Genomic DNA, 72,089 nt, shown 5'->3' with positions numbered 1-72,089 from the left:
TTGAGACTACTTTTTACTTCTGTTTTTATTGTTGTTGTTGTTGTTTTGGTTTTTTGTTTTGTTTGTCTGCTTTGTCTTTTATCCCGGATTTATAGATCTCCGGGATTTTGACAAAGAGATCATGTTTCATTTTGACAATGATTCTGAATTTCTTGTGCTTATGATTGTTTATAGACAGCTACCAGTAGGTACAGTTATGATACGTCATAGCTACATCTTGATATTTCAATCGTGGGTTGATATAATTACATTCAATGGCAAAAAAAACCCTTCCTATGTCAAATTAAAAGACTTTCAACTTTTTTTTTCTCATCTCTTGGTTACCCTTTCATATTTTCTTTTGTGCTCTGAAAAAAACTTCCTCATTGCTGCTTTGAATACTGAAAACCAGAGCTGTCAATAATGCATATTGCCTCATGTGTAATTGTAATTCCACTGACTTCATAGTGCTGCTGTTGATTTTCCTGGGTAGGAAAGGAGAAAGGCCAGCCACAAGACACAGCCACATTACATTTAACCCAAGTGATCCTGTCACCAGTAGGTTTGTGGACATCATCTTTCCAAGCAGTGTCATGGTTCTTTTCTCACACAGATACCTGCCCCAATCATCTGAATGTTAGTGCAGCTAAAGATGCCCCTACTCAAACACTGAGCTCTCTGTCCCAAAAGTCTCTGCAATACAAGGTGGCATAACTCGAAACTGAAGAAACTCTTCCTACAGAATTACATCTATTTGCAACCTGACATTATTCAGACAGGATTGCTATATTATGCAGAGCATAATTACAAAATGCTATCCCTGTAGTACTGTGCTTTTGTATGTATGCAGATTATTAAAAATGGCTAATCTTGAAATCATTGCACATACAGTGCAGTCAACAGAGAAGAGTCTCAGCTTTTGTGCATTGGTATAACAACATTACAGTTCGTGGAGCTGAGGTCCTGGCCTTATTTCTGCTCCATTATTGTGCTGTTGTATACAAAGGATGAAACCTGTTTCTCCATTACATCCTGCAACACTTGAGTAATTCTTCAGAAATAAAAGGTGAATCTTGGTTTCACATTGTTTTCTTCTGACTCAGCATTTAAATACTATTAGAGTGACAATACCTTTTTTTCTTTTTCTTTTTTTAATTCTGCAGAAATTGTCCAGCCACAGATACAGGATCTGAAATGTGAGTCAGAACACAAATAATTCAAAACTTTCAGCAACTCACAACTGTCCTATCACATTCATATCACATTCTGTGGAACATACAGAAGTTTCCTTTTACTCCTGACTGAATCTGAAGTAGACATCTAAAATGCAGGTCTTCTTAGCTTTAGAATTATTGAAGTTGAAAAAGACCTCTAGGATCAGAGTCCAAGTGCTAACCTGTACAAAAAATGTGTTCACTACTAAACCACATTCCCAAGTGTGACCTTCACACACATTTTGAACAATTCCAGGATAGTGATTTCACCACTTTCCTAAGCAGCTTGTTTCTATGTCTGAGTACCCTTCTAGTGAAGAACCTTTTCCAAATATTTAATCTAAACCTCCACCTGCACAACTTGAGTCTGTTTCCTCTTGTTCTGTCACTTGCTACCTTGGAGAAATACCCACCTGGCTACACCTTCCTTCCAGGGACTTGAAAAGAGAGATGAGCTTCCTTTACTCCAGGATAAACACCCTCAGCTCCCTCAGCTGCCCAGGTGTGTGCACCAGAATTCCAGTCTGGGGTGGTGCACACCTACCAATGATACAGATGTGCTCAAACATTAGAACAGGTCACACATCCTCTCAGCAAGTATGGGTTACTTGACTCTGAGAGGATTATCTGATTTAATGGTACCGGAACCAGCAAAGGAAGAAACCAACTTGCTTTAACATGGAAACTTGGAGCCAGTGGTCCACTGCCCTAACACCATCAAACGCCACCACAGGCTGAGCTGAGCAGTGACTTAACCAGCCTCCAAAACATAACTGTAACCACCAATACCGCAGGGTCTTAATGATAGAATCTACATAGACAGAATAAGTCCATGTTGTGAAGAAGAAGAAACATTTCCCCAGCTGATACAAGGGAAAAAAGGAGTGGATCTGTACTTCTTTATGGCTATATTATTGAATGACAGTTTCATCTGATGACAGCATTAGGGCAGATGAGATGGACTGAATTTTTAGAAATTATTTTTACTTAGTTAGGGAAGAATTTTATGCTCAACTCTGGAATATTGGTTTAATATTGTAGGTGATTATAACTCCCTCATATCTCTCATGAGCTGAAGTTAATATTCACTGATATTCACCTGATATTCCCTTATTATTTGCATTTGCACCAGTGCAGCCCTGTCTATCAAGAGTGAGAATGTTCTTTTTAAATTTAAAATTATTTCAGTAAATCCACAAAAATAATTTATTTATATATATATATATATTTACATATTTTCTGAGACAGTAGAGACAGTATAGAATTTATATCTCTCACACTCAGCATCATAAATTCAACCTGCCATCAGTTAATCTAAATTAATTGTGCAGTCTATAAATGCTGAAAGAAGAATCCTCTCCTTTTGTGCAAGATCTCCAACCACAAGTGGTTCATTACAGTAAAGGCAAATGATAACCATTTTCTGTACCACGCACAAATCCAGAAAATGCTGTGCAAACTCAACATATAAGATGTGAAGATTGCACAGGGTTTATGCCTTTGCCCAGCGCTGAAAGCAACCACAACCTGAAATAAAACTGCAGCTTGCAACCCATTTGAAATGTTATTCAGTTAAGCTCTTTTTATTGCCATCAAAAATAGCACACACAGGGACAGACAAAACAGTCCCGTTTCACAAAGCACAACCAGGATCAGCTGACTGGAACTCACACTTATGTTCATCAAAGGGCCGTATTCTCATTTTGTTCTCCTTGTTCCTATTTAGAGTTAATGGTAAAATGTCTTTTCCTTATCAACTGTCAAATTGTCAGAACACACTTTGTACGTTCAAGGCTGGAGGATTCAGGGGGTGTTGGAGGAAGGGGGAGGACCATCTGCTTTGTTGACAGAAGTTTACTCCCAATATTTTATACTGAGTAATTATTCAAGGTCCCTTGTATTTTGTGTCTCCCTGAGAGGAGGTATTAAAAATGCCCACTATTAAATGCTTTTCACATAGAAAGCAGGATTTTATGACCCTGTAACTGCAGGATCAGTGGTTTTACATTCTTTAGCCTCTGCAATAATGTGTGCCTGGTTCCCCCATGCAGGCCGTGCTGTGGTTAGTGTTGATTCAGTAAACAACATTTTGTTTCATCTCCACGGATATTAGGTCTATAGAGGACAGATTGCATTTGCTGATAGTGCCTCATGGTCTTAAAGCACACTTGACTAATTCTAGCTATCATTTGTTGTTTGTTGTATTTTAAACAGGGGCAGAATTTTTCAAAGAGAGATAATGTAGAAGAAAGAAGAGCAAGGAAGAGATGTGAATTGAAGGAAAAAAGAGGAGAACTTTTTAATGGCATTAAAAAATTAAATGAGGGAAAAAACCTACCCCAAACCCTACTTGATTGATTGCATAATGGCAACATTAAAGGGAAAAAAACCCAAAAAACAAAACACTCAGGTGGATACCCAAAGCATAAATGTTTCTAATTTATATTACCAGAAAGCGCAAGGTTTTTTATTTCCCATTTTTCACTCTTTATATTTAGATGCCATGTTCATTACTTATGCGGCATCTGAACATGTTGTTTTCCCTCCTCTGGACTAGCACATGGTGCATGAAATCTTATCACATTCTTTGATTGAATAACCTCGTTAAGAAGTTTACATAAAAGATACAGGTGAGAAGCAAATATGCCTGAAATTACACAGCTGTCAGTGAGAACAAAGGACTGACCTGGGTAAGAAGGTGGTGACTGCAGGGATTCTTTTCAGGACCTGTTCCTGTTTTCTTTGATGATTCTATGCAGGAGAGATCTCCATGAGAAAAAAAAGAAAAAAAAAAAAAAAAAGGCAAAAATAAAAGCAAAAAAACCCAAACAAACAAATAAACAAAAAACAAACAAAAATTATGTCACATTCTGATCCTAATTCTGTTGCCTACCTAGGTGTAAGGATGGTTCAGAGGGGGATGAGATATTGTTCCCTTCCCAGTGCTGACAGGGAAGGCAGACAGAGGCAGAAGAGAATAAGTCCTGAGCCTGCCTTGATCACCAAAGGGACTGTGCCAAAGTTCATTAGCCTATATCAGCCCTCAAAGAACACACTGAAGTTGTGTCTTTACCAGCGTTTCTAGCTCTGAAAAATTAAGCACTTCTGATAAAATTTATATTGAAAGATCAACTTCCCCTCTTTCACTTTGTGCTCATTCCCCCGTGTCCTACCCACTACAGATGAAGAGCCCCTGTCTGGCTTCCCTCTAGCTCCTTCAGACACTGGAAAGTTCCTGTGAGTTTTCCACTTAACCTTCTTTTCTCCAGGATGGAAATCCTCAACTTTCTCAGTCTGTCTTCAAAGGAGACATGTTCCAGTCCTTCTATCAACTTTGTGGCCTTTTCTGGACTTGCTACAGCAGTCCCATGTCCTTGTTTTGAGAGCAACAGAACTGCAGTCAGTTCTTCAGATGAGGTCTCACAAGAGCAGAGTAGATGGGGAGAATCCCCTTCCTAAATTGATGCCCATGTTCCTTTGCATACAGCCCAGGATACTTTTGGCTTTCTGGGCTACGAGTGCTCACTTCTGGCTCAAGATGTTTTTCTTCTCCCCCAGGTTTATCCCTGCAGGGCTGCTCTGAATCCCTTCCTCACCCAAACTGTAGGTGCGTCTGAGATTGCTGCAATCCAGGTGTAGGTCTTTGCCCTTTGCTGTGTTGAATTCTGTGATGTTTATATCACAGAGATGATATAAACATCCCCTCTTTGATATTTATCACATATCACAGATATATATCCCCACCCCTCTCTAGACTAGACCTCTTTTAAAGGTCCCTCTGGATCCATCCCTTCCCTCCAGTGTGTTGACACACCACAGAGCTCAGTGTTCTTGCTGAGGTGCTCTCCATCCCAGTGTCCCTGTCACCAGCAAAGAACAGTGTCAGTCTGCTGCACCAGCCCCTGAGGGGCACCACTCATCACTGCTCTCCTCATGGACAATGAGAAATTGATCACAACTCTTTGTGTGGTTAACTCAGATAGTCTAAGTTAATCATTATCCGGTATTCAGGTCAGAGAAAAACCTGTACTTTTTTGACAAGGCATGGCTGTCCATTCAAACTTATTCAGTGATACACACATCCATAAAACCCCACCAGAATACAAACACCCCTCTTGCACACATTATCTGCATTTTCATAAGAAAGAATGAAAATAAACAAAAAGGATGGAGTAGAAAAATTAGAAATATTGAATACCAAGAATTAGATGTCTTTCCTACCCGAGTTACCCAAGCTAATTTTTAACCCTGAATAGTCTTTGCTGGAAGTAATGTCTCTCAGTGAACCTGTCTTTCTATCTGTGTACACAAATATATACATAAAACCAGTCGCACTCACGAGCTTCCCATGACAGTAGTCTGCTGTATTTTTTTTTTCCACACATCCTCACACCCTCCCCTCCCCTCTTTACCCCTACCAAGTAACTCCTGCTGGGGAGATGCGCCAGCCAACTCCCTTGATGTGTCCTGCCCCAGAGATGGCAGCCAGATGGCCTGACATCTGCAGCAAGAAGAGCTGGCAGGTCGCCCTGAAATCTCCCACTCAAGGGAGCTGTTGTTATGTACTGAAGTCCTTATCCCTGGAAAGACTTCTTTGAATAAAATATATAATACATGATAAAATGCAATAAATCCCGAAGAAAAGGAAAGCAAATCGTATTTTGAGACTACTTGCTACGGCCTCAGAAGCAACTTTTCCCCATGGGCAATATTTGCGGTGGAAGCCCACCAAGTCTGTCATCATTCAGTACTTAAACACAATATGTGCCATAACACACATCATGAATTGCAATTTTTGTTAACACACATTAAGGGAGGCCATGGTACATACAAGTGGTAGAACAGGAATGGATCAACCCAAAGAGGAACAATTCCAGCTTATGCATGTCGTGTCATTCCTCATGGTCACGATTTAAGGACATTGCACTGCTTCCAGAGAATGCATTTTGGGAACTGTGTGGGAATTCAAGCACCTTTCAAACAGAGGCTGGTTTGCACTCCATTACTACAAGGTTATATAGACAGACAGAGAGGCTGACAGAGTTCTGAGAGGGTAAAAATAGGGGGAAATAATGTTAGCAATATAAAACACCTCTTAAAATCATATTTTTTTTCCTAAAACTAAGAGGGATATTGTAGCTTCAAACACCACCCGTGCAGGATTCAAAGTGCTGTATTCCTAAGGGACAGCTGGAATCACCCTGGCCCCTTAGAACCATCTCCTTTGCTATCTCCATTGATTGTCTGGGTCTTCATTCTTACATATAAAGCAAGCGCTGAGAGTGCATCCTTGCTGGAAAATTAAAGGAAGAGAAAGAAAAAAAAGAAAGGAGAGAAAAAAAGAAAAAGAAAAATGGTAAAGGGCATCTGTCAACTTGCCTTTTTAAAGTAATCTAACTTTGAAGAACAGCTAGATGATTTGAGGAATAAAATAACAATAATAAGAAATTGAGAAAGTATAGAAGAAACAACAATCAGCTGTTCAGTATCAATATGAATTTTCTGCATATCTCATTTCTTTTGGAAGAGCTCTACATGTTTGAATAAACATACAAACCTCAATTCTGAGCTCTGAAGGACATCTTTAATTCAGATGCAAATCAAAATTCTATCTGTGCCCTCATCCTCAACCCAGAATTCTCCAAAGGTGAAAACCAAGTTCAAGGTTAATTTTGTTGCAAGAGAGCAAGACACCTTTTCCTAAATTCAGAGATAAAAAGCAAGCAGTATCTGCTGGGGAAAAGGAAAAAACAATACCACCAACATAAATCACTCAAACCAATCCACAGGTCAAATATGTTACACGCATATTTGTCACCTTTTGTTGTCCAAAGCAATATCCACAAACTCGTTAGTGCTTTCCCATACAGACAGCCAGGCAATAGACTCCAGCTATTTTATACATCTATTGGTAACATCTCTTGCCCAGAAGGCAGTGACAGACAGAGAAAGAGCAAAGAAATAACTTTCACAGTTTTTCTGTTTTCCCAGCTATCAATCAAATTCCCTCTGACATTGCTTCATTTATGGATTATTGCAAAAACACTGAAACAATGTGCAATGATAATGTTGTAAAGCTACAGAAATGAAATTGGTAGGAGTAACCCATTTCTCACTGTGTTCCCAAGCACCTCTCCACTCTGAATCCCCAGCATTGTTTAAGCTTCAGTTCTATATAAGAAAGCTAATCAAATGACACTCAGGAAAATTGACTTGGGTTTTCAATCTAGTTTCAGATCTCTATTGTACTTATTTCAAATAGCATTTGTTATTCTCTGCATATCCTTAGGAACATGCCCTGTCAAGAAATGCCATACAACTTCAAACCATGTTTTTTCCCATCTCTATAACTTTTTATGTATTCCCTTTTTACATTTTATTACAGCATAACATCTAAAAATGAAATAAAGATTATAGGCAACGCTTCAGGACTTGTAGTTCTGTGGCTTGCCCTGAATATCAAGTATTGTTGATAGGAACTTGCTGCTCCACCACTATAAATTGACCAAATCTCCCCACTGACCATCACTGTAATTATTTCTGTTTGGAAATGAAAGATTTGATCGGCAGACTGATTTTTCCTTTTCTTTATATTTCCCACTCCCTTCCTTGTCTATCTTTCCCCCATTCACCTGGACTGTGCATTTTCTCTTGATAGTGGATTTAAAGATTAAATCTGTATTTATTTACCATAGTTATCTCTAAAAGTAAAAGAAAACAACAGATTGCAGGGGAGAAAAAGGTAAAAGAAAATGGTAAAGTATGAAGGAGAGAAGTAACAATGCATTGGGAGAGAAAATGCACAAAATAGCCATCCCAGCCACTAATTTAACAGGGATTTTTTTTTTTCTCAAAGTTCAAAAAAGGAAATAAAACAGAGGTAGTTATTCCCTTTGCATCCAACACCTAGGGGTATTGGTAGAATAGGTACTGAAATTTAAAACATTCTTCCTACAACCCTTTATTGCCCAAATGTGTCAGAATCGGAACAATAGGTCAAATTTAGTGCCTGCAAAAGCCATGTTTGAGGTATAACTTACAACTGAAATCCAAACAAATCAGAAAAGGAAAGTCAACACATCAGTAAAGAATAATCAGTGTCAAAGCACGAATTAGAGGTGTAGGCCAAAAGTACATAAAAGGGGAAGATTCAGGGGGTTTTGTGTAGGAGCCGGGTTCAACTCCAAGGTCAGCAACAGAGTTGCAATAAATGAGAGTAATTTCTTTGTGTCAAAGAAAAATGCCAGGGAGAAAAACTAGAGTTTGTTATTGTTTTATTTTCCTTTAGACTTTGGACTGAGACTCAACTGTTGTGCAGCCTCCATTTCCAAGGCTGCTATTGATTTTCCAGGAGACGGAGAAGTGCTGTTCTCCGCCGGGGCCTGGCTTTTCTCCTGAGCAGAGAGGAAGAATAATGGTCCTTTTGTCCTCACTTCTTTACACAACACCTACCCTAACCAGTGTGGCATGGTGCACTGAGTGGATCTGCATCACTGGGAGATTATAGAAGTGAAAAAAATGTCATGGTGCTACCCAGAAATGAAATTTAGAGCCTTACCCAAAATGTGGGGATGATAAGAGAACATTATGCCAATCTGCTAACTAGAATTACTAAAAAACCCTTTACTAAAGCATCATTCTGATGGGTCTCACCTGCTTCTGAGTATAGAATTTGCTCATTCTCTGGGAGGTCTTCAAAGGGGTTTCTGTTTCTCTGCATTGTTTGAAGATGCCTCAAAACTGAGAATAGTCTTGACAAGTACACCAAGAGGTTCCAAAATAAATTTTTTTTATTTCTATGCCACTAGTTTCAACTAATTTGTTTTAAAAATTCACGAAGAAGAAGTTTGTAAATTGAAAAGTGACAAACACCTGTCAAACATTGACAAACTGGGGATTCACTTATCCACAAGCTATATGAGTTCTCTACTGTTGTGAGGTGTATACATGCACGCACAAATGCACTCACAGAAGGATATTTAGTGTCACTAAAACAAAGCCCCACTTCTTTGCTGCATTAATTGCTAAATTGCAGTGAATTTAAAAATTGAATGAAATATTAGTAGAAGTCAGACAATCAGTTTCTCTAGGTTATAATATATGAAAAAATAAATCTAGTTGTCTTACATCTATACTTATAGTTATTCTTTATATACTGTTAATTTATTGAGGAAACATATATTTGTTGTACAAGCAGATGACAGATGATTCATTCATGTCATACACACACATACTTTTCAGATAAATATATATATATATATATATATATAACCTGATTTTCATGTATCTCCCTTATGCTTTTTTAAACATAGGGGCAATGTTTGCTTTCTTCCATTTTTCTGGTCCATTTCTCTGAAAATCTGGAGACACTCCTTTCCAGATTTTCAGAGAAAATTATAGAGACTAGTTCAAAGCTCTTCATGGATGCTGATGTGATATTCAACCAACATAAAAGTAGAATACATACTGGTATACATATAAGTATATGCCATTTGTTTAAATGGCATATTAGGGTACCTTATCTTTGTGAATTTTTAAGTAAATTTGTTTTAAAAAGTGACATATGAATGTAAATAGTGCCCTGTAACTTTCACCACTTTAGTCTTCTGGTCCACCATCCAGCAACATAAATTTTGTTAGTTGCCTAAAGGCAATTTAATCCAATAGTAAATTAGTTAAAAAACAATTTAAAAAATCTGAATAGGGTTTAATCGAAAAACTGTTGTGTGATAGCATGGCCATTTTTTCGGCCTTTTTTTTTTTAGTATTATCACATTTCATGAACTTCTGTTGTACAGGGTTTTTTATGCAATTTTGTTTATTTTATTTTGCCTTTGTAATCTCATGCTATTTCTCTATAGGTTTTTTAGAGTGGTCAACAAATGCCAAGGCACAACCACTGCAGCTGAACCAGATCAACCTGCTGATCTGAGGGAAGAGCAATTCTCTTGATGCCTTAAGTTTTACCTTTCATATTTCTCACATTCCATGCTGCCTAGATGTGTAGCCCTGAGTTTCATATTAAGTGTCAGTAAGGTCTCTTTACAAAGTAGGTGGACAAAGCAATCCTTTTCCAAGGACAGGAAAGGAGCCTTGAGACGAAAGACAACCATTGCAAGCTTCAGGTCCAAAAGTATAAATAACAAAGAATTGAGGGGAGCAAAGAAGAAGGATGGGACTTCGTAGCCTAAAGCTGTAATTGGACAATTAATTGCAATATGCTAAATCATGGACCAAAACTTATGAAAGTGTGAGACCTTTTGACTGGTTGTGCATTTTCACAGAATCACAGAATCACAGAATTTTCAAGACTGGAAGAGACCTATAAGATCATCTAGTGTGACCATTTTGGGTCCATCTTGGGTATTTTGGCCCTTTTTGGGTCCAGCGTGGTTGGGCTCTTGTACTGCCCAAGGTGTATTCATTGAGGCCTTTTAATAAATACCTACTTTATTCTACTAACTCTGTCTAACCTCCGTTCCAGATTCAGTCCCTCAAGGCATCATTCTCATGGGCTGGTTTGGATCTGCTCAAAAGGCTTCCTGTGGAAAGTACAAGTGAAATTTCAAAGAATGAGGTGACATTTGTCGTATTTTGATCAATAGCGCATATAGAGATCAGCCTAAGCTGGCTCTGAAATTTCTTCTCTGCTCCATTTTCTTCCTTTCTGTGTTTAAGATCAGTAAAGGCATATTGGAGTAGAAAATCTTATCTCTTACTAAAGTTTCCATTCTTCCTTCATATTAGGATAAGTTATTCTACTATTGTTTATTTAAAGAAAATTTCTCTATTACTTTTCTTTCATAACATATTGTTGTCTAATTCTCTGAATTTATTGAAATATTTCTTTCTGAAGCCTCATTTATGAATTCTTTTATTTTCTCTTCCTCCTTCTTAACCATTATGAGCTTTATCTTTTTGTGGTGCCATTTGTCTTCTAGATTGTTAATCGGTTCCTCATTTTGGATGAGATGATTCAATTAAGAGCCTCTGCATAGAAATGAATTATTCTCTGCACGTCTGTGGGATGGTGGAAGTTTCATTCCACCAGTAAAGGCTGTTTGTTACGAGTGTACATGAATGTCTGTTATGGAAGCCAGTTGAGGCTGAGGTTTATATTTCTGAAAATGTTTTTAATTCTGCTATGGGAAACCAAGGTTTCTTTCATACTGAGGAGCAAGAAACAGGCACTTTCAGATGAAAGCTCTGTTCAGGTACAGTTCTTCCTTGAAGTATCTGTTTCTCCACTGGATTCTGAAGAGGTTGAGCCTGAATAACTCAGCCTGATAACTCAGTCTAACTTTTGGAAATCTACAGTTAATGAAGTAAATCCTGTTACCAATGAATTGAAACATTTCAAAACTGTAGTGAAATCATATCTGAATTTGAAACCTCATTTTTAATCTCCTACAGGCTATGGACTTCAATAATTAAATTTAAGAAACTGTATAAATATTCTTTTTAATCCTACTGCAATAATAATTTGGAATGAATATAAAGAAGCTGAATATGAATCAAATCACCTTGTTTCCTTAGTAACTTCTTGAAAGTGTATTCCTTCAGATGAGCTATACTATGAAGCTGCATTCCCTTGAACCCTCTATATCATGATACTTAAAGTATCTGCCTAATGAATTTTGCTCTTAGTTTAATTTAAAAACTGCAGGTAATTATTTTTGTTTGGTTGGTTTCTTTGTACAGTCAGTTTGGGGCTTTTTTTGTCTTCCTCTATTTCTTGTTCTCTAAATACGGACAAGTAAAACTTAAGTTTCCTCTTTTCTCCATCCTTTGTTGCTACAGAATTATGCCCAATTATTAGAACACGTAATTCACTTTGCTGTCCAACATTATTCTTAGATGGCCAATACAGTTTTGTTTGTGTTCTTCTTTCAGAATAGCTGGAAGACACAAAGCAATTCCATGTATGTGTCTATCATGTATGGGGACTTAGGGACAGACTCATTTTACTCAGGACAGTGCCAAACCTTAGAAGGCTAAAGTCAAATTACAGCAGTTTATACCTACAGAGAACCTTCATGACAGTCTTTTAAATGAAAAATGAACTGTGACTTATGAAAATCCTGAATAACAACACAAAAAAGGGTTTCTGTAATGGTTAGCTCCAGAATTGTGCATATAAAAACAGTTGCCACTGGACTGGACTTCATGCAGAACCAAAAGATGTCATATAGAAATTAGGATTTCTGAGCGCCTCTTCCCAAATCTGAGTTACTTCCATCAAAACAGAGAATTTCCGCTTCTGAGTTTACCTATCTGCAGCCTAGGCATAATGTTTTGTCTCTTGGCTCTTTCAAGGCTTAATTAATGAATGCATGTTTTACAGCTAGTTGAGAACCTCAGATAAAAGGGTCTATAGAAGTGCAAAGCATTATTATGTTGCAGGAAGCCTGATTTTTTTTTACATCAGAAAAACAAGACTTTGTGCAGACTTAACTGGGTTTTTTTTAAATTTATAAAGAGGATTAAGAAAACTGAGCCTATCTAAGTCTCCCTACTGGAAAATAAAAAGAAAAAGAAATAAAGACTAGAAGCAAAGACAGGATTTGTAATAAAATAAATAAATATATCCAAAGGGTAATACACAAGTAGCTGTTTAGAAAATAAAGAGCCAGATTTTCTGAGCTATGAAGTGGTACAGTAATAGGAAAAAAAAACTAAAAAAAAAAAAAGATACAAGGTTATGGAAAGGAAATTTTGGAAAGAATCACATTTTAATCAGTTATCCTAACTTAGTTTCATGATTTGCACACATAAATGAGAGTTTAAGAAAATTACTGATGACATGTCCTCTCTGTCTATGGTGTTAGTTATTTAACACTTCACATAGACATTAGCAAATTATTCTGGGTTACTCAAAAGAAAAGAGTAGGTCTTTTATCTTGAGTCAGTTGGAGAACACTATAATGGTAGCAAGCACCAGAAGATTAAAACCAAATCCCTTACAGATGGAAATCAACAAAGATCCATCTAGGCTAGCTCCATTGTTGCAGCCATGCCAATTGATGGCAGCTGAAACCTGGCCCCCAAATATCACTGTAACTTTGTTCATGACACTAGGGTGGCCAATAGGATAAGCTTTCTTTTGGGTTTTCAAGAACTCGGTGCCAATTTGCTAATACTTCTCTCACTGCATTTTCTCATCATGTTTTGTGCTTTCCTGTTACCAGCCATAACCCATGACAACCAGTCATATGCTGAAAGAAAAAAGCCATAATGAACTGGTGTGTTATGAAGCCTAAAATAAAGTATTTCACATTATATTCTATGCTCAGTTTGGGACATTTGGATTTTAAATTTCTAAGTCTTGTGGGGTTTAGAATTGGTTGGGAAATTGAAACATTATTTTTGTGGCATTTTTTTTAAAAGTCAGAGCTACTTTACTCTCATTTGTTCAAAGTCAGATACATTTTTAGCCTAGCTTCCTGAGAAGAGGGAGTATATATCACCTTTTGAAGTATGCCTGTACACTTACATATATCTTTCTGTTTTGCACCCAAATCTAAGAGAAATATGAAGAATAATGTGATATTAATTTATTCCCAAAACCATGAAAATTTATGGCTGTTTAAAGATAAGAGAACACTTTTATGCATAGAAAATTTGATACAATTTTCCATCCTGACCAAATGCATCCTGCATTAGCTATCAGAGTATCCACACAGGTATTTATTGGCTTTACTTCACTCAGTCATTTTTATTGTTTTTCTAAAGCTGAAGAATTTTGCTCACACAAAAAGCAAACATGACTATGTGATAGAAAAAAATGATGCTCAGATAAAGGCAATTATCTTGATTTCTCATACAGTTATTTTAGGTTTCTTTCAGAAAAGGAAGATTTCCTCTTTATGCTCTTAAGATGTTCCATTACAATTCTGAGAATAACAATATTTAGTCACAGACTTCTGTTTTCTTCAATGTTTTATCAAGTGAGAGATAATATTTATCTTATAGACCAACATTTTATAGGTTAGTGGTGCCATTTCAATAGGCATGTGGTGCTTATCTTCGAACATTATCAACTGTAAAGTGGAAGCAGCAAGGATACTTCTCTGCACGATTGGCCATCATCATTCTTATTTGAGAATCAGACAGAAAATTAGAGCAAAATAAGTTTGACTTTAAGTGGTAGAAGGCACAGAAGAGAGTGACTATGATGGCCAAGAGTGTAGAAACATATTTTGTTGGAGAAGGATATTGAAGTAGCTTCGTTTGTTTAGCCCTGAGGAGGCTGTTCTCAGCAGTCCATGACAGACAGCTGGAAATAAGTCTTCTGTCAATAGAAGTCTTCTTCAAAAATCTGAGTAAGTGTTCAATCTTCCAGTGCAAAACTTCATATGATTGGCAATCTGAAAATGCTGGAAAACAGCTATCCAGAAGATAAAAGCTGACTGGCCCAAACATGTCAGTTAAAAATCGAGGATAACTCTTGATTCCTCAGGAGTGCTCCAGGAAGGCCCATATCAGACAAGCAGAAATCTTTGGGAATAGAAGGATTCAGGAATTGAATTCTAAAAAGAGGAGCTTCCAGGGTCATGAAAGCTACAACTGCATATGATTGAGGAACTCAATTTAGAGCCAATATAGTCAATTGCGGGCTTTTTTTCTTTTAAGGACTTTGTTTTGAGTGCTATGTAGGCACTCCACTTCTTTTGAGTTCACTGAGAGTTACTAAGAGGACATTTCTGTAGTTTTAGGCTGATGGATTAGTAGAATAACTTTCAAGATGTTTTGTGAATATAGTCACTTGATGACTAGGTAGGCCAGACATGAAATGTCCCCTGTATTCAACATACTCACTATGAAATTGTACATCAGGAAATGTTCTCCTTTCTCTTTTTGTTCTCCTAGGAAGAATGGGAACATGTAAAGAACAATGCCGTAATCACACAAAAATATGATGGCTTAATGAGTCTTTTCATCTCTCTCCCCTATTCTCCTTGTATACATTTTACTTAATACACATAAAAGAGGCAAATAGGAAGATAGGGGCATGAACAGTTGTATCTCTGATAGGATGAAAATGGTTTGTGAGCTCATGGTCACTCTTTGTTTATATTCTATTAACAATTTTCTTTATATCACAATTATAGATAGTGTAAGGCAAATTCTCACATGCACATAAATTAGAGAATTATCATCTTTAGGAAATGGTTTTCAGCTTTGTCCACCGTTTGCATGTGTTGGAAGGATCATGGTGGTGAATTTAATAACTGGCTCAGTGCATTTAGTTATTAAATGTAACTGCCTTGGAATGGAAGGTAAGGATATGCCAGACAATGGCAGAGAGAAGCCAAATAGCTGGAGTGCAGAAGAACAGCTATGATTGCTTTTATATGCATCCTACATTAAAGAATCCTGAATTGTTCCCTGTGGAGCTTAAAAGTTTGATATTCTTTTTTTCTCCATATAGGAAATCATGGTGATTGCAAATCCTAAAGCACTAAAATTATTTAGAATAGGAGCTGTAAATATATACAGTAGAAAATAGGCATTTTCCTTGGTTTATAGATCTAAAGGATTAAAGCAGGATTAAAAAGAGAAGAAAATAGATTTCAAAGCTGTTAGGTTTTCTGCTAGTAAGTGTCACTTACTATTTTTTTTATTTTATTTTTTATTCTGGAGGACAGAGTAGGGAAAATCCAAAACAAAGGAAGAAATAGCCAGAGACAGTAAAAAGTGAAATAAACAAATAATAAAAATAATATTAACAATAGGGGCATACACATATCCACATTAACATACATGTACATGTACTTTTATACATTAAAGCTTACATTTGCACAGAATTTTATTTCTAAAGGAACTCTAAACCTCTAATTAAAACATGTACTGGGCATTCACTGTAGAACCAACTAATGTTTGCAATATTACTTTTCCAGTTTAATTTAAATAGTATTCTAGAGTAAACAGAGCTGAAAGCAGATTACTAAAGGTACTCTCAAAGGGTATAAGAGAAATAGAAAAGTGTGGTGGTAAATTCTTAGGAACTGCAAATTATCTATTTTGTTTGTTTAATTTCCTGAACATAAAACAATGCTGAAAACATAAAAAAATTAGTCAGTTTTACAAAGCAGTGCTTAAATAAAATTCAATATTTGGATGTAGAATATAATTTTTACTCACCCTAAGGCTGCTTTACCTTCTCATAGGGATGGTCAGGGCTGAGAATGAAGCAGGAAAAAAAGGTACTTAGAGTTACTTTAATGTCTCTACATTTTGCTTTCTGTAGTTACAGAGTGCAGACCCAAAACTCACTACAAGTAGCAGGAATCTATTTACTCACAGGAAGACAATAATGGGAACTGGGGCCTTTCAATTCAATTGAAATTGATGGGGCTTGGGGACATGAAACGTCTTGTGGCTGGTGCTGAGCACTGGAGCCAGACGAGCCTGAAGTTCCTCTGTTTCATGGCTGAGAAATCCACTAGTTTTCAGGATAGGGTTTTTGGTTTTTTTGGTTGGTTGGTTTTTGTTTTTGTTTTTGTTTTTGTTTTTGATTTTGTTTTTTGGTTTTTTGTTTTTGTTTTTGTTTTTGTTTTTGTTTTTGTTTTTGTTTTTGTTTTTGTGGGTTTTTTGTTATTTTTTTGGTGCTTTTTTGTTTGTGTCTTCAGTTGGTGGTAGTTTTTCTGGTTGGTTGGTTGGTTGGTGGGTTGGTTGGTTGGTTGGTTGGTTGGGTTTTGGGTATTTTTGTTGTTGTTGTTGTTGTTGTTTTTTTGTTTTTGGTAGGGTGTTGGTTTTTTTTTTTTTGAGAGGAAAAAATATTTACACAGAAACTACTGACAATATGCAGTGAAATGGTCTAGTGAGCACTCCACTGTGGTGTGTTTATGGCTGTGGCCATTTGCATAAGGATTATCTCCTATGCCCAAATGGAGAGGTGCAGCTGAGGGTTGACTCACCGCCTGACCAAGGCCATCAGTGGGGAGCAGAGAGAGCACAAAGGTTTTCCTGATTCTGCATTTTCTGCATGGCTTCATCCCTCTCCTCTCTACAAAGGATTGCTGACAACTTTCCCTAAGGGGAGCAAGAAAGAAATTGAGTGAATTTCATAAGAGTCCAACAATACCCATGTTGGATGAAGAACAGAGACGATTTTTTAAAATTTATCTTGATGTCGCTTTTGAGGGAATTTTTGGGAATATGTAGATGAAAAACACAATTTAGTGGCATGTTTTTTGGATGTATAAATAGGAAAAGTGGAGCAGCATTAGTTCTTGACTCAAAAGGACGGGGGCCTGCTCATTCTGTAAGTTATCCTATGTCACCTCCACCAGACACCCATGAAAAAGCTTTCCCAGATTTCCTGGCTTGATCAAGCCTCCAAAAAAGGACTTTCACATCAGCTTCTCTGTTCTCACAAGATGACTTGGCAGAGCAGGGAGTGTTCCTGTTCCATGTGGGTCAGCCGTGGGCACCATCATTCAGTGATATGAAATCTTTGGTGGCAACTGTGCTCTAAGCACATAAAATATGGAAAGAAAAAATGTTCTGATGAACTCTAAACTTATTAATAAATGGTCAAACAGGGCTCAGAAGAAAAGGAGAAGGTAACTTATGCATCCTTGTGTATAGAGAGTATAGAACATTCAAAAGAGTAGAAAGAGTATTGACCATTCAATAAGACTTCCATCTATAAATAAGTAAATATCCTGCAGGTACCTATTATGAGAAGACAGGAGAATACTTGTGTTTGACAATTCCTCAGCTGTCAAGTAACTAAATCCTATATATTTATTCTCAGAAATATTTCTGAGAACTTCCCCACATTTCTACAACAAGTAATGACTGATTCTCCTCTTTGGACTGCAGCTTATTCAGAAGGAAAAGCTACCCTATAGAGCTACATAGATTGAATTTTGTGGAATTTTTCTCTCAAGTCTATGATAGGACTTGAAACAAGATCCCCTTTCATCATTCCCCTGCTTACCCCAGGCATGGGGGTCTTTTACACTAGAAAGTGTGACAGAAGCCATTATATATCCAATATGCTGACTTTACTTGCTTTCTGAAACCCCGATTTGTGCATAGCAGGGAGGATATTCCACAGTGGCCAGTTCCATGGGCTATAAGGCTGCTTTTCGCTGCCGCAGCACTGTAAAAGAGCCATGGTGTAGCTGGGAATTGTGCCTTGCAACTGCCTGTGCCACTGGGATGCATCCCTTTGGAGGGATTAAAATGCCTAAAATGAGGGATGTAATGTAAGGAGAGAGCACATGGAAAGACAAGAAATATAAAAGGGAGAAAGGGAAGGAAGTGATTTTGAAGAGGACTAATAAAGTATATGTCACCCTGCTGATTGCTTTTTCTTTTCTTTTTTTTTTCCTTTTTTTTCTTAACTCAAAATGCTTCCCACTCTCAAGTGTCTGACTTGTCAGCAAATGTATTGCATTGAAAATCTCTGTTAGTATCGCATTAAAAAGGTGAAGTTTTAAAAGCATTTTGTCCCATTATAAATTTGAAGTGATGAAATATAAAAGTAAATATTTTTGCCAGTCTAGTCTGCCCTTTACAGTCCTGCTTTCCTCTAGAGAAACAAAATCTGCCGGCTCTGGATTACATCCATTTGCAATTGCCAACAGATTCTCTCTGATGAATCTTCAAGCGGTTGAGTCAGGTTGGACAGGCAAAATGTCCATCTGTACCATCCCTGATGGATGTAACAAAGCTTGGAATGCATTCACAGTACCAGAGCAGCAATCAAGGAAGCAGAGAACTAGTAAAAATCCTGATCTTTATTTTATGTTATATATTTTTTAGTCTTATTCTATTTTAATTTCATTTGTCTTTTAATATAGATTGAATATTTTCTGCATTTCTCTGCGTGGGAAATAGAGAAGTACTTTTCCAAAGCCCAACAGACAGGAAGCTTAGGGGAAAATTTTTCAAAGCAAAGGCAAGTGTGGGATTTAATCGATCAGCTTCTGTTGATGTTTCTGAGAGTCATGCAGCTAAAACTCTGTATGCTGCTTTGAAAAGATACCCCTAAAATGTCACAAATCTGGTAGGCAGACAGCTGCAGGAGATAACAATGGTACATCTCTGTCTGTTTGTCTAATTTTAGGAAGATTACCTTAATCGTATCTAATGACAGCATTTTTGGGGGGAAAATATTTCTATCAAAAAAATGCTGGCTGTCTAACATTTCCTTTAGCAATGCTACAATTTTTTTTTTTTTTAAATCTCAATGTATATCGTTTGTAGGAAGATTTTTGCTTTCCTCCTGAAAGAATATTTATATATATATATATATTTATATTCATATCTGGAGCATAAACTAAGTCAAATCAAAATTTTCAAATATAATGGTTCAAAGCACTTCCCTTTGAAGAATATGTAAAGTACAAAGAAAGGCTTAGTCAGGCAATAACACTATGGTCTGAAATAATTCAGACTGAATTTGACCTTTGCTGTAGGTTCCTGCTCAGCACGACTTATAAAAGCCATCCATGAGACCTCTATTTCTTCTCCATGGGAGACGGAGGGGACACAGAGCTCCTGCAGAGAACAGCAGAAGAGAGACAGCATATGAAGCCAAAGAGGAATAGGAAGTGATTCCATCTTTACTCAACCCAATCAATATGATAAATCTGGAGCAAAATCGCGATTACAGCTACACCGTGAACTGTTTGAATAAACTGAATATTCTGAAAGTAATGATGCCTGAGCTTGGACCTGTGTCCAGACAGAAACCTCTTTTGGTTGTAGCTTTGGGCCCTAGTTTCAGATTGGTTGTCATCTTCCTCATCTTATAAATGACTTCTTAGAATAAGCTAAGCTTTTTTTAAAATGTACTGTAGGAAAATCCATTAGGGACCATCTTACTGGCAGTTGACTGAAGAAAATTTGAGCTATTTTAGTGAAGCAACCTCATCATAGATGATGAAGTTGTTTCCCAGAAGTGTTCCTCAAGATGGAATTAGAAATAAGAACAGGTTTAATGACAAGTCCACTTGTTCCGTCTTAGCCCAGCCTTCCCTTTCTCTTTGGACAAATGAAATCCTTGTCCCATTTATAGCACTGTTTCTTAAAACTGATTCATATGTTGGATCTGAACAACCACTTCTTATCCAGGCAACGATCCCGCTGAGTTCAAAGATTTCCAGTGATTCAGCATAAGGTGTTGAGGGGCGCCTTTTCAAAGTTATGTATCAGTTTAGTCACATCGTTCCTGCTAACATCAAGGGAAGTTGGCTGGTAAAATCCACCGTGCAAGCTTCCTTTGAAAAAATTACCCCTAAAGCATCCCGTCTGCTGAGGTTTGAAAGGGGACTTCAATCAATATATTTGTTAAATGAAATGCAAAGAAGATTCATTATTTGTGCTCTGGATACTCTTGCTTTAAAAAGGCTGTAACAAAGTAATGGTTAAAACATAAGGGTTCTTATTCTGTTTGAATTAGTCTTCAAATGTTTGTCTAAACTAGTCATATCTTTCACTTTAAAAAACTGGACATAAAATTTCATTGGAAGAACTTCCGTCAGCTGACTGCTTTTTAAAGCCTTTTCTCCAGCCAAAATGAACACATATATGTTAGTGAGGGCAGGTGTATATTTTTATGTACTTCATTAAAACTCCTATAAGTTCTAAGGATTTTGAACCATAGAATCAAAATTTCTTAAGTGCTTAACAAGAGCCACCTCTTCTAATTTCAGATATTTAGAGGTTTATTACCTAATGTCAATCACAGTCTCAGACTTCTCAGTATTTAATGGAAATTAAAACTTTAATAATTCCATGATAAGATATGATATATGATGATATTATATTATATATATTAAAATCAATCCTTAGTCTAATATGGCAGCAAATTTTTATAGGCACTGACTTTGTAGTTTGAGACCAAATGTAGTTTTACAGGTGACAGCAATAAATTTCAGCTGTGGTTTAAGTCATCCTAAACTAGATACCTAAACATACTGAAATGCTTCACACAGTAATGTCTATTGTTCATGTTCCTGTTGATTATAAAAGCAGCTTGGTTTGTGATAGAGACACATTCAATTTAAACTGCTGAAACCAGATAATATTTATTTTGCTATGAAATTTATTCTCTCAAATTTATTCTCTCAACTTTCCCTTTAACTGTAACAGAAACTCAGGTTAATTTGAATACTAAGGTTCCCACTTTTGTATAAACCTGTACTTTAGCCTTTTGTCAAATATAAAATAGAAGCATCATACAACTCTACTGATAAGAGAAGGAAATTCTCTTTCTCATCACTTAGCTGTCTCATCACTTAGCACAGAGAGCAGAGAGATTCAAAAGTTAACCTGGATTTTTGAGTGAAAAAACTGTGACAATGCTGAAAGACGGATGAGCAACATAAATGTGTATTTCTTGTCCTCTGAGTTTATTTTCTGGTATCATGACTTGGTTTTAGAAATACAGCAATGATATTTCCTGTAACATAATTAAAATCAGAAATGACAAAAAAGAATCATAGCATGGTGTGAGTTGGAAGTGACCTTAGAGATCGTGATGTTTCAATTTTTATGCTGTGGTCAGGGAGACTTTCCACTGGACCATGTTCCTCAGAACCCTACCCAAACTGGTCCTGAACACATCCAGAATGGGTTTTCTGGAAAACATGTTCCAGTGCCCCATCACCCTCAAAGCAGATATTTTCAGATGGCATTTTTAACTCAAAATGAAAAATTTCAGGCGTCTTATGCTATTTTATTTTCATATGTGAAACCTCATCAGATAATGTTCATCAGTTTCCCTTATCAATATTTCAGATTTCTAAGTTACTCTGCTAACTTCTCATGCTGTTGCCTTGCTGAATGATCTCATCTAGCGTGCACCAAAATAGCAATTTTCTGGTGAAAATCACAGTGGTGTGACCAGTGTGAAAATTGGATCATGGGAAATTTGGTCAAGTCAAGATGTTTGAACCATATTAGGAAGTGCCAGCTGAATAAAGTGAAATGCAATATTCAAGAGTCTTCCTGGGAATGGGAATGGGAATGGGAATGGGAATGGGAATGGGAATGGGAATGGGAATGAGAAGAGGAAAGGGCAAGGGAATGGAAATGGGAAGGGAAAAGATCTGTGGACTGTTTCCCCTAGTATCCCTAGAAGGTTCAGCATGCAAAAATGACTTTTTGGTGTTGGACTTAATGATCCTTGTAGGTCTCTTCCAACTTGGGTTATTCTATGATTCTACAATACTATGAATACAAATTAAATGTGAAACTACCTTACTGCCATAAAGAATCAATCTCTCAATCCGATTGTCTCATTCAGAACGTGAAGTGGGAGCTGAGGTTGGAGATGACCAAGACAGGACACTGCCACAAGCACCACAAGGTTTTGATGTGGCTGTTTGTTTATTTTGTTGGCAGAGCTCATCATTCCTAGTTCACATTCTGCTTCTCTGCCTTGCCCACACATCCTCCCCCCATTCTCTCACTTAGATTCACATCTCTCCTTTTTTTTTTTTTTTTCTCCTCTCCCAGTCTCCCTCATGTCAGAGACCTGTGCAATATCATTTTCTGCATAATGAAATCTAGAGTGACATTAATGTAAGTGTAATTTTATAGTGGGGAATGGGCCTAGCTGATTGTTTCTACCTGCTGTGTTTTGATGATAGACATTGGGATGTCACCATCTGTGTAATGAAATTTCACCTCCATAATGGTTCAGATTATCAAACATTCTTCCAAGCTGTCTCGCAGAAATTTATTTATTTATTTATTTATTTACTCAATAAGGATGGTGAAGTTGCTCATCTCTGAGAAGCAGAAGGAGGGTGGGAAGGGGCAGGGGTGGATGGAGAGGGGGTAGGTTTCTGAAAAACACCCATGACTGGAAAAAATAATAATAATAAAAATTATCATCGTGCCAGGGAAGAAAATGAGATTGTGCCATCTCTGTCTTCAGTACTGTGTCCATATTCTGTTATTCCCCCTTCTCCCCTAACAAGAAAGAATAAGACACCAAAGCCATATTCCAAACAGAATCCTGGCAGTCTAAAGCAGCAAGTATTGATTCTCGAAATTTTACAGCTGTGGTGTGTCTTTGCTTCACTCACACCCAACTTCCTCCGACATTGGTAGGTGCTGCATAACGTGAGAGAGTCAAACTTTTCTTCCTTCTAAATGTCTGATGTTGTGATTAGGAAGCTGAGTGATTCACATTAAGAGGAATCAGAGACGTAGAGACAACATTTCAAATAATGATAAAAATAATTTCTGCCCTGCCTTACTGCTTGGGAGCAAGAGCTAGTCCAGAAGATCACTGAATCCTTCCTGATATTTCTGTTCTGTCACTTTCATATCTACCCTTCAGAGGGTCTAGTTTCTAGAATCTTCCTTTTTCTCCCTTTCCTGCTGAGAAAAAAAACAGAGCTCTGGAGAGTAGAATCAGAAGTACTGTGTTTCCCGATGAGAAACTTCTGTGGAGCAATTGCATACCTCTTTTTCATTGCCCTCTCCCTCCCCCAGCCCCCCAGCCCCCTTCTAATGTCCTGCCACCTCTGCAGAGAGGAAAGACCCAGGTTTTTAGAGAGTATAAACAGAAACGCAAGCCCATCAGAGCCACAGCTAGAGCACGTAACCTTTCTCTTTTTCCAGTGGAATTTATAGCCTATATTTACTTTCAGGTGTGTCACTATCTCAGCAGATCAGATGCTTTCAGATGCACTTTGTGCCTTCAGCCTGAATGCCAAACTCCAGAAATCCCACAAAACAGGCACACTGCAGCTACCTGAGACGTAAGTTTCAGAAACTCCAGAAATGTTATAAATATGAAATGCTGCACTTTGACACTGCAAATCAAAAATGCCCAGGGAACACTGGGTGGATCAAGTGTGCAGACACTTCCCCAAATGTAATATGCTTGCTGTATGCTCTCATGCACACAAAATTTTTGCCTGGAAAACCATGAGTGTTCATGCTCTAAGAGATCATTCCAAAAGATGTTAACTAATTTGACTCCTCTATTTCTAATAACACATGAAATCAGCTGTAACATGTGCCTGTGAGAGTAAAGATACACAAATCCCTACATCTGGCCAAGTGGAGTGTGAGAGCTCACCAAATTTTCCATAGATGATTTTGCACTACAAGGAACTGGAGAGTTACAAAAAGAATTGTTTTTAAAAAAGATTTTTTTTTACATCTTCAGAGTGAACAGAAAATTCCTTCTCCAAATTTTCCAGAAGATAATTTGTGTGAATATTCACTGTTTTACGTTTGTCTGGTTCCCCATTTTCTGAAAGCCCAATAATCATGTGGAGCAGATCTTTTCCATGTTACATTTTCTTCCTCCAGTATAGGACCTTCCTTTTTATGGAGAAATGGGATCTCCTCATGGCTCCTACCTTGCTTCAAGAGTCAAATAGGCCTGCAAATTTTTTTCTTAGAAGGAAACAGATTAAAAAATAATATCAGCAATAATAATAATAATAAAAATATTAATATTATAAAAGCACTTTGTTCACTTTAACTGTAGAATTTTATTTCTATCATTGACTAGTTAACACTTTATCCCAAACTTATGCAGAGCTGACGTAATGGAAAAAGATGCTGGAAGGGCTTTTTTTTCCTCCCAGCAAATCTTGTCTGAGAAAGAATAATTATTCAGTTCTAAAAAAAAAAAGTTTACTAAATTGAATAATTCTTCCCCTGATATGTTTTTTTACTTCCCATGATTATTTTTTAACTAGTCTAGATAATGACATTATTAGCTAATTAGTAATAAATGTCAGTAATTTTATTTTACTGAGACCATTTGAAGTAGTGTGTATTTATGCAAAATGCAGATTGACTGAAACTTAAGGAGGTATCAAGTTCGTTTATGCTCCAGAGATCCTGCACTGAGCCATTGCAGCACTTAGACCCAGCTTCCACAGATGGAAAAGGGACCATGGATGGGTAGGCTCCCAAGAGAAAAGTCATTTTCCCTTGATTAGAACTCTTTTACTGTAGTTCTTGGCATATGGAAGACAACTAAGTTTCCTCTAATCACAGATCATTTTGGGCAAAGAATCTGGGAAGTGAGTCAGGCACTGCCAGTCCTAGATGATTCAAATGGAAAAGGAGGTGAGACCAGGGCTCCTTTTTTCCTTTGCCACTGTGATAGTGGAGCCCTGGAAAAAGTTAAAGATAGAATCTAAAATGTTAGGCTTTGTGCTTTCCCAGATCAACTGCACCTGCGTAAGCAGTATGATAAATTATATAATTGTTAGATGTGATGATTGTTTAGTAATTAAATGTAATTCTTATATAACCATAAGAAGAATAGTGAGAAACTATGTTGGAAATTCAGAGAGGGGCTAAATTTATGTACACAATAGAACAATATAAGTTTAACAATTAACATGAAAGTTACGTAACGATAGAGTATAAAACATGATCATTTCGGATGTATGGTCAGAGTCAGATTTGGGTTGAATATACCCCGATTCCCAGAGCTCTTAATAAAAAGCACTGCATATAATCGCTCCGTGATTATGTGTTTTTGAACGCTAACAACTGGACCTGGCCAGGTGTGGCAGGAGAGAATGTTTAAATCAAAGGCAGATATCACAAACTTATTCCTCCCACAGCAGCAACCCAAACAACCACCACAAGTACCTGCTCTCTGGGTCATATTCCTCTAGGAATTTTGATCTATCTTCTTCAGCTTAACCAGGACACACAGTGATAAGGCAAGAGCCAATGCATATTAAGACAAGGAGGATGGGTTTAGATTAAATATATAGGAAGAGACTCCTGAGGATGCTGAGGCTGCCCTAGCACAGGCTGCCCAGAGAAGCTGTGGCTGCCCCATCCTGGAAGTGTTCAAGGCCAGGTTGGATGGGGCTTTAAGGAACCTGGTCCAGTGGAAGGTGTCCCTGCCCATGGCAGGAGGTTGGAAATTGATGACCCTTAAGCTCCCTTCCAATCTGAACCATTCTGGGATTCTAGGAACATATGAACTTATTTTTAGAACCCAAAAATAGTCTTATGCTTTCCAGTCCAAAACAAGCCCTCCATGGGGGATTCCTGTGATTTCTTTGTTTAGCTTTTTTGAAGAAGGAAATCATTACAGAATTTCTTGGTTCTTTACATGGACGTAAGACAGTAGACATGCTCTTTTGAAGTTTCCAATTTCTTTTTTTTTAAAGAAGTGACCTGCAAAGCAAAATATTGCTTTCAGTCTAGTAAGCGTTTTAGCTTTGTGTCTTAGGTATTTATGAAATGAAAATTCTAGTGACAAAACACCATGTCTTCCACCACCAGTGTACAGCAGACAGGAACACTGAATGCAGGAGGAATTTCTGGGGTCAGAGGCTGGTGAGGTTCAGGGCAGTAGAATCTGTTCTTGGTCAATTACTCCATCCCTGCAGATGTACAGTCACCGTTCGGCTCTCCTGGGTGAACCCCAGCAATTCCTTCCCTGCTGTGTGTGCAGATCACAGAACCATTTAGGCTGGAAAGAACCTCTGAGATCATTGAGTCCAGCCTTTGACTGATCACCACATTGTCAACTAAACCAGAGCACTCAGTGCCACATCCAAAAGTGTTTCATGAACACTTCCAGGGATGGTGACTGCATCTCAGCTCTGGGCAGTCCTTTCCAATGTTTAAGAGCCCTCTACATGAAGAAATTCCTCCTGATGTCCAACCTGAACCTTCCCTGATGCAGCTTGGGGCTGCTTCCTCTTGTCTCATCATTGGTTGCCTGGGAGAAGTGGCCAAGTCCCACCTGGCTGCATTTTCCTCTCAGGGAGTTGTGCAGAGCCACAAGGTCCCCCCGAGCCTCCTTTTCCCCCACATGAGCCCCTTTCCAGCTCCCCCAGCTGCTCCTGGTGTTCCAAACCCTTCACCAGCTCCACTCCCTTCTCTGGACAAGCTCCAGACCCTCAATGTCATTCTTGCCAGGAGAGTCCCAGAATTGGACACAGGACTTGGGCTGCAGCCTCACCAGTGTCACACACAGAAGGAGATGTGCTCCGCCAGCAAGTGCCATCAGGAGAAATCCATAATTCAGAAACAACCATTTATAACAGTTTTCTACTCTCTGTCATCTCGAGTTCTTGTTTTTGTTATTCCTACTGCATTAGCAGGAAATCTGGGCATATGCCAGCCTGAAAGACCGAGAAGAGACCTATCGTGGGTGGCTCGAGAGAGACATATGCAACTTGAGAGCAACTGTCTCCCACCTTCAGCCCGAAGGGAGAAAACAGGAATATATTAACCACCAGCAACCTTTAACTAAAGGGCTCTGCATTCCTAATCAGAGTAGCCTGTGACAAATCGGGGAGTGTGTCTGTCTGTGTATAATTGCCTATATTTTTTGATACATAACAAGACTTTAATAAATAAAATATTTATAGGAAATAAAAGAAGGGATATTTCTTGGGCAGAAGTTTTTAAAGCTGTCAATAACTATTGTAAATGCTTAGTGCTTCCTTCAAGAAATAAATTGTCCCATATTAACCATGTATGACATGATTTGAGTCATCACCCTCTAAACCACAGATTTGCCAGAAGCTCAGAGCCTAAACCAGGGGAACAACCATTGCATATTTGCCTGGTTGCTGTTTTTTTTTTCCCCCTAAGCATTTTTTCTTTGACCACTTCCATCAGCAGAACATCAGGCTGGTGAGACCTTTGATCTGACCCTGCAAGGCAGGTCCTACCATCCTGAACTATTATTACCAACACTGTTTATAGTCCTCTTGCTTTTATAATTTTAATATGAGTGTTGTCCCCAGTTGCTATGCAAATGTACAATCACAGCTCTACTGAATTTATCTTTTCTGTGAACATGTTGAATAAATCCACAGCAGAAGTTTACATTAACCCTTTGGTCATTTAGTTGCTGTTGATAAAACAGAGGTCTGGGTACTTTCCATAACAATTAAACTTCTACTTGCTATTTGACGTGCACAAGAAGGGAAAGTGTAACATGAACAATAGAGAGTGACGTTGATGAGGTCTTTGAAAAGGTTCAGGTTCACCTGGTCTAACTTTAGGTGTTTGCCTGTGTCACTTAGTTCAGAACACAACTGACTTGACCTTCCTCAACAAGCAGTGAAGACAGGTCAGGAGTTAACACATTTCTCAGGCAACGTTGTACATGCTTCTTTTTGTGAATGATTATAGGGCAATTTAGGATGATTGCACTCCTAATTTGGACCCCTCAGTTATTACTCAGGGGGATGAATGGGGGAGTCCTGAGACCATCAGAGGTCATTGCATGAATTTGCGGTAATGGAAACAGTGAACCCAGATATATAATACCAGAGCAAAACTGAAAACACATCAGAATAAATCACCTTTCTTTTGTCTTTGAGAGAATTAAACTAACCTAATGTCAAAACCAAAACCGACAAATTTTATTAAAATAGGGGACTCTATTATTTCATACAATGGGTTGTTGGTTGCTTTTTTTTACACCAGAGTTATAAAATTGTATTTTGTTGATGTTTTTAAAGTGTTTTTTAAGGTATAGCAGTGATAATAATGAAATAAAATATAGAACACTTGTTGGGTTTTGCTTTCATGACAAATAGGCACTGACAAATCCATGCCACATTACCATCCTTGATTGCTCTGATGGAACTCATTTTCATCTCCTGTTCCTCTAATTACATGAAAATTGCATACTTTTTATGCATGACACATTTTCTGCAGCTTTAGAAAAAGGTTGTGAAGGGGAACAAAAAACATTTATCAGTTTCTATCCCCCACTCATAAAGGCTATATGTCATCTAACCAGCGATCAATCCAGCTTTAACAGCCAGTTTTCTATGCTATTGTTATAATCAGAAAAAGAAAGTATATAAAAAATATGGTTTTAGGTGTGTTTTTCCCCTTTATCTCTTAAGAATGAATATTTGGAGTGGTCTTGTCACCAGTCTGTTATTCTCTTTCCAGCTCTACCTTTGCTGATTTCAGATTTCAAAGCATGGATGAATGATTCAACACTGGAGTAAGTAGAAAATATTAACTTTAAACAATAGTACCTCCTAGGCTTTCCCCCTGTTCCTCAGGTTTTGTTGAAGATTTATTTTAATAGCCAGATGAGAGAGGTGAAAATCAGCATCATCGCTGCAGAGACATTAAAAAAGTAAATGGACAGTACTAATAAATTACAAATACAAGGATAAATTAGATGACACAATCCTGTGTTTTAGTTATTTGTTTACTTTCATGATGGAAAACAGAGGAGTGGAGGGGAAATAAAAATTGATGTGGTCAGTCGGTATTTAACTGGAATGGGTTTGCACCAAGGGGGTGCATTTTCCTCCTTCCATGGTGATAAGTTATCTAAGTATTTTTATGCTGACATTAGCTCTGGTGGACAATGCAAGCTCCAGTCACTTGCAGGCCCCTCTGCGGTTTTGCTGAAAATCCTCATACAAGTTGTATGTGTAAGCAGTGATCACCCCTTGAGCTTTGAAGAGAAATGTGTTTCAGGATGTTGCTGTTGTTTTGGGGTTTATTTCTAAGTTACTCATTATTCATGCTAATTCTTACATATCAGAAATGTCTAGGAGCAGGGGCAGTGCACACAATTAAACTAAACAGAATGCTCAAGCCCCTTTCTGAGTCAAAGGCTTGCTTGGACCTTGGATATCCGGAGTACTCTACCTTCAGGTGCAGGGTAAAGCTGAGAATCTTGCTAGAACAAGTGGGATAGACCCACGCTGGATAATGGAAAGCAAGCATTGAAACTCTCGTGCAATTCCCCCATTGTATCGGTTCCTGCAGAAGCAAAATCTGCACAGCCAGGGCAAAGTAAGGCTGTGTGACCTGCAGGGCTGTCAGTGCTGGCAGGCAGCGAAGGCACATTGGTGTGCCTGGTGACTGACGTGTCTGACTCTGCCCTTCTGCCTACTGATGCACACAGAAAAGGCTCTTTTGTGCTGGGAAGTGCCTCTCTCAGGAAACCCACCGTCCTTATTCAAGCTTCACATTCAAGAAAAGTGCAAGCCTTTTAAACTTCAGAAATGAGACTCGGTTCTGCAGATTTTTTTTATGAGTTAAAATGAAAAGGTGATCTTGGTGATAAGAGCACAGAGAAGTGAGAGCTTCCTGCAGCATTCACAGTAAAATGGCAAGTCAGAAAATGAAGCTGGTGAGATACGTCCTGAAGAAAGAGTGCCATGCCATGAGCTCATTCCGGTCTGATCTGCATGCAGTTTATTTCCAACATAAATCATTCGCAAATAAATAAAGTACCAATCTGTCCCTCTAAAATACCCATCCACATTAGAGTGAGACTTCTTTCACCTTTCTCTCAGATTTGTTTATTACACCCACTGGTTACATCATCTATTAAATTAACCCCCAATCTAGTTCTTAAAAACCTGTGTAACCTTGAGTAAAGTTATCACAGATGATAAAGGCATCACAGACAACTCATCCAACTTCACTTCAGTCCCTGCAATGCTTTTATCTTTGTAATTTGTTCTGGTGCTGGGGATGAATAAAAAGGAAGCTTTACTAATCACCTGAGAAAAATTATGCACACTGTGTTTGTGCAAAACTGGGGACTAAATTTTGCATACTCTTCAGAAGGACTGTCTCCATCCAGGGATGAAATTTTCAGAGAACTTGATAGAATTATTGTACTCATTTTACCAGAGCCAAGATTTAATTCTGTGTTTTGTGGCTTGTATAATGTTTAGTTCACTGGGGCCCCTACACTCTGGTAAAATATTGTCAATTAATAATAATGAATTTGTTTATTTTCTTTTTCTGAAGCTATGAAATGGAACCTTTAAATAATTAACATCCACTCTGTTTTTAAGAAAAGTCTGTATTTTCTATGTGCTTTTTATAATGACAATAAGAGAATTAACTATAAATTAATACATTCCAGAATGGAGACAGCAATGAGTTTTATTTAGCTTTACAAAGAAAAAAAAAATCATGCTTTTTGTCTTTATGTTCTTGCTATTAATATCCTAGATATTGATACATGGAATTTCTAGTTTTATAATGACAATTATTTAGCTACTGGTGCAAGTGTTCTTTGAGGAATATTTCAATTAGGAAGTCCATACTGAAGTTGGGCTTGCAGTCCTTTTTACACTAGGACATACAGTTGACCACTAGACATTTACAAAAACACCTAACGATCCCAGAGTTTCATAAATGAGATATAACTCTACGCATATTTGAAAATTCATGCACCAAAAAATGCCTGATGCAAGAGCTTCCCCTAACTAATCTCTGGAAATACTAAATGAATACGTATTTCAATGTCAACAGGAGTATGCAGCTTTGAGAGTGAAGACCGTGACAGCAAAATGATATATTTTCAGAGAAATATAAGCAATGCTGTTTCTGTTACCAGCAGTAATGATTTGTTTGATCTCTGATGAATTCCACTGTGTTTCTATGCCTTAGGATCCCTGCCTATAAAGATGGGTTCAAAATTCTTGATGTGAAGACATGCAAATGATTCTCCTTGCGATGAGGAACAAATACAATTATTTCTGAAGTGGCATCTCAAGCAATTTTGTTCTTAAAATTTCTCAGAAAGTTAAATAATATATAATTATAGGCATTAAATGTGAGGGAACAAGGTTTTTAATGCTCTGTAAATGCCACATGCACCTGACCTGATAGTGTCAATCCTGTACTGTGAACTCCTCTAATCCAGAACCATCCTCTGGGGGTAGGGTGGAGGGGTTTTTTTAGTTCTTGTGAAAGGAAGGGTATTTTCTTCCATGATGGAGAAAATGTAGGGCCTGATGAACCGAATCAGGTACATATCATTTGGCTGAGTTGAAAGAAAATCTACAATTGTGCAATTAAAGAGATTTAGCGAGAAGATCATGGGGGGTATAATTAGGAATGATGGGATGAAATCAAGGAAACAAAAATGTGTTAAAATATTGCAGCGTGCACCTTACTGTGAGATCTATTAGATTATGGAAATATTTATTGCTGGAATGGGTAAACCTCTGGGTCTACCAAGCAATGAGTAATGAGCCTGAGTGCTGGGCATGAGCACCAGGACACGCGAGCTCTTTCCTGATTCTCCATCTCTGGCAAGCTGTGAGGTCCTGCAAGGGCCAGATATGTACAACAGAAACTAAAGTCACAGCTAAACTGCTGATTTTTTATTGTCTTTTTTTTTTCCTTTAAATGAAATGCAGAAGCATAGCCAATGCAATAGAGACACATCTGAGCAGGCATTCTGTGAGTATCCAAAAACCGGCTGACTAGAAGTCATGAAACTTTGATCAGAAGATCCAACACCTTTTTGCACATCCCCTTAATATAAAGGAGTAGAGATTTTTCCCAAACCTATGTCCAATTCTGCAACATAGTTCTTTTATTCCATTGTCTGCAAAAATTGACTGATTACTTATTTATCAGCAATTCAATATTTGGCATTTCTCAACAATGATTAAAAATTCCAGTGAAAAAATAAAGTCATATACCTTCTACTGAGGAAATTAAATAGAAAGGTATCTCATAAGATATCACTGAAACTGATGAGAGCTTTATTTTCCAACATCATCATCATATTCAAGATAATAAAGCAGTAAAAACATTAATAGTGTATCTCAGCTTTGTTATGGGAGCAGATTATTTCTGAGGCAGGGTCAGCATGGGTTATGATCAGTGAGGAGTGATGGATGGGACCTCATGTGCTTAAGTGTGGGCTTTTTAGTTATGGTAGTAAAACCCTGCCCAAGTAGGGCTGTGCTGTGCAGTTGTTTGTATACAGCTGTATAGAAAATCAGTGAACAGCTCCAGCAGAAAAATAATTTAAGATGACATTGCAACAGCAGAATGCTGCCCATTTCATGTTTGCATCAGTTTGACTTTCACTGAGGGCAACAGCAGATAAAGGCGCACCAAGCCTTGCAAAGTCATCACTTTAAAGAAATTAAAGACTAAGGAAAATCTTTCTATATCTGGGGCCATAAGTCAAATACTCACATTAAAAATTAAGCCTCTGACCTCAGAGGCTGAAAAACCATTTCTCCCTCACTCTCTCAAGTGCCTGAGCTTTTCAGCCATGCTGTTTTATTCACAATAAGTAAGGTAGAAGGGAGGCCTCAACATAGCTTAAATATCTCTGTTATTCATAGTAATAATGCATACTCTCATGGTATTCTCTATGTATTATAATTATAATTATTAATAGTAGTGGTAGTAGTAGTATCATCATCATTATTACTATCATCATTATTGTCTTCCTCTGTGTGTTTTTTCTGAAATTCTTATGTGACACCAAAAACAGAGCACTCCTGCAACAATTTTATCTAGTCCTAGCCACCCAACTATTCACAGCATTCCCACAGATAATGCCACAAGTGTGTAATCATTGATGATTCATTGATGATTTAAGACAAACCTTTTTATGTTTAGGAGAACCTTTATTAGAAACAATTTTCTGAAAGCTCTGAGTATTATTTTGTTTGGAAAGTCAGGGAAAATAGTAAAAAGGGCCAATAGCTACCACCTAAGTGCACATTATTCAAGATATCAATAGACTCTGTTATTCTTCAAAAGTTGTCACTGGTTTTATCTCACTTGAAACACTCTGCTCTTACTTCAGTGCACACAGGGTCATCAAATTAAAATTATTTATTATTCATCTTTTTTTTTTTTTTGTATAAGAACCGACCATGTTTTTTTTTCCAGAGCACTTTTAGACTGAAGTGGCTATACATTAAAAAGGTAACAGTATGAAAAGAAAGTATTACTCAATTTGCAGGTATATGAAAGAATGGGAATTGATGTCTGAGCCTTAACTGAGCTCACAAGGCCTGAAGTGAAGTCACTTGTCCTGAAGGCCCATACAGCTGAAAGACTATTTAAGGTATTATTTATTTTTTGTTATATGTTTTATGCTTACAGCATTGGCAGTAAATAAAAACACTGAAGAAGAAAACACTACTTAACGAGGAGTAGATGAGATTGAATGTGACTGTTCCAGACCTGTACAAGAGGCACTGGCCCATTAAATGAATGTGTAGAGCTACTTCTTAATGTGTTAGCCAAGTAATCAATTTCTGAAAATACCAAATAATTTAAAAATAGCCCTGTCTGACCTGAACCAGTGCTGGCATCAGACCAGGCATTTCTCAGGTACCTACTTCTTCCCTTAATCAATCAGTTCTGACATTTTTCCTTTTTCCTTTTATTCCTTCTCCTCTCTCCCCGTTTTATAAACCTTTGTTTGTAAATTATTTGTCCAGCCAAACTCCAGAGACAAAATTCTTAAGCTTCTTTTAATATTCCATTAGCTTTGTAGCCCATTAACACGTTGGAGTGGTTGTAAAGGGAGAATCAATACAGCAGACACAGCACAACTCTGGAAACCAGGACCCTGGGGGTCTGCCCATGGTGTTGGAACAGCTTTGCTCCACAACCTTCAACCAGCCACTTAACCTCTGGATGCCTCAGTTTATTCAGCTGTAAGCAAATGCAACAACATTTGCATATTGCACAAAGGTCTTGAGAAACGAAATTTGTAAACCCTGGGCGATGCACATCCGTTCATTCCTACTCAGACTTGCAATTCTCTTACACGTGTCAGGTAAAAATCTGAGGCAATTTCAGAAAATATTGCTTTTAATATATGCTATCAGCTTTGAGATCTTTGAATTAAATAAGTTTTTCATGTCCAAGAGTTGAATTCAGTGAAAATACACAGGGATTTTTTTCTTCTCTTATAAAGCAACTGCATTAGAGAAAAAAAAAACTAGAAAGAGCGGTGGACCAGATACAAAGATCTTGTTTCATGGTGGAATTTATTGCCACTGGAAGTTACTTGGACTAGATTTTAGCAACTACAGAATACACTAGATATGTATACACATCATAAATATCCCTCGACATCTGTAGTGAAATTTCAATTCACATTTGAAAGGGATGTAAAGATTCACTCATATATTCACAAAATAAGCTAGCCTCTAAAATTAGTGATCACAAGGTAGGAAAGCAACCATGTGCAAAAATGTTCCATCCAACTAAAACCATTAGTTTTGAGTGATTTATGGGTCTTAGCCAATATAATAGCCAATATAATACTATTATGTTACTAGGTTCCAATCAATGCAATTGAGGCCCTACTGGTTTTTTCCTGAACCATTGGTGTGTGTTGGAAGGGATTCCCCTACACGGCTTTTTTAGGCACCTATGTATCTCTACTAGAGTGTTTTCATGATTTTGTCTGTGACAGACCACATGGAATTAGAGCATCTGCTGATGATTGTGTACACTTTCATAACCTGTGTTTCCTCGTTGATTATTCAAATACATCACAGAATCATAGAAAAGTTTGGTCGGAATTGATCTCAAAGATTCTCTATTTCCAACTCACTGCCCTGAGCAGGGGTGCCACTGACTAAGTTTAGATTGCTCCAAGCCTCATCCAACCAGGCTTTGAGCACCTCCAGGGGTGGAGCAGCCACAGCTTCTCCAGGCAACCTCAGCCAGGGTTTCACCACCCTCACAGGAAAGAATCTCTTCCTAATATCTAATCTAAATCTCTCTTCTTTAGGAAAAAGTCATTCTCACTTGTTCTATTTTTCTGTGGAAAAAAAATCATTCTCCCACCTTTATAATTCCCTCAACAATAATTCCTGTGTAATCCTGGCTCAGCTGACTTCTAAGGAAACAAGCAAGGCAAAACCAGTTTGGTTTTTTTTTTTTTCAATTCACCTTTCTGAGAGAAAGAGTAATTCAATTCCATCTAAAAGTGCTAAAAAGGTTAGAGTTGAAGGACGGTAAATTTTTACTCTAAGAAATGTTTGAAAGATTTTATTTTGTGGAAGATGACATTTAAGAAACTGAGACTTAAGAGAAATTTTCTGTAAGGATAATAAATCTATAAACTTGTGTTATTTCAAGTAATTAAACTCAAACTCTCAGGCTGAAAAATTTCATACGTCTTGTCTTCTGTCATGTCAGGACAACTGGAAGCCTAAACATGGCTTCTATCAAGCAGAGAAATGTTAGGATATGAGAAGAAAATGTTAGGAAATGGATTTTTCTCTAAAGATGCTGTAGCCTGAATTGTCTGAAACCACAGAAAGATGGAATACTGACCCAAAAAGTGGTCGCAGCAGACAAAAAAAAGCTAGTGCTTGCACCGAGGGGATCAGTTCACAGAGGAATTGTGACTCTTGTTTAGTGGTTGATAGTTGCCAGCTGCTTCTCTCTTGGACCACACTAGCTATCTTTGATATAAGTGAAATTTATTGAGAGAATTTTCTCTTTTTTTTTTTTTTTTTCCTTTTTACCTTTTCTAGACATCTATTTCAGTTTCCATCTATGGCTGCCCATACTTCCATTTTGAAGGGGGCTGAGAGTTTGTGCACTGCCATATCCATTATTTTTCACTTTGTTGGTTGCTAAGCAGTCCCTTGTTGCTAAGTAGGGTATGAGCACTTAATTTACTACATTCTTTTTTCTCATACCAGATTTTAGAAATTGCAGATCCTGTTTAATCAATGTGTAAATGCATGCTTTTGATGTATTTTTCCTAAGAGCAATATTTTGATCATTCTTAATGATACTTAATGAAGTCACCGCATGATTTCTGATTGTACCTAATTGAAGCTTGTGACTTGCATTTCAATGCTATCATCTTACAGTTTTATATCTATCAGATGAAACTTTACAAGGACCCAAATAAATTAAGAAATATACTGACTTGATGCATTTCTTGGAATTAAGTTGCTTGGAAAAATACGTATAAATTTTCAAATTTGTTTTAGGGCAAAAAGTGTCTCTTATATTACAAGTCTGAGGTGGAAGAGGTGCAGGAAATTGAGATGCTTTATTGTGGTGTATTGTTAACTGACATAAAATGAGCTAAAACTGTAGGACTCGTTCTTAACAATAGTGTTTTAAAAAGTTACAAGAGCACTTAATTACATAGAATTTTAATGAAAATGTAAGTTTTTTATAATGCTGAAAACAGATTGGCATTGTAAAAATATGACAAATATATGACAGACTTATGACAAACACTGCCCTTAAATGCTTGTAAAGTAAAATACTGATCCCACAAATATTTGTTATCAAGAAGTAGTCCCACAAATTTGGTAAAGTCACCAGATTTATTTTTCTGACAAAATTTTGGAGGTCTTCATTATCTGATGAGTTGAGCGTCCAGTTTAACAAAGATAAGAAGGGCAAATGAGTATTTTCAGACTAATAGAGAAAATAAGCATCATACAGACATTTCCCCCCCAAACTTAGAGAAAGGAAAGAGCAAGGTCCTGGAAATATCTTTCCACAGAAGAAATATTCCAGTGTTCTTTGACATCTTTCAGTTACCCAGCTGATTGTCATTTTAAAGAAAATTGTAATTATACATGGCATTGCTTTCAAGTCTCCTGATTTGTGCCTGTATTTGGGAGAGCCCTTGTGGAGCCTTTCTTTAATTTGCCATCTACAGATAAGCCACAACAGCTGGTTTCAAGTGGGAAGAAGCACTTTGATGTCTATCCTTCTTTATTACATCAGCAATCAAAGTCAGTGGAAGAGATCTTTCTCCTTACATCCATATCACCACTATTCCTACCTCTATTTGCCCATGTTCCTGTTGATTATTTTTTGGTTTGTCTTTTCTGCTCTTCTACAATTGAGAGTTACATAGTTAGAAAGGTTTCTTAAAACAAACAGACAAAAAAAAATTTAAAAGAGAAAATGTTTTAGCAGGAAGATTGGAAAAGATAAACCTTTGTGGTCCCTTCCAATCTGACCAAGTCTGTGATTCTGTGAAATGTTCAACAGGAAAAAAAAAAAAAAGAAAAAGGAAAAAATAAAAAATTACGAATATAAGAGAGGATCATTTCAAATTTTTAAGAGATGTAGTCTTTGGCAATGGAATTTACAGACTGAGACAGCCAGAAGGACTGGACATAAAATGTCCTAAGTAACGAAAAGCATTTTCAGGCTTTTTAATAAAGGTGCTGTCTAAGAGAAAGTGGTAAAAAAGAGAGCAGTTAAATATATGGATGCTCTTAAATCCTGTAAGTGACTTCTGACTCACAGTACAAGTCAATGGACTTTGCAAGTTACTTATGTTGGAGCCATGTGGCAAATCTCAGCACTGAATAACGCCACATTTTAAGTGCTCGGTTGGCAGAATGAGTCAGAGCTCTTAGCTGGGCTGTGACGGGGCTGCTGCAGGGCACAGGGAGAGCTGACTTAAGAATACAGCATTCAAAAGCCACCAGGAGTCAAGAGGGTCTGCTGCCTGATAACTTCATAGTCAGAGCATGCTTGTGGGTCAGCTCAGTGGAGCAGAAACTGGAACCGTGTTACAAGAAATGTCTAGATCTTTCTGCTTGTTCGGTTTCTTTCGTTTTTCCTTTTTTTTTTTTTGTTTTTTTTTTCAATCAGGACCTGAAAGATCATTAAGGGAAGAGACAAGAGATATCTATGTCAAGCTTTATGCTTACTTAAAGATGCAAAGTGGAATAGGTGTCCTTGTCCATCCAGACTCACCTCTGCTGCCACTGCACAATGGCACTGAACTTACAGCAATCATTTTTAAAATCAGTTATTATTTTCCCTCCTGCTGTTTTTGTAGGAGTGGTTCTCCAGAGAGGTTTCTAGGTCACAGTGGATAAAAGACTAATAATGGACTAAACATAACTTATTCATGGTCATTTTTATTGATTTATTCCATGTAAAAATTACCTTTAGCTCAAGTAGCTGCTTTTCCTCTCTTCCACTCTATTCCACACCAGCTTAAATTTTGCTTGGTTCAACAAAAGAAATTCCTTCCGTGTTGTCTCAGAAAATGAATGCTGCCTTTTTTCTGACCATCCTAGTAATTCTATGGCTTCCTCAAGGTATTAGATCAAATTACTTTTAAATTAATGCACACTCTGAATGGTAAAATTGAGATATAACACCAGATTACTTAAAGCATTGAGGAGAACATAACCAACCTCTTTGGTCTATTTGTGGATAAATACAGGACTCATCTGGGTTGCTTTGAATTCACAATGCAGTTGATAATTTTTTGGCATTGCCCCTGTCCTGGCCAGAGACCATTGCTCAACTCTAGCACTACTGATTCTACATCAGTGTCTCCATCCACCTTGTTCCATATTGCATTCAAAATGAAAGTGAAAAAAATCAAAGATTGGGTTCCTGCTAGTACTATCATTTCAGACATTTTCAAATCAGTGCCTAATCAGCTCCCTTCTTGTTTCAGATTGTCAAACTCCTAAGCAAGCTATTACTCTTCCTTACAATACTAATGTTTCTTTCCAGATATACAGCATCAGCAAATCCTTGGGTGATGTGAATCATTTGTTCTAAGACATGCGTGTGGAGAATATGAATAGAAGACTAAATTGTTTTTATTCTGTCCATCAGAAAATAATATTATTTAAAAAAAAAGAAAACAAAACAAATAAACAAAAAAAAAAAAACCAGAATGAGAAACAAAGGAAATTCATAATCTGTGCTACACACCAATGTACTTAATACTCTGCATACATCAAGCAAAGTCTGGAAGTCTTTTTGATGGTAATGAAGGAATTAAGTTGCAGAGCAGGAAGACTTTTTTGTGCCTGACCTTAAAATGTTTACACCCTTTTTATTTTTTTCCTAGCAGTTATCACAGTTAATAGATGGAACACTGAATTATGGAAGAACAATGAAAATCTAAGACTTTTGAATCTTTCTGGGAAGTTTGTGGGGAGTCCTCAAGTAACACAAGGCAAGCACAGGAGCAGAAATGAAAGAGGGGAAATTTATTGGTTAGGGTTTCTGTTGGATTGTTTGCTTGCTTGTTTGCTTATCTTGGTTTGTTTTTCTAACAGCTGAAAGATTCTCAAGTAAGTCCATTTTGTATGTGAAGAAGGGAGAGAAAAGGACGTTGAAGTTTGTTCTCTCCCCTACCCCAGTCCTGAGTATGTGGCAGTAGGCACCAGGCGAATGTTTCAATCTTCCTGTTCATTAACTTATGAAGCTCTTTTAAAGACATGAGTTCAGACCGTGCCAAATATATGCTGGGCTTGTAATGAAGACAAATGCCCACTTGAAGCTGAGTTCAGACTGTGGAATTCATTTCACTGTGGAACTTTCATCGCTGTTTAATTTGGTCAGCCTTGTTGGATCTGGATTCTGAGCACGGACTTCGAGGTGGAGCTTCAACAAATTCTCTGCTCTAAAGCTGATAGTTAAGGTTTTAATTGTTGTACGACTTTTACTGTCAGTTAGTCTTGCTTTACTGCTAATGTTTCTTGGGCTCATCATCTCCTAGAATGAGTTCCACATCTTGTTTTTAGTTTCTGTGTTGTCCCAGAACAGCTGAATTGTTCAAAAATTATGAGGATTTGTGCATTGTCTAAATAAGAGCATTACTGGAGTAGAAAATTCCAGAAAGAAACCCTCAGGGCTTTTGGGAAGTTATTATGATACTTGAATAGGATGCACAGTTCTCTTATGGCTGTAATACAACAAGGAACTGGCTAGTTCACACACTACTGATTTGAAGCAAGATTGCTTAACACTGATAGCTCATAGTCTAATATCTCTGAATCTTGAATTAAATTATCTTACTTTTCTGGTCTCAGGCCATTGTGATATATGACATGGAAAAGATAAAAGGAGCTACTTCAAACAAGGATTTACCTAATCAGATATAAGTTATAAACAACTTTATCTGAACTACTCAATTACAAACATCCTTGTTTGTAATCAATGGAGAAAAATAGCCACAGCTCAGATATAATTTCACTATTCTGAAGTAGGTCTACAGAGCAGATGATATGCGAGAATTCAGAGTATTTTATTCCTCAAGATTTTAAACCAAGGAGATGAGCTGCAGATTTCTACACTGTAGACATATAATGTAAGGAAAGCTGAATCCCTCTCTTATTATGATTCCTAGGTAATTATCACATGAACTTTGTTCTATTTCAGGGTGGTATTCCAGCAAAAAGGAAAGTAGAGATGAACTAAGAATTTCTTTTTTTTTTTTTTTTTTACAGAAATAATCACATCTTGAAGCTCATTACACATGTAATATAATACATGGAAGGAATCAAGAATCATTGAAAAGATATGGAGGTGAGTGAATAAACTGGGCAGAATCAGTTAATGCATTGCCTAACTATATCTTTGTTTATATTATGGAAAATACAAATAATTATTTTGGTTACTCAGCCAGGTATTCCGACATCCGAATCAAATAAAAATCCTCACACCATGGTGTGAGGGAGAGTGTGTCAATTTTCAGTCACAGATTTTATGTGGACCTTAGGCTAAGATACATAAGCAAATAAAAGTTCTATTTTTTTATTGCATTAAAATCTACAGTAAATTTTAAGTTGAAAAAGTCACATAAAAAGGCACAAAAAAACAAACAAAAAAACCCCAAAATTCAAAAACCCACCAAAAAAAAACCCGAACAAGCAAACAAACCAACCCATGAACCAACAATCTAACTAAACCCCAAAAAGTGGGTTTACAAAATAACAATGTATTGCTTAGCAAGATCTCAGGCAAAATCTATTTTCTATAGAACCTTAAAAGTTGTATTAGCAATAAAATTCTTTACTCTGTCAATGCTTGCTCAAGCCTTGGAAAACAGGTAGTTCTGTAAATACAAGTATACTCAGAGTAAATTTTATGCTCTTATTATAGCCTATCATTATAATTAGTAAAGCAGTACTTGATAAGTTCTGACAAGGCCTGATTCAAGGAAAATGGGTAGAAGTTCAGAGAAAATTCCTCTTAACAATCTCCCCAACTTTACAGAGCAAATCTGAGAAATTTCTCTAAATAATGAAAAGTATTAAGTATTTTAGTGTTTTGTGCTCTCAGGCATTTCCTAGAACAGAAGATGATATGAACTATTATCTAAATTTACCTTATTCTCTTCAGTAAGTATAAGGAAAATCTAGACAGCTCTCAGTGAGATAAACAATATATGTAACCAGTCAGATGAATTTCACTCCTCAACCAAAAAAAAATAAACAAACAAACCAACAGATTTAGTGAAGCACCTAAATGTGTTAAAATTTCACCATTCAAACAGTTGTAAATATGGATACAGACATGTTTTAAATACACATATATCATTCATATCAAGTGGAGTTGCTTTAGACAGTTTCCAGTATAATCAAATGCGTAGCAGGTGTAAACACATATTTTTATAGCTCTCTTATTTCTTGTCTTTTTAAAAAATCAATTTATTTTTAATAAAATAATAAAGAAAATGGTTTCTATTACAAGAGCAGGGAAATGAGTTCAATAACTTAACCTTTCCCTTCTCCCCACACAAACTCATAAAAATGGCTAGGCAATGCAGTTAAAGACCTTGCAGACTACTCAGAATATAAATAATCACATCTAGTACAAATAAACAAGCAGTTGCATTGTTTAACAATTAATGCCCAACTCATGAATAAGAACACAGAACTGAGACAGAAATATTTAATTTTGTATTATGGAACATCATTAGGAACTATTTGATAAAACACAAATGTGATAGAGTCTCTTAAAATGCATAACTTTCACATATGATCAGTTGTCTCATCAAAGCACTTTATTTTTATGCAAGGAGTTTGATAATGATGGAACTGATGACGTGCAGCATTTAAAAAATGGGGTTTATAATAGGTGTAACTCAATGGTGAAATTTCTTTTGTCGTCTCTTTTACTGTTTTCTTGTTGAAGATTCTTATTGTGGGCTCTGACAATTTATTGTTTAAGCTATTTCTTCTGCACACAGCCTATGCTGAAGGAGGAAGTGGCTGATAAGAAAAGGAGGTGGCTGATACACTCTGGGCTAAATTACTCTACCTTTCCAAACAGGATAGGATGGTATGTCTTTACACCCTCCTTTTCTGTTGTTTACAGTAAGAGAGATATTCTCTGCTCATAAGAAACATTTCTTACTTCTGTTCATTAAAGATCCAGACAATTTTCAACCCAGCTATTTGATGCATTGAAATCAGACCCTGGCAGGGTGTAAATGCCTGGTATATTAGTATAATCCAGATAAATGTTAGTATAATCCAGAGGCTTCTCTGTCTTGGACCACAAGAAATGTATGGGGAGTGCACAAAACTTGCTTCATCTGATGGCTCAAGGTATTCCTCAAATATTTTCCTCAACCCTCATCTTAATGATTTTGTTAAACATCTTTGTAAAAAAAAGTGACTTGCTCTGAATATTCACCAGAGGCACAACATGGGAAGGAACTGCAAATGCAAATGAAAGCTGGAATGCTGTAAAGAATTGTGTGTTCTCGAAAACCTGATCAGTTGAAACTGGAAAAAATTGGAACTATATCGCAGCAATGTATAATACCAATGAAAAGATCTGGTACAGGGAGGAGTTAAGATGTGCCAGAAAACAAAAACTTAGACAACCATGACTATTCGAGGTGAACAGAGGCCCTGTTTTACAAGAGTAAATAAGAAAATAAAGTCTTATTTTCCATAAAATACTGAATGAGGAAGTGACTCCCGACTAAATATTGATTATCTCATAATGGTAGCATAAAATGGCTTTGCATGGGAAATCATAAGGTTTCTTTCTGAAACATTTAGAGAAACAGAATTTTAGGCAGAATGGTCGAAAGGCAATAGAATTGAGATGAAATTGAATTAATTGCAACAGAGCAAAATATGTCCCTGCTGGAATAACATGCAACCAGAATACCATCCCAAGGAAGATTTACCTACTAGAAGCGATCACTCTTTATATTTCCATTCTCCTTCACCACAATGGTGAGACTTTGATCCTGCACAAAGTTACAATTGCATTCATTAGGTATATTTGTAAAATTTGGATTTTCCATTAACTGAAATACCAGAACTATTTTTGTTGTCTCAATAAGACCCAACAAAGTGTGCCTGCAACCCAGAACACCATCTGTGCCTGGATCTGTTGGAATGAGTCCAGAAGAAAGGCTCTGAGATGGACATAGCGCTGGTGCATTTCTCTTGTGAAGACAGGCTGAGAATTGGGGCTGTTGAACCTGGAGAAGAAAAGACTCACAGGAGACATCAGAGCCCCTTACAGTACATAAAGAAGATACAAAAAAGATGGTGAGGAGCCTTTTGTGAGAGTACATAGTGATAGGATAAGGGGAATGGCCTCAAGTTGGAGGAGGGCTGGTTTAGATCATGTATTAGGGAGAAATATTTTTACTGTGCGAAGGTTGTGAATCACTGGAGCAGGATGTCCAGTGAATTCCCCATCCCTGGAGGTGCTCAAAAACAGTCTGGGTGGGACACTTAGCCACCTTGGTCAATGGAAGGGGGCGGGAATACAATGACCTTAAGGTCCATTCCAACCCAAACCATTCTATGATTCTATGATTTGTATAGCAATGACAACCAAAAATATTTCTATTATGCACCCTGTGTGCCATTTCAAAGAATAATTACACATCTTCTGTTTAGGCACTCTTTGAAAAAGCTTTTGAAAAATCCCAACTTGGAAAGGAAAAACTTCTTGACTTCTTCTAGACAAACACACAAGAATCCAGATTTGGAGCAATCATCCTCATGTATCCCACACATATATTTATTGAAGCTGGCTTTATCAGTTAAAATAACACCAATAGTTTTATGTCAGCAAAAAATAAAATAAAAAAAAACACAAAAAAAACCCCAAACAAACAAACAAACAAACAAAAAACCGCACACCAAAAAGCAACTGGGAAAAAATCTCCGGAAAACATTTCCCCAAACTCTCATACTCTTTGTTATTCTTCAGTATGCAGTTTCAGCCTCTTTTCTTTCCATTTTATTTGCTTTGATTTATAAGAGTTTTTATTACACAGATATTTAAAGAAATTAATGTTTAATGTTGTTTATACAATAACTCATGGGGCTGATGCAAATTCTATTGAAATAAAAAGTGAATCTTTTCATTATTTCAGATTGTATTGGATTAACCTTGAAATCCCCATGTGTGAAGAAAATTTATTATTTGTTATTCTTTTTTGTTTGTGTGTGTGTGCTCAATATTTGTTGTTCTTTGTGTATTATTGAATTCAAATAAGAAACTATAGCCATACTATATGACTTGTCTAATCTCTTGCAGGCATCATGACTAATCAACACAGTATGTTGTGTGATTGCAATTTTCAGTCTTTGGATCTTTCCTGATTATAAGTTTATTCTTAACAAACAAGGTAACTTTTTCTAAGAAAGGTGATTTTCTTCCCTAATGTTTTCTAATGGCATTTTAGATTGTTTTAGAGTTTAATAATAGTAGTAATAATTTTGTCAAAATTTAGTGAAAGCAGTTGCTGGCACTACCACCAGTGAATTTTGATGAACAAAGAATTCAAATCTGACTTCAGGTATACATTCTTGCACATAAAAGCAATGAATGGAAAAATAAATTTTCTCTTTTATTCAATTACATTGGTAAAAGTATGTGCATCTGGATATTACAGAAGTAGGAATAACTTCTTCTTGCAAGAAGTCCAAGAGATCCATTTTGAGTGCTCAGAACTGAAATATTGTCATTTTTCACAACCAGAAAATACAGATTACAGAGCTGCTGTAAACCCTTAGTAAACTCTTACCTGGTGTAAAGGTATCTCATGCTAGGAGCACAAAGGAGTAGACAATCTCAATTCCTAAAAACAAACATTCCTCTTTGAGAGGAGAGTGACAAGAGATAGAAGAGGGCAGCAGCACTCGTAGCCAATGTAATAAGCCAGTGATGTGCAGAAAAATTTGCATGACTGTTAATTCTATAGACAAAAACTCCAGTAATGATGAAATTGATTAATATTTATGACTTAGCCATACAAAAACTTTTATCAGAATTAATGTATGAAAAATAAGCAATGGTTATTTTGTGTGGGTCTGAGTTTGTTTAAAATAAAATAAAAAATGGAGAATACTTGAATGATTTCACAAATTTTTTAAAAGTACTTCTTATTTTGTTGTATTTCTATGTTTAAGCTGTATTTATGTAGAAATTCAACACAAAATATTTTAATATGTTTTGTAAAAGAAAAAAAGAAAAAGTCTTTCAAGCCAATCTAATGTTTTCCATGCTTTTATTTTGTCCAGGAAAAAATACCATTTTGTTGATAGGACAAAATGATTGTCTCCTACTGAGAAGGAAAATTAGCTTTTCTTCATTTCATTGTTTTGTGAAAGAAAAATGAGACCTGTCAAAGAACTTTAATTCCTAAATTAAAATTATTGTACTGCACTCCCTGTTGTAGCGGATACCTATTTCTCCTGTGCTGTCAGCAGTGGTGGCGGAGCACATCTCTCCTTTAATGCCAATGCACACAAAATGTCAGTTTTTAGAGAGTCAGAAGGTGGATCTTTAACCTGTAGTATGGGTCCTGTGTTTATTCCACTAAAATATTACAATGGGAAGTTCTCCAGCTGAAATACACACACTGCTGAATGCTTCATATCTTTTCAACATCTTTATAAATACTTTGATTGTGACCAACAATTCAATGAGATGCCAAAGGTAGAATTATGTCCTCTGAACATCTGCTGATTTTGGAGCAGATTTGACAAAACCAGGTCTGGAGTGAAAATGTCAAGCTACAGGACTATTCACATACATAACCAGTAACAGCCATGCAGTGCTCCATAAAAGAACTTGAGATCCTCCTTGATTTAGATGCAGCAGGATTACGTTTATATTACTGTAGAAGACATAGTAAATACTTTATATTCTTCACAAAATATCAAAGATAATTCAACACCTTTTTTTTTTTTTTTTTTTTTTTTTTTTTTTTGTTTTTTGTTTTTTGTTTTTTGTTTTTTGTTTTTTGACATCTACAGCTGGTCAATTTGCAATTTTTAACCTACTTTATTTGAAATCTAAAAATTCACTTCAGAGATACAAACTCAAACAGTCAGAAATGAAGGAGAAGGAAAAAAAAAGCTATTGGGATCTCTGCAAGGAATATTTTATCCACATTAAAGAGGCATGGTTAATTATGTCAAAAGAAAAATAATGTTTCTACTTTATATTGGCAAGTAGACCTGCAGATGGATCTGCTCCCTCTGACAGTGAATGGTCCATAATTTGGGGATACACGCTTGAGTGCTCTTCATTGAGCTCCTGTGAGGAACACGAATCAAGATTATCCCAAGAATTTATACCACAGCAGAAAAACTGAGTAAGATTAATTATGTGGCTTCTCCAGGCAGGTTAGGAAAAAACAAAACAAAACAGACAAAAAAAACCTGACTGTTCTGAGCAGATATTACAGATATGTTTGGCATGGATCTAGTAAGTGCAGAAGCACAAAAGGGAGCAAATATATTGAATATGTCAAGCTCAGGGAGAAAATTCTGGACTACTATCCAGACTAGCTAAACCTCCAAGGCAGATTTTCTGTTTTTTCTGAACATATCTGACTGCACTATAGTCTAGCCTAACATAAGAAAAAATAGTGTATTTTTCAGCACCTGACTCCCTTTCTCTCTAGCTAAGGTTGCCCAAGTGCCAGACCATCTTGCACAATATTCAGTGACTTTTTTTCTTCCTTTTCTCTGTGAATTGATCCTAATCCCAAATAATCTAAACAAGGAGGGATTATAATTTGAGCCACAGGTTCATGAGTGATGAGAGCACACCATAGATGTATAAGAAAGAGCTGTTCTTTCCAGAAATTGAATTTCTTGAGTGAGTAACATCAGTTTACCATGTAATTACCATTTTGTCATTTACTGTCCACATGCACACACATAAATATACATATCCACACATTCATGCATGGATATACATGAATATGTTCAGACACAGAGTCTAAGGTTTTGGTGGTCATCAACAATCCTCAGGCTCTGGACAGAGCTGGAGTTTACACTTGCTGCTCAAGCTGGAAGACAGAAATAACAAGATAATTATCTTGCGATTACACAGTGCTTACCTTGCACTGCTTATATAGCACGAAGCTGACAGATAAAATGCAGCTACTCAAAAAATATATGTAGCAAACAATGTGCTTAAAATAAAACCAGACCCTTTCTTCTGGCCTTTGGGGTTTTTTTCATTTGTATTCTGTTTTCTTTTTTTTTTTTTTTTTTTTTTTTTTAATTTAGTAATTTACCACGCCATTCCCTTTATCAGCTCTTTGTTCTGCTGACTTATGAGCGAAACAGAAATTGGTGCAACAAATTTGCGGTTTTAACAGGTTTATTATTACATTATTCCTTTATGGGGTCTTCTACGTAATTGCACGAAATGATGTTATAAATTCCCACCGGAAATACTGATTCTTCTGTAGCCTGATGTCCGATGTCTAGAGGACATGAGCAGCGAGTCTCCCTCGCCTGCTATTAGCATGCCCACACGTTCCTTTTTTGGTGTATTAGAGGGCAAAGCAAACAGGGGACAAGGACTAAGCCATCCAAATGGATGGAGGGAAAGGGAGAGAAAGGAAAGAGAGGATTTGAAAATAAGCCAACAAGCACTTACAGCAAAACTAACTACCAGCAAAACATTTCCTTCACAACAAAGGTTGAATCAAAACCCTATTCCCCCAGCATATGAATTAGAAGAACAATCGTGTGATTATGATTAAAAAAAAGAGCATTACATTTTATGTTCAGCTATAATTGGTATTTATGACAATTTATGTAAACAGTAATGAAGCCTATGTGATTTTTGCAGGGAAATTGCATTATGACACCAATGATCGTTACTGTTAATTTTCCTGAAGATGATGGCAATCAGCAGGCATAGTTTCATTGTAAATAGGTTAATTCAAAATTCAAACGCTGCTGGTATTTCAAAATGAGTTCACATTTGATTTCCGAAAGCTTTGGCCCTGGCTGTCAGGATGTCAGGGAAAGAATGTTCCACTACAGAAAGAAAGAAAGAAAGAGAAAATGAGGATGACAAAGAGAGACTAAATAAGCTTTCTTTCAGAAATGTGTTTTCCCTCGCTAATTCAAATATTTTCCTATATGTGATGTGATTTGCTGTTTTTTACTTATTGTTTTTCACAAGTTCATAGTGAAAAGAGGTCTCACCATGTCTAGAAATAATGGGAGAATGTAATAGTTTATCCAGTTAAGCTATGATGGCTTTGCAAAAGGTCAGTATAACTGCATCCTCCCCCTCAAGTGGAGAACAGAGGTATCATGTTTCTTCACACAGAACACCAAAACTCACCTAACAGCATGTCTTGCCTCTTTTAAAAATACCCCTTTTCTAAGCATTCCCACCACTTGTGAGTAGTAGGGTTACATACACATGAGTATAATCAAACTCACAGCTCTGCCGCGTGAGGAATTGCAATATCATCTCCTGTTTCACAGAAGGGAAACTGAAGTGTTAAAGCCTGACTTTTTAGTTGACAGTACAATAGAGAAAAGGCAACTGCACACTCTGTGAATTCGGGTCAGAGAGAAAATGGGGTTCCAGCTACTCTTAGAACCCCTGAGATAAATGATTCCACATCCCTCTTTGTGTGAAATATCACCAGATCTCTGTGCACATTTTTATAAATTATTCCAAAAAAGCATTTTCTGTGTTTTCAAGCCCTTCTACCAAAGCTGTTTGAAAGCATTGTATTATCCCGGATTGATTTGAATATGAATATCTAAATGACAGATTTCTCTTCAAGAAGGCAGAGAGTGAGTAAGCATGGAGGCCAGCTCAGATAAAGAGCTGCAACCTTCCACTCGTCTTCAGCACAAGGTCACTTTCAAGGACAGCCTGAACAACTTGTTCACAATCTAAATGACGTATTTAGATTAGAGTTTGCAATTTTTTCATTCTCTCTTCATTGCCAGATAAAATGTTTAATAGGAATTTCTACTGTAACCTTTCAGATTTCATTTATTTAGAAGAACTAAAATAATGAAATGCCAAATGAATTAAGATGGTATTTCTTATAATATCAGGTGAAGACAATTTAAATAGTCCATATTCACAAGCTTGCAAAGATGAATGATCTGTTCATTTGTTAGTGTAAATGGGATGCATTTGTTAGCTATTATTTGTTGTGTCTTGAGAATTTTTTAAGAGTGAAATTTAGTCAGATGCCCAAGATGGTCCAAATAAATATAAAACTGCACTTTGAGAATTACAATTTCTTATTTTGACCGTCTTCCCAAGTGTGAAGCTCTTGGTCCTCTTGGTCACTTCAAGGGGAATTAAGCAATTTTTTTTTTTAAACTCTGCTAGTTATCTGACTCATTTTTAGGGTGAGAGTTTCATACATATTTTTTTTCTGGAAAAGGTAATGTCTGGGATTAAAAAGAATTATGGTATCAAAATATATATCCATTTGAAACAGATAAAAAATAGGTATTATTCCCTTCTTCTCTTTAGAAATTCTACATCACTCACCAAAATGATCCTCTGATTTTTATTTTTTTTTTTTTGTAAATTATATTTTTTGGTCATATGATCAATAGTCACAGTATTCATCTTGTAGAACCCTTGGGATATTAATTGTAGTTTCATTCTGTGTTCTCAAAATCACAGTAAAAGTACCTGAAACACTATAGAAAAATAGCAATGGGTGATGTGGAGTTGTTTCAGCCAATATTTTATTAACAAATTTTAAAAAGAGAGCAATTTTATGAAACATCATTATATAATAATAGTTGTCTTGATTAGGGTAGCATTTAGGGCCCAAAACCAGAATATAATACCATGAAAAAAAAAAAAAAAAGATTTTTTTCCTCAGAAGAACCTATTATTTATGCAAGTAAACAAAAGAAAATGTAAAAAAGCAATGGGTAGAAAATATAATGGAAACAAATCAACTTATTAAAAGCTTTCTGCTTCCATTAGATACTGACATTACTTCTATTATTTATTTGTCAGAAATAGCACTTGTGACAAACACCATCAGAAGACATGTCTCAAGAAGGGAAGATTTATTCAGTACAGAATTAGTCTGTCAAATATAGAAACAAATGGAGGCAATAAAGTAGGATGGCAATGTTTCTCAAGATCCTATCCCATCCACTTGCCTGCCTAAAATTTGGGTATGAGCTTCTTCATCTAATTGACATCCAGATGAGTTGCATCCAGTGCCTAATTATACAAGACAGGAAATAATTTCCTGCCATGGTCAATGGAAACAAGCAGAAGGCTCCACATCCTGATCCATCTCAGCTTCTCACTAAGACATTACCTTAGAACTGGATGAACTTCATCCTGGACGTCCCTAATCCTCTCCATTAGTGGCTGAGTAAGTCTACACAACTGCTTGAAATTACAAGCCTGGCTTTCAGGTGGCATTAAGCCCACTTTTGGTGCTCCAACAGCAGCAACCTAGTCATGTTGCACTGACATGGCTGAGAGCAAGTCACACAGTTTGCCATGAGTTTGCAAAGACTTAAGCCTGGGGTTAGCAAGACCTCCTGTGTTTGATCTTTTCTTGACCTGCCTACTGATCTTACTTGGTTTAGCTATGAAGATATTTTCCTGTAATTGACCAGGTGCCTGTGGATGATTTGCTTTGCTTTTGTTTACTCCCACATGGCACAACCACACTTATATGCAGATAGCAGAAATAAATAATTTTGCTGTGTAGAATGAGGGATTTATGGCTATCGCAATGGCATAGTGTAGAAAAATAAAGACCTGGTATCACAGCAGAGGGCTTGAGAAGTGGGGACATGGGTTGTACAGCAGAGAAGTACAGACATGGATTGATAAAATATAGGGAACATGCTGCCTCTTTTGTCCACATGTATATTAACAACTTGTTGATGCCAGTTAATGACACACTGACCTGAAGCTGCAAAAAAAACTAGCTTTAGGGGTAACAAAGAGAAGAGAGAAAACGCATATAATTTTCATTGGAAAAGGGAAATATATAGTACATTTTGCTGCAGCATGGCATCACAAGCAAAGAAGAGCAAGGTGTAAAATATCTTTAGAAAGAAATAAAAATAACCCTACGTAGATTCTAGAGGGAGGAAGAGGAAAATGCAAAGGTCAGGATGATACTTTTCCCAGCTGAGGACTCAGGATGCTGAAGGCTCACCATAACCCCTGCTGCCATCACCACCACACCCAGCAGATTAAACCTCTGACCTGGGGATGCTTGGGAAGAAGGTAAGTGTAACATGAGGAAAAGGATTGAAAACCCAGAAGTGTTTTGTACAACAGAATATGCCATAAAATTGAGGACTTTTAGATCTGATAAATGATAGAAGGTGGTATTTTGAGTCACAATTGGTAAAGGATTCTACCAAGACCAATATTGAGTGTTGTAGCTTAAAAAACCCTATGAGGAATTGTTTATATTGCAGTAAAACCTATCCTAGGGTTGTGGCCAAAATTCTGACATTGTTAATTTCATTGACCCTTGATTTTCACCTACCCATCCTTGTTTTAAACAATTTAAGCACAAATCTTTATAAGTTGCTGGAAAAGAAAATGAGACTTTACCCCATAATGTAATTGGTATTGAATGTTGTGACTGAATAATGATCTCCAACAGATAGCAAATACAAGTATTCAAGAAAAGTAGACATGTTTATTTTCAAAGCTGGAGACCATTTTTCAATCACAACATTCAATTTCTTTTTCATTAATTTCATTACAGCAACATGGTCCATTGCCAATGAAAGTGCAGATAAATAAAATAGATGAGAGTGACCGACAGACTCAGAAAATCAGATGCTGGTGGTACAAGTTAAAAGATCAAATAATCACCATACAAGCTTGGATGGGTGGAAAACTTTGGTGATTAGGTAAATTTTATATGGTTGTGCACTACACTTGTGTGAGTCCAATGACCATCATCTGGACATCAGAATTTCATCAAGAGCAACATTATTCCTTATTTTGTTCAACAAGTTACTCTTTAGCTCAATGCTGACAATTTAACCTAACTTGAGTAGACTAAAACCCACCTGAGCTGCTCAATTGGCAATGGGCTTTTTGGGTGTGGTTCTTCCCTGCTGATTATTGCTACACAGAAACCCATATGTAAATAATAAACTGAAAATATACCTTTTTGGAATCTCAGCAGCAACTTAATGAAAAATGCAATGGAAAATCTGGAAAGGAGTGAAAGGGAGAATAGTTTATTTTTTACCAGTCTTAGTAACACCTCCGACTCTTAATTTTTTATCAAGTTTCAGTGATGTCTGGGCCTATCACTGTAGAATCTGCAGTGAAATGATCTCATGCTCTGATCTGTCCTCATTTTGTTTTTCTCTGCCACTGCAAAATGTGGCAAAGGGAAGCCTCGGTATTTTGAAGATGTACCCTGTACTGACATTAAAACGAATTCTAGTACAAATTCTAGCACTAATTCTCCTCGTGTGAATCCTCCTCTACTCACATCCTGGCATTGTGGAGTTCACCCTCAGCACCTACCATCCACGCAGTGTGAGCACAGGTGAAGGAGCACATACAGCTAAAAAACTAAAAAAAAAAAAAAAAAAAAAAAACCCACTAAAAAAAAAAAAAAGGAACTTTTATTTATTATTCATCAACCTCCTGGGCTTCATTGCCTTCTTTGCCACTCACAGTTAGCTCACTTGCAACAGACACTATTTACCATTTGACAGTTCAATTCAGGTACATCTAACAGAAGCAGTGCTTGTTGCTAGCACTCATGTACACCAGAACAGTCAGTATCTCTCAAGCATGACATGCACATTATAGAGCAAATGCAAATGAACAGCCCCTGTTGCAAAGAGCTTACAATCTAATATGAAGGAGAGAGAGCAAGAACAGCAACGTTGGGTGCAAAGAGTGGTAAGAGAAGAGAAATATTGCTAAGCCAAAGCCTTTGCAAATCACTTCTCGCACACTGTGAAACCCTGGACTGTCTTAAGATCATTGCACACGTGCATGGATATCACTAATGGATACAACTATATCTTATAAAGCTGGTGCTAGGGCTGCAAAATTCTGTAAATTCTAAAGTTTGGCCCAGACAGGGATATGTGCTGTCATAATATGTCAGATTACCCTCCTTCTCCATCCACATTGGCAAACATTTAGGGATGTGACACAGATGAATTCAAGTGCTGCAGTAATTTGAACGCAGGAACTTGATCCACAAAAGAAGATGAGACCAGATGTGCAGTTGAGATAATTGATACCTTTGCAAGAACCTCTGTGTCATCTAGGAAGGACTGTAGTGTTCAAGTGAATTTCTCAAAGACTGGAGAAGGTTAAATATTGAATTTATCTTTAAAAAGGGCCAACAATATGACCTAGATATTTACAGGTTAGTTGGCCTTACTTTGATCTCAGGAAAAGTACATAGAGCCAGTCTATTTTAATTGTCTTTTTCACAGTTAAAAATCTTCTGACTTTCTTTGAGGACAGAAAATCTACTTAGAGATTTAGGAAGATCCACAGAAAATTCTCATGTGATATGAGGTCCTGTCGCAGTAATGCTCAATAGAAAGTGAGCATTGTAAAATGTAAAATCTATGATGCTTGTCTTAGCTAAAGAGGGGGGAAAGGGGAATTTATAACTGTGGTTATTTTCTGGCTCCTTCATTACATTCCAAATATTTTAAGGAATAGAAAGAGAAGTGTCAACTGCAATTCCTCATGAATTAGTAGTTATTTCTCCCAAACATTTTTACTCAGACCATGTGTTTGTTCTTTGTCTTTGTACAGCTTTCCATCACAGCATCATGCACATTTAATGAAGAATTTCAATATTGGCTAGGGCTTCTGAATGCCAGACATCTCCATTCTGTGCCACTCACTATTACCCTGCTTTATGGCTGTTCAGTCAGTGTTCAGTTCATGAAGCTGAGTTCATATCTGAGCCAATTTGAACTAATTTTTTGAGACACTGTATCAAATGGTTTACTAAAATCCAAATATATTATGCCAAATGCATTCCCTTCAGCCACTAATTTTGTAATTCTGTCATAAACAAGCAATCAAGTTCATCTGACAAGATTCGTTCTCCTAAAGCCCTGCTGCTTATTTATAATAACCATCCACAAATAAATGAAAGATGCATGCACCAAAAATGGAATGAGGCTGGATCCTACAAGATATGGGAAGTTGAAGTTCAACAGAAAATAAAATGTATGGTAAAGCAAGCCACTGGTTAGACGAGGAGTGCTCTGAAACAGACACTACAGAGGAGATTAGTAGTCTTGCTTGCTACTGAAAGAATTTAGATTTTACTCAACATAATCTAGCTTAAACTTTATTTTCCTATTTATATTTTCTCCTTGCTGCCTGTAAAGACTGTATGTATCTCTAAAAGCTGTGAAAGAATAAGATAATCTTGTTCAACTGAGGTTTTGTTGAGGTATAGGGGAAGCAAAATTAAAACAAGAATAAAAATAGAACCCACAAAACCAAACCAAAACAAGAGCGGTATGAAAATATATGAAAGCCTCATTTATTTTTTCAATTTGTTTCATAGTCTAAAATGAAAAGGTAACAATGAAAATGGTTATGTAAAATATTTTACTTGGAATGGGAAACACTTTTTCTATGACAACATCTGTAATGGCAATAGAGAAATTGCACTTCAGCTCTTTTTCACAACTGGTATTATTTTCCATTACCACTCCTATATATTAAAGCAATGGTGGTCTCTCGATATGATTCTGTATAAATCTATAGTGATGTGTATGTGCCACACACATAAATATCATATTAGTTTTTGTGACTTTGGGAGTGGTGTCAAGTAACAATAGACTAAATCTGGATCATATTACTGTGTTAGTTATAAAAGAAGGAAGAGATGGGAAGAATTCCCCTTGTTAGTTGCTCATAGTCTAGAAAATTATATTAGAGTAGACACCTAACTCTTTGCTAAGGTGTAATGAATCCTGCTCCTGTGTGCAGAACAACTCTGTCTCTAATAGATAAATTTGCTATTATTCAGAGGTGAATAATTTTCTATTTCTTCATACAATAAGTATACTGCTTATCCTTTCCATGAAGTTACCAAATTATGAACATGCACTTACCTTTCTTGGTGGAATAATTACACCCTGGTTTTGATGAGTAACTCTTTGTTACTTATAGTCTTAGTTTGTCATTTCAATATTTTCAGCAAATAAAAAAAAAAAAAGGGAAAAAAGAGAGACTTATTTCTTCAAATCATCAGGACTTCCAGAAAATTTACATATCTAGTTGTGATACACCAGAGAAAGAGTTTAGAGGTCAGGAAAGCATTGCAAGTTGTGATTGACAAATAATCAAAAGTATGGATTTGAAGCTAATAAAAATACAAAGGACCTAAATTAATCTGAGAGCCAATCACAATTTTTGAAAGGGAAATATTGACTTCCTTTGAGCTTTTGAAAAACCGCTCTGCAAGCTGTTAATAACATTTCAGCTATTTCTCCTCGTCTCACTTAGGACTGAAAATATTCACACCATTATAAATAGGAACGATTTGCCCAAATTTCCACTCAGTAAAGCCATGACTGACCAGTCGATGTGGTAATGGGAAACAATCTCTGTTTTCCTCTAAAATGTTCCTTATGACTCCATTTGTGCTTCAGTTTACATAATAGTTTGATTAGTAACATTGAGTTGTCATGTTTCTTTTGGACATGTTTTCTTTCCCTACAGTATAAACATAAACTTCTAGCTAACAGCTAGATTACTCATTTTATCATCTATATGTTAACCACTCCATCCATTAAAATTCGTTAATTTGCTAGAAGGATCTATAGCAAATACCATACAGATATGGTGATCACTGATTTTACAGTGTTTCGGGTAACTCAGTCTTGGGTAATGCAATGAAAGCATGTACAGTTCTGGGATTAATTGCTGCTGGCTTTTTTTGTGGCCTTAAAACCACAAGCTACTTCTGAATTCACACAGTAAAATTGCTCCTTTCAATTGTCAGAACACTTTAAACACATTTCATGCTTCATGTCACCTGTTACCACATAGCAACCATCTCTGTACTGATAAATAGTAGTTTTAACAGTTCACAGAATCATTACACCACAAAAAAATAAGGATGGGATTCACCACACCTAACTTTAGCCATCTAAAATTTAGGTGATTTATGTAAGGTAATCATGCAAACCCGTTATGTTGCAAATATAAAAGTATCTTTAGAAGGCCATTCATCTCATTCTAAAGTAGTTTTTAAGATGGCAGAATGACTTTTCCAGGTAGAGATTACTGCCTCACCAGTAATTTAGAGGGTGGTATGATGACTACCGTAGAAAGAATTTTGCTTAAATTGCCTAAATGTGGGCAAGTAAGTGTTAATCTACATGTCTCTAAGCAGTAAGAAAAAAAGAAATATAAACAAACCACCTGAATTTGGTCAACATTCTTGTGTCTTCATTACTATTATTATTACGATATTTCACACATTCTCAATCATTTAATGCAGTGGGTTTACACCAACTTTTTTTTTTTCTTTTTTCTGTTTCATTGAAGCTTTGATTTGTAACTGAAGAGTGAATATTTGCTGAGGAGAGTGCCACTCTAACAATGTTCCCCCAACAGGACTGCAAAGTGTGCATGAAAATATTTGCTTTCTTTCTGGAGCAATGCTAAAAAATAAAATGCAAGTTAAAAAAAAATAATAATAAAAGGCAGAACTATGAAACAGAGAACAGCATTGTGCTGTGGGAATGAGTAGCTCTGCTTTTAGGGGCTACAGTGGGCAAACAAGCTGATGCAAATCCTCCCAGCTGTGGCTATAACGTGACAAGAACTAATGCAATCCCTGGCTGTCTAAAGAGATCAGCAGGAATAGGGACTGGTTTAACATTTATATATGAGGAAGATAAAACAGATTTAGAATTTCTTCTATTTTTTAATACTGTTAATGCTCATCTTTCAAAAGCAATGATGAAAAAATCAGGCAAGATGCAGGAAAGAACCACAAAAATGATTTAGGAGCCATGGAAAATGCCTTATAGTGAGACAGTGAAAGAGCTTTACCTATTTACCTTATCAAGAAGAAGATTGAGAGGTGATTTGATTAGAGTGTCTAAGTACCTTCACAGGCAGAAAACACTAACTACTGAAAAGCTCTTTAATCTAGCAGAGCAAGGCATAACAAGAGACGATGTCTGAAGCTGAAGCCAGACAAATAGAAATAAAGCACAATATTTTTAAGAGCGTGGGTGATTAACCACTGGAACAAAGTGCTGAGGGAAAAAAGGATTCTTTTTTGTCTTGAACCAAGCTTTTGCCTTTAGCTCAAGCTTGGATGCCTCTCTGGAAGATTAAGCATCTCTTGAAGAAGCTAAGTTTTGAGTGAGTCTTGGAAGAGAATGGGAATGTTTGCATAAGGATTGTAAGATCTTTCAGTGAGCACGACGTGGAGATGTTCCACTGGAGATAAGGACCTGGGGTATACAAAAAGTCATTTTTAATGATCTCATTGCTCCCACTGCCTTTAAAATCTGTGAATCATGTGAATTGTAAACAAAACCAATAGTGACCTCAGCCACTACTTCATTGAATGTGATAGATTCCCATCCTGGAAGCTGTCCATTGAGGAAGAAATAACTGGAATGTCAAATATATTCATTTTTTAAGTAAAGAAAATGGGAAATATCATTGCCACTCCTGAACATTTTCTAGATTTCAGACAATATCCTGTTCTGCACAGGGAAAAATGTATAACATTGTCAGTTCCCTTAGACTTGTCAGCATTTTGGGGAATAGTGCTTTATGCATTGATTTTTTCCTTGTGTGTGTTCTCCTGCAGACTGACCCTATAGTGAAATTACAATCACCACAATGCAGCAGTTAAATAATAGAAATCATTGCCTGAGAGCCATCAGGAATTTGGTTTTGAAATGACATTTTAAGTGTCCTGAAGTGTGTTTTTGCCTCATGTTGTGATATTACATATTTGCATTTACACTGAGTGCTTCGACATGAAGGACCAATATAATTTGCCTGTATGACATAAAAATGGGGTTTGGGAGGGAGAATATCATTTCATGGCTGTTGCAGAGAGCTGGGGAGAGGAGTGACCCAAATGGAAGAAACAATGTCTCAGAAGGGCAAAGTTCTTGTAGAAAATATGTTATTTGCATTTGAAATGTGCTCCAGTCCCGTGTCCAGCTGGGCAGAGCACATTCAGCTGCACATTGTGCTGTTGTGCACTGGAGTGGTGTTCATTTGGATTATGTCCCTGCACACTGCTGTAGCTGCTTCTGCCTCTCTGGGTATGTGATATGTTGTGGATGCATGAAGGCAGAGATTTCAAATACAAACACATGTGCTCGTGAATGATTAGATGAATAATACTTTTATTGCTATCTGTAACAAAGAATTTTTTCTTTCTTGTCCCTCAAGATATAACTATGAATTAAAGAGAGCTGGCAATTACAAGCTGCTGCTGCTGCTGCACAAGAGAACAAGGAGCAGCAACTGTTTTCAGAGCATTCTTTCTTCCATCTTTCTTTTTTTCTTTCCTTTTTTCCCTGCCTTTCTTTTGGCTGAAGGAAAGTTTAGAGGACAGTTTTTTTCTCCTCTGCACTCCACTGGCTATTCCAGCCTGGAGCTAGCTTGTTATAACCTACTTAGTCAGTTGGGGTGCTGTCAGTCACTACTTGAATCAATGGTTGCAGATGTGAGGTTGGATATTATGCTATTTCCCCCCACAGTAACAAGCAGTTAATAGATTTTATTTTAATTTTTCTACTGCTTTGTCTTACAAGCAATTGTTAAAAAAAAAAAAAGCTTAGGAGATTTGCAGTTGATTTGAAGACAAACACTCACCAAAATGAGGTGAAATCTTTTTGAAGCAGCAATTCCATGTCCAGTAATAATGATACAAATCATTATACTTATCCGATAGGGAATTTGTTTGCATGAACATGGAATGTCAGTACATCAGGATCTTGCTAAAAGAAAGAAATATTCAGCAGGTCTGTCATCAGAGGGAGTGTAGTTTTCTTATGAAAATAAAAAAGGTCACAAACATGGAAACATGGAAAATCAGAACCTTTTTAATTGTGTGTTGCCATTATTAATATTATTATTATTATTATTATTATTATTAATATTTATTACTACTTCCTACAGAGAGAATAAAATTTTTGATCCTTCCCTTTGTTTTGGAAGGAATGTCACGACTAAAATTTGTCCTCATATTTCCATGACTTTGCACACCTTTGTTATTCCATGGAATTGCTCTCGTGTGGCATTCTCCCAGATGCTGCTGGCTTTCAGGGAGAAACAGGAGGCAGACTGTGGGTAGTTACTTGTTCCAAAGCCAGTGCTGACTTTTCCTGATGTTGTCAGATCAGGTTTACCATGCAGCTCTGAGGTCTTAATTGCATTCCAGACAGCCTCAGCTCCAGATTTAACCCTACTCCTCAGGAAACAGCAACATTTCAGAGTGGCAGGCTTTAAGCTCAACGGCAGCAAAGGATCCTTGCAAGCTATATATGCTCAAATTGCTTTCAATAATTAGGGCAGTTCTGTGTGGAGAAAGGCAGAGATTCATCTCACCTTTCCCAGGCCCTCCATGGACATGGCCCAGGCTCCAGTGGCTTGGACATCTGTCTTTGATTCCCAGAAGACCCAGCAAGGAAAATTGTGGCAGAATACTTTAGTCCTGTCACTCTTGTGTGAGGAGATGGATATAGCCAGGCAACACTGACAGCCCATATCACAAGTTAGGCTATAGTTCAGTGGCCTCACTCCTGGGGGGAAAAAATTTTGTATATATATCTGTTATCTACCAATAAGCAATGATATTCCCAGCTTTTCATGGAAATTGATAAGCCAAATGGCAAATGCATATGAGAAGGAGGAAGAAAAGTCCTTCTTTTACTGTCAAATGAGGTTAATGTATAATAACATGATGATACTGGAGTTCTTATTTCTTGTAGTCAGTGTTACCAAATGAGGATATGAGGATCCAAATCCCATAATTTCTACTAGGTGATGACAGTTCAGGTTATGTCTTCTCATATGATTGATTGATCTCAGAAGGGCAGAAAATTAGTACCCTGAAAATTTTCATGGAGCATTTTTGGTTTCAACGGAAATTAAAAATAAAGAACAAATATTTTAATGATTTTCAGTCTGGATTCTCTTATGCCTTTCCTGAGATTGCTGTTTGGACCACACACAGAAAATACAAAGAGAAATCTTGGCTTGGAGCAGAGAATAGTTTCCCATCACCCAGAGTAACTTCCAAATTGTCCATCATGTGAACTGGGTCCTTTTCTCTGAGCTCATATCTGAAATTACCCCTCACTTTGCACAAATAAAAACCCTAATCATGAGTTTGGACGGCAGGTATCCCTTCCACCAAGATTTCTGACCTCAAGACTACCATCTCAACAAAACAGGAAGAAAAAAACTTCCCGCATCCTAGTTCTTAAAGCTGAAGACCAGAAATGGTACCCTCAAACCCATAAAGAAATGCTTCCAGTTTATTTTTCCATCTCTGGAAATCTTTTACAGAACAATTTTGAAAGTCCAAATATTGCTATGGACAATTTAACTCCCAAAGGATTCATGAATCCAATTTTAGTTACTTCCATCATATATTTGGTTTTTATCTATGAATATGGATATCTTGAATATAATCCTTTGTGTGAATACGAAGCTTCAAAAGACTTTAATAATTGAAAATTCATTACATGCATTTCTTAAGGGAAGTGACCAGTGTAAAAATAATATGGGACGGGCTACAAAAATAGAAAAAAGAAAGGACAGGAAAGCTTTATGAAGTAATATCTGTCTATAAATTTAACATAGAGTTTAGAAATACGTTTTATATAATGGAAGAAAAATTTTTATTACTCCTAGAATATTCCCTCCTCCAAGCCCTGTGAACCCTCAAACAGCTGAAATTTACTCAGAAAGGAAAACCCTCCTAGAGGTGCTAAATACCTCAATGTTTGACTGCTCACCCAACACAGTCACCCCTGTTTCAGTGTAGAAGTGATGCTCTGCAACAGAGTTTACTTATCATTCATTTATTTAGATTACTTTCTGCAAGGCCAAGTGAGTTCTGGGAAATGTACCAGACTGTGATCCCCAGAATCAACTTCTATTCAACTTAAAAAAAAAAAAATTTAAAAAAAAGAAAAAAAGAGAAAGAAAGAAAGAAAGAAAGAAAGAAAGAAAGAAAGAAAGAAAGAAAGAAAGAAAGAAAGAAAGAAAGAAAGAAAGAAAGAAAGAAAGAAAGAAAGAAAGAAAGAAAGAAAGAAAGAAAGAAAGAAAGAAAGAAAGAAAGAAAGAAAGAAGAAAGAAAGAAAGAAAAGAAAGAAGAAAGAAAGAAAGAAAGAAAGAAAGAAGAAAGAAAGAAAGAAAGAAAGAAAGAAAGAAAGAAAGAAAGAAAGAAAGAAAGAAAGAAAGAGAAGAGAAAGAAAGAAAGAAAGAAAGAAAAGGAAGGAAGAAAGGAAGGAAGAAAGGAAGAAAGGAAGAAAGGAAGAAAGGAAAGAAAGAAAATCAACCGCTTCCAAAAAACCCAACAAAAGAGTACAAGGCAAGAAACTAGAAAGAAAACTTATCAGATCCAAAATATCATAGTTCCACCTCCCCTCTCTGCCCACACAAAAACCCTACAGAGAACTGCAGATAGCATTTCCAAGAACATTTCAGTTTCTAGACCGAAAACAAGAGTCACACTGATTATGTTCTGCCTCAATTGGAACTTGGCTGAAATTTGGGAGTCTTTTCTAAGAAGGCAATTAGGAACACTTGCTCTCTGTTCCACCTGTTTCTGGCAGCACTTAGTCCCTTTTAGGATAAAATACCAATCTACCTCAGACTGAGCAGTCCTCAGTTTTACACTCACATATAGAACTGGAAACATGTGTTTTAATCACATTCTGACTATATTAAGTACTCATTTTCTTTTTTTGCCCCTTCAATTTTATTGTAAAGAAAATGCTCTTTCAGAGAAATGAAAGACCAATCTGAACTCCCTGTTAAAGTTACTTATTTTCTAGAAAAATGTTCTAAATATTAAGATACACAAAGAACCAGAGGTTCCTTTGTTCAGTTTATCAGTTTTGTATTCCACTGTCAGTGGATTGAAATAAAATTTTTTTCTATACGATGCAGTTTACAAATCAGTGGACTAAAAGCAATCGAAATATAATCCTGGGTGATTTACCTTTACTTAAAAAAAATAAAGATATTATGTCATAATGGTTTTTGTCCTTGTCCAGCTATCCTTCATTTTTCAAATGTTTCATTTGCTTAGGAACACCACTATTTATATTACTAAGTTCTTGAATTTAAATGTAGTTGGGTTTTTTTGTATTTACTGTAGCTCATCCTGGATGTCAATCTCCCTTATCTACCTGGAAACCAAGCAAAGGATTCTGACTAAAAAACAACTCCCAGTGTGATTTTATTTTTTTTTTAATTTTTCTGTGAATCAAAATCTTCTTTCTCTGTAATAAGAATCACAAAATTAAAGTTACATGCATTTTATCCATATACCTTAACAGTAATTGTAATGGACAGTAAGGATTAAAAATATAGATCTATTCTTCTGCAACTTTTTATCTGCTCATTATAGTTTGAATAAGCATAAAAATTTCCTGAAGGTTACAAAATTCACTGCAATTTTGGAACCAAGTGTATTTCTGCTGTCTCCATTGAAGTTTCTCTCTTCCGTGAGCTGTCCATACTAGGACAATGAGGGCTTCCAGACAAGTATTGCTTAATGTAGCCAAAATCTGAAAAGAAGAAGAATGCACTTTAAAAAAATCCTTTAAAAGTTTTAACAGGTAGGGCATCAACTGCTTTCAGGTTCCCTGAGATAAATATAAAAAAGAAAGTGTATCTTTGGAGAACAGGATATCTTTCATATGCTTATTGCTATCTAAACTAAGTATCTAAACTAAATTAAACACTAGTACCTAAACTAATTGAACACTTGGGTCTCAGCCCTTTTTAGTGCGAGGAAGAATGTGCAGGGCCCAAGTCCAGCCTTGTTTGACAATTAACCTCACCCTTTCATGGCTGTTGCAGGAGCCTAGAGAGATAACATAACCCAGCTACATCTAGCAAAAAGTTAGATAAAGCCAGTTTATATTAATTCTTGGCCTAATTTTATTTCCTGCATCTCAAAGGCCATACGCTCACTTTGCCTCTCGAATTAAAGAGCAAACCTTGGGGTATGACCCATGCCTCAAATTCCTCCTTCTATAGGTCTCTTAGAACAGAATTCTTTTCTTTGAATGGAGATCTTTGCTGCTAATTAAGTAATCTATCAAAGTTAAAACACCTCACTGCAATTTTCTGCATTTTCTGAATATTTTAACCTTGATCTTCTCTATTTTTTTTTTTCTTTTTTCACATAACATTTAAGAAACCATGTCCAATTAAGCATTCACCACTACCACCACCACCATATTCTTTTTTACTACCACCACCACCATATTCTTTTTTGGACTTGGTTTTCCTAAATATGGATCCTCAATTAATGGGGTACAGACTGTGCTACTTCTTTCTAGATTTCTTATTTTCCACTGGGTTTTGTTGAATGGAGGCCTTTTACTCACTGAAAATCTACACCAAGTTTAACAAGACGCCAACCTTCCCCTAATTTATTGTGCTTTTATTTCTTCTCCTGTATGTTATGACCAGCAATATTATATTGATGTTTTAGATTGACTTCAGAATAATTATTGGAGATAATAATTAATGAAGATAATAAGGCCTTACCTAGTAACATTCTTTTGAGGAATGACATGGGTGTTGTTATTTTTTTGCAATGCTCAATTAAGTGTCACACTTTGTTCTGCTGAAAGGCAGAAGCACTTGCATTGTCTAGCTGTGTTGGAAGCAAGTTAAACTACAAAAAAAACAAGAGGATAAAACTGCAGTTTCCTGGGGATGTGCTAATTTAGGAGACTTTTCTGGAGAGTAGGGTATAAAGAAAGTGGTTTACCTGCAGGCAGCGCACCTCATGAAATTTACGTGCGGTAAAAACTTGGTGCTTCCTCCTCCTTAGTCTTGGGCATTTAGGTATTAGTTTTATGTGTTATGAGGCATGTTTTATCATTCCTCATCTTCCTACTTTCCCACAGATTTGCTCACAAAGCTGTCGTTTTGTTTGTTAGACTGTTGCCTTATGTGGTATGAATTCTTTAGGTGCTAAACTACACAATTGATGAGGTTATGCTAAAGCTAATAACTGGTTGGAACAGCCATAGTGGCAAATTACTGCTACAATTAATGAGCAAGCTAAAATAAGCTCTAGGCCAGCCAAGACAAGTCCAGGCAGAGCCTGACAGGTCCTGAGGATTTATGCTGTTCTGTTAATACAAGCCTTAACCTGTTATCAGCATGCAGTTACTATAAACCCCATGGCTTCTTATTAGCATTGGCATTACTCTATTTACTGGGCTGCTGAATCAGAGCAGAGGCAGAGGAAGAAATGCAGCAGCCAGAAACACAAACACACTTCAGACAGGGTGGTGAAATGAAGGTTTTCTTTGGGACTTGCTGCTTGGAGTTGGTCCCTGCAAAGGATTGTCTGGAGGCACCAGGGACGTCCCTGAGTGCCCTGCCTGGAACCCAGTGGTGCTGCAGCGGGGCACAGCCACTTGTGACAAACATGTGTGCATGCACTGCTACTCCTTTGAGACATCTCACACAAAACTATGAATATATAAATAAGTAATTTAACTGATCTCTAATTTTCTATAGATTTTGATTTTCGAGCTGTTTTTTTTTTTTCTTTTTTTTCTTCAACCATTTTGTTGGCTGGGGCTGTTTTGATGTGCTGTTGGACCATCTTCAAGCATCTATTGTTTATGCTGCTTTCATTTAAAATTTACTTTGTAAATTTAACGACACGCTTGCTTCCAGCTGAGGTAAGCACCAAGGTGTGTGAATGCTCTTTTAGAGTTCACTATCTGAAGTGAAGGTGGTTCAAACAGTCATTTAAAAACTGAAAACAGAGAACCTGAGTGCCCTTTATTAGGCAAGCTGAAAGAATAAGCTCTTTTAGCATTTTGTTTTCCATTCCTTTGTAGAATTAAGACGAAGGCAAAAAAATAGATTTATTTGGTGGGTAAATTTAGATTCCTTAAAGATGGTAGAAATAAAGATTTTAATTTATTGGTGACAAAATATAATTTTAAAAGGATGTATAAAACAGCATATTACTCAAATATTAGGATCAGAAAGAAAAAGAAACCAAACCCAATACATTATTTTTGTAACAGTGAAAACACAAAACAGTTTCTATCTGTGGTTCTCCTTGCATCAGGAGGTAACACTCTGAAAGGCAAGTTACAGAAATTGTGTGTTGCTGTGGTGAGTATACACAGGTAAAATACCTCATGTAGGGCGCAACGATTTGACCTGTGCAATGCTGGGGTTGAGATACCAGCTGTTTTCTTTTGTCTCTAAATTCCAACAACCTTTTCATTTATCCAGCAGATCATAGGGAGATGTGACGGAGTGAGCTCTTGCTGCGAGACCTTCAATGTGATATAAAAGAATATTAGCCATGCTCAGAGAAGAAAATCTCCCTCAGTGTCAGCTTCTCTCCTTGAGCTCCCTGCGAAAATCAGAACTGGGGGTTGCCAGCCTGTGCCAAACCCCTGGCAGTGTGGTGAGAGCAGCTTTCCACCAGGAACATGACACTGGAGTTTCTTTCCCAAAAAAGTGTCAAAAGCCAGGACTTAGCTACTTTTGCCTCCTTGCTGTTTAATTCCATAGGAACTGATGTTCTGGCGCTGAGAAATTGCGTAAGTTATTACCAGTTCTGTGAATTAGCTTTTCCCTCCTTGCTGAAAGATAGTTTTGAATAAATTTTAAGAAATTATTTATTAATTAATTAATTAATACATTTTCATAAAATAAAATTGGACAGGAAACCCTAGAGCTGCAAACTTCAAAATAAGGTCCAGAATCCCAAGCCATCTTATCCCATCAGGCATATTTTAGGAAAGAGAGAGGGAGGGAGAAAGAAAAGAAAGAAAGAAAGAAAGAAAGAAAGAAAGAAAGAAAGAAAGAAAGAAAGAAAGAAAGAAAGAAAGAAAGAAAGAAAGAAAGAAAGAAAGAAAGAAAGAAAGAAAGAAAGAAAGAAAGAAAGAAAGAAAGAAAGAAAGAAAGAAAGAAAGAAAGAAAGAAAGAAAGAAAGAAAGAAAGAAAGAAAGAAAGAAAGAAAGAAAGAAAGAAAGAAAGAAAGAAAGAAAGAAAGAAAGAAAGAAAGAAAGAAAGAAAGAAAGAAAGAAAGAAAGAAAGAAAGAAAGAAAGAAAGAAAGAAAGAAAGAAAGAAAGAAAGAAAGAAAGAAAGAAAGAAAGAAAGAAAGAAAGAAAGAAAGAAAGAAAGAAAGAAAAAGAAAGAAAGAAAGAAAGAAAGAAAGAAAGAAAGAAAGAAAGAAAGAAAGAAAGAAAGAAAGAAAGAAAGAAAGAAAGAAGGAGAAATAATATTTTTCTAATACAAAAGATAATTTATAAACAACATCCTGAAGTCAATAACACATGGAGCCTTCTAGCAACTGCAGGTACAGAGTAAATATTTTGCTTAGGCATGATTTCTTCTGAGATTGAGATTTTGTATTCAGGCTTATATTTTAAAAAGTCACCAGAAAGGAAAAAAAAAAGTAATTGAAAGATACTATGTGCTTGTACTTATTCTTTCTTATTCCTGTGATAAACAGTCAGTCTTCTGCTTGGCTTCTTTCCATCTGCTGTCATTGCCTAGAGTTGGTGAACAACTTCTCCATTTGTCTACAACTCTGGAAAGAATTTGAGGTTCTATAATACTCCATTCTGATTATTCATAAAATATTTGCAACCCAGGAGTCCTTCTTTAAGTTTCTAAGAAACCTGAGTGATATCATTAGAAATATTTTTGGAAGCAAGAGAAAAATGACACAAAATTAATTAGGACACTATGAAATATGCTAAGGTTCTGAATGATTAAACTTTTTCCTCTCCCTCTTTTTTCCTGAAAAATGTATTTATTTTAATTTACATTTCCATTAGGTTCCCAGCAGCAGATAGAGGGAATTTAAGTCAATTTGCAATAGGAGACAGACATTCTAGCCAATGAAAAATCAAAGAAAGGACAACCTTCTCTTGTTCTCTTTTTGGACAATTGTCTTCACAATAATCAGCATCATGAGAAAAAAAAAGAAAAAAAATTTCCAAGGCCAGATGGTCTCCATGCCTTAATGCTGACAGAAGTAGCAAGAAATACAGATAAAGAAACCTGTTCACAGATCTATTTAAAATCTTTTTGGAACAATAAGAAAACTGACAGGCATAGCTAAAGTCTGACTGTGTTACAACAATCTAGAAGTTCTGTTAAACCAAACACTAATTTTTATTAAATCAGGACAGTGATGGGGATCAGCACAAGTAACAACTGACTTTGTGTGAGCTGGAGTACAGCAGATCCATCCTTCCTAAATTTAGATAACTACTCAGGAGGTTGAACAAGAAGAAGCACCTCCATCTCAGGTTCTCTCTCTGTTTAGTAAAAAGAGATGAGAACCTCTGTCCAATGACTCAGAGATCCAAAAATCTGAGTTAACTTCTGATGGTGACAATAATTTTCCTGTGATTGTAGTATGAAACCCTTCTCCAAGCAAATGAATAAAAAGTATAGTGAATATGGGATATAATACTGTTATCTGTCTCTTCTTTCCTGAGTGCAACAGCATAGAATAAAATACACCACTGCAAAATATGGATTAGAAATAATAAAAGTATTCATCCTGGCTGCTAAAGAGCAGAATCTCCAACCCCTGTTGGACCATAAAAAATAATGCTAAGCAAATAACTTGTCACAGACAACACTGCACTTCCATTTAGCTATTCAAAGGGGCAATAGGACCGATGACTTCCTGTCACTGCCCGTGACATCACAGAATCCCCTGGAAGTTGAGACATTTTCCCCTGGCAGATGAGACCCCTCCGGCCTCCCGAGGATGAAATTCCAACTTCTGCTCCCATGCCTGGCTGGCTGTCACTGTTGCTGCCTTACAGATTGTCCAGGTTTAGAGCAAATTTGGGGAAGAATCCCCCAAAGGAGCTCCGCTGGGAAAAGCAGATCCAATCGGCCCCTCCCCCGAACTGGTCCGGGAGGAAAAAATGCCTCCTTGGAGAAAGGTGGAAAAAACCTGTTTATTAAACAATAAAACCAAAACAATATCAAACAATGAGACCCCTTGCCACTCTAAAAGAGATGACAAACTGAGAAAACCCCGGGTTGTAGCTCAGCTCACTCAGTCTCTGATCAGTCCCTCAGTGCTGGAATTGTCGCAGGCCCGGCCCGGCCCGGTGGGCCACAGCTGCAGCTGCCGGGGCTCTCCTGGGTGCTCAGTCCAGAGCAGTTTCAAGAGGTCCAAAGAAAAGGGAGAAAAACAGTCCAGGGAACTTTGCCTCAGCTAGCTAACACTAACTAAAAAGCAACAGAAGAGCTCTGTCCCGCTGTCTGTCCGCAGACAACACAGTCAGGAGCAGGAATGTGGAGGAGTGAGTGCAGTGTCTGAAAACAAACTGCGCGCTTCTTCTCTCCCCCCTTCACTCTCTGGAACACTCTTAAAGGTGCAAAACTTATTATTCATCATAAACAGAATGAGACGATTGGGGATAAAAGCATCATATAGTCAACCCAGGACACAGATGTTTCTGTAATCTCATCTCCAGGGCTGTCAGGGGTGGACATGGCACAGCTTCCGCAGACAACCTTTCCTCATGCTTCCCCTGCCTCACTGCCAGCAGCTCCTCCTAATATGGGAAGTGAATTTTCCCTGCTGGGTTTTAGAACCTTTTTGTCTTTTCCAGTTAATCAAGGTGATGAAAAATAAGGGTTATTCTTTTCTCTGAAGACTGATTGTGTCCTCCCACACGGCGCTCCTAGGCCAAGCAGCTTACATTCCATGCTCTGTCCTAGGTGATGTTCCTGGGATTCTTATTTCTGCCTTCATTTTTGTTAATACCTCCCTAATTAACCAGAAAGGCAACATCTGAATTGGACAATGTCCTTATTGAACCAAAAGCTGAGTAGGTTTTGTAGAGAAGAATTTCAATTATACATTTCAGCATGCTCTTTACCTCTATCAAGAAAATGTCGTATGAATGGTTATATTCATCTGATGATTCATTAAAAAATATTTTTTTTTTTTCTTGTTGATCTGCTGGCAAAGCAATAGATTCTATCCTGTATTTTCACAATCATCAGCTTTTAAAAAATTATTTTTCCTTCTACTTGTAGAAAGTTCCTTTTTTGAGCTTTCTTAAATTCATTTTGAACTGCAACCATGTGCCATAAAATATATGCTGTCCCTCATGTTCTGATTCAACTTAAAAAAATTAAATATAGTCATCCAGATCAAGAAGAAAAACATTGAATAGGACTAAGCCCACATAAATAGGAAGATAGACACATTTTTCTGCGGCCCAAAGATGAGAAAATTAATAAAAACTAACTCTGGATGTTACTTTTCCCTTTGTATCCTTATTGGATTAGTTTATAAGCTCTGACCATATTAATATTAATATATACAATACCATTTGATGGTATTCAGCGTTATGTGGCATCGTTTCCTGGTTCTGCTGGACTAAAAAACCCTGATATGCACTGTGAGTGACTTTCTCCACACAATTCTTTCAACAGCTCTTAACATTCAGTATGTAAATTACACTTGTTTATATTGCCAATTTACCTCCTATTTAAACCACATTGGAATTTGGACTATTGAGTTTCTGTTAATCTGCCTGGCAGGATTTGGCCTACATTGGACAGAAGGAGGGAGGACGGATGAGGAGAGAAAGAAAAATAAAATAATCCTCAAGCATTTTTGCACATTAAAAAAAATTAACTAAGATAAGCTATTTAAAAATGTTCCTTTAAATTTCTAGTTCTCTCTTCAGTTTAAACAGGTACTTCCAGAGGGTTAATTAGTGTTCAATTTTTCCAGCAAGAACAAAATAATTTCCCACTGAGCTTGAATTTGGCAAAAACAATCTATATCACATTTTCATTACAACTGAATGCATTTTATTTTATTTAAATATGAAGTATTTAAAGCGTGGGAGGGGAGAGAATAGAAATGAGGTATTGAAGGCTTATGTTCATTTTTTATCCATTGTTTATGCATAAAAGTACAAATACATTAAAAATGCCAGCTCATACAAATGCTTAAAATGATCTATCTTGCTAAAAAAATATGTCAAAAGTCTCTAATTCAGATAGGTTGCACTGTATGATATTTACTATATGTATGGTGGAAAAAACTGCTAGCAATGCATATAATCAAGGATTTCATTTTTCTTCAGTTTTTCCACCTCCTTTTTCACTTCTATTCATCTTATTCATCTGCTTCAGGCTTTTGTGGTTTTTTTTTTCTTGTTTGTTTTTTGGCTTTTGTTTTCGCCCCAGAACTTATACCTCATTTTCCTTGTGCTAAAAGCAAGCCAGCAGACAAATAAAGACAAGAGGAACCTGTCAGATCATCACCTACATTGCCTGATAAATCTCTGTGAACTGATCATTCTTCTTTCCCTGCATGGGATCTCCATGTAAACAGAGGTGCATGGATTGGCTTTTTGAAAAGTGGTGGACAATGTTTGAGCTGTCTCCCGCTCCTGCCCTTCCTTCTGATTGCCTGAAAATGCTTTCCATGTGGTCAGATCAGTTGGCAAAGGACTGGAATCAGTGCTTCCTTTGGGGTCAGACTAACTCAAAGGCAAAGAGGTATAGTGGAACAGAGAGATGAGAAACTGGAGAGATCACAGAAAATTATTAAGGTGTTGGTGAGTAGAGAGAATACAAACAAACTCACATCATCTGTTCCCAGAGGTATAAACAGGAATCTCACACATAGGGATCTCATAGCGATTCTATTTGTCACCTCCCTACCCACTTTTGGACAGAAGAGTAAGAGTAAGAATTACAAATCTGAAGGTGGTGATGAGATTAAAGAGGAGGAGAAAATGAGAACATAAGGCAGAGGGAAAAATTATCAGAAGATAGAAGAATAATAATAGGGCAGTTCTAAAGACAATGGTGATTTTCTCGATAACACTGCCACAAACAGAAGTGGGGAAGATGAAAACAAGACT

The sequence above is a fragment of the Ammospiza caudacuta genome, chromosome Z (assembly GCF_027887145.1).
Source record: "Ammospiza caudacuta isolate bAmmCau1 chromosome Z, bAmmCau1.pri, whole genome shotgun sequence".
Taxonomy (NCBI): domain Eukaryota; kingdom Metazoa; phylum Chordata; class Aves; order Passeriformes; family Passerellidae; genus Ammospiza; species Ammospiza caudacuta.
Note: the sequence above shows the minus strand (reverse complement) of the source record.